The 71,412-nt window shown below is 39.0% G+C and overlaps 6 protein-coding genes across 10 annotated transcripts; 2 read left to right on the forward strand and 4 right to left on the reverse strand.

Moving 5' to 3' along the window:
* Positions 1-1,807: 1,807 nt before the first annotated feature.
* On the reverse strand, positions 1,808-21,208 carry LOC109183527 (probable phosphoinositide phosphatase SAC9). 2 transcript variants are annotated; one of them, XM_019333623.1, is made up of 14 exons: positions 21,102-21,208; positions 20,943-20,971; positions 19,948-20,546; positions 18,611-18,743; positions 16,567-17,777; positions 16,051-16,158; positions 15,753-15,923; positions 14,887-15,129; positions 13,266-13,697; positions 11,220-12,032; positions 5,068-5,265; positions 2,892-3,332; positions 2,565-2,795; positions 1,808-2,472 (listed from the first exon to the last, which is right to left on the reverse strand). In XM_019333623.1, exons 2-14 carry the CDS (start codon positions 20,953-20,955, stop codon positions 2,191-2,193), a joined length of 4,875 nt encoding a protein of 1,624 aa, XP_019189168.1. In that variant the 5' UTR covers positions 20,956-20,971; positions 21,102-21,208; the 3' UTR covers positions 1,808-2,190. The 2 variants fall into 2 exon arrangements, with proteins under 2 accessions (XP_019189168.1, XP_019189169.1); XM_019333624.1 differs by having other exon boundaries at positions 21,092-21,205.
* A 5,924-nt stretch (positions 21,209-27,132) lies between these two features.
* On the forward strand, positions 27,133-35,325 carry LOC109183535 (ion channel CASTOR-like). Of its 2 annotated transcripts, none has more exons than XM_019333637.1 (12): positions 27,133-27,658; positions 27,759-27,830; positions 29,085-29,693; positions 30,340-30,522; positions 30,888-30,947; positions 31,038-31,241; positions 31,642-31,890; positions 32,400-32,498; positions 32,901-33,095; positions 33,290-33,382; positions 33,843-34,109; positions 34,816-35,325. In XM_019333637.1, exons 1-12 carry the CDS (start codon positions 27,242-27,244, stop codon positions 35,038-35,040), a joined length of 2,673 nt encoding a protein of 890 aa, XP_019189182.1. In that variant the 5' UTR covers positions 27,133-27,241; the 3' UTR covers positions 35,041-35,325. The 2 variants fall into 2 exon arrangements, with proteins under 2 accessions (XP_019189182.1, XP_019189180.1); XM_019333635.1 differs by lacking the exon at positions 32,400-32,498 and adding an exon at positions 32,555-32,653.
* Positions 35,326-40,798: 5,473 nt separating this feature from the next.
* On the reverse strand, positions 40,799-42,871 carry LOC109183490. The gene is made up of 2 exons (XM_019333594.1): positions 41,739-42,871; positions 40,799-40,889 (listed from the first exon to the last, which is right to left on the reverse strand). Exons 1-2 carry the CDS (start codon positions 42,869-42,871, stop codon positions 40,799-40,801), a joined length of 1,224 nt encoding a protein of 407 aa, XP_019189139.1.
* Positions 42,872-43,709: 838 nt separating this feature from the next.
* Positions 43,710-46,349, reverse strand: LOC109183491 (peroxidase 44-like). The gene is made up of 3 exons (XM_019333595.1): positions 46,149-46,349; positions 44,028-44,774; positions 43,710-43,940 (listed from the first exon to the last, which is right to left on the reverse strand). The coding sequence occupies exons 1-3, from the start codon at positions 46,347-46,349 to the stop codon at positions 43,710-43,712; spliced, it is 1,179 nt and encodes a 392-aa protein (XP_019189140.1).
* A 5,005-nt stretch (positions 46,350-51,354) lies between these two features.
* LOC109183466 lies at positions 51,355-55,530 on the reverse strand. 3 transcript variants are annotated; one of them, XR_002054554.1, is made up of 5 exons: positions 55,288-55,530; positions 55,049-55,186; positions 52,704-52,885; positions 51,766-52,195; positions 51,355-51,685 (listed from the first exon to the last, which is right to left on the reverse strand). XR_002054554.1 is itself a non-coding variant. In XM_019333564.1 (4 exons), exons 1-3 carry the CDS (start codon positions 55,414-55,416, stop codon positions 52,706-52,708), a joined length of 447 nt encoding a protein of 148 aa, XP_019189109.1. In that variant the 5' UTR covers positions 55,417-55,530; the 3' UTR covers positions 51,387-51,685; positions 52,704-52,705. The 3 variants fall into 3 exon arrangements, 2 of the variants coding, with proteins under 2 accessions (XP_019189109.1, XP_019189108.1); XM_019333564.1 differs by lacking the exon at positions 51,766-52,195 and having other exon boundaries at positions 51,387-51,685; XM_019333563.1 differs by lacking the exons at positions 51,355-51,685; positions 51,766-52,195 and having other exon boundaries at positions 52,405-52,885.
* A 13,526-nt stretch (positions 55,531-69,056) lies between these two features.
* On the forward strand, positions 69,057-70,795 carry LOC109183547 (shewanella-like protein phosphatase 2). Its single transcript, XM_019333651.1, has one exon. It carries the CDS (start codon positions 69,194-69,196, stop codon positions 70,415-70,417), a length of 1,224 nt encoding a protein of 407 aa, XP_019189196.1. The 5' UTR covers positions 69,057-69,193; the 3' UTR covers positions 70,418-70,795.
* The last annotated feature ends 617 nt before the right edge of the window (positions 70,796-71,412 follow it).

Here is a 71,412-nt window from a genome sequence, read left to right on the forward strand (position 1 = left end):
AGTCTAGGAGTTGACACTTGCTGATTTTGGTGATTCAGTTCAGTAGTTGTGTATTTTGTAAATTTGAGAAGTTACTTCCGTTACACTTTATACTTGTGTAGAGTTTTGATCCTTTTGGTCTGTAAATCTATAACTTAATTTACTTTTGTTAATGTTAGTTAAATAGTTAATAGACTACTTAGTAATACTAATTACTAAGTTTTTTTTTTTGAAAGGACTAATTACTAAGTTAGTATTACAGTATTAGTCTATTACACTATCAGTTATTTATTCAGTTAGATACTAAATTGTTAGCTGTTTAACTTTTTATTAATGAGCTTTTGATGTTGATTTTTGAATTGATTTTTGGGAAAAGGGTCAAATAGGCCATCGAGCTTTAGCTTAAAAGTCAATTAAGCCTCTAAACTTTTTAAAGGTGCAATTACACCCATCAACAATTCATTTAGGTGCAATGAAGCACAAAATCAGGTTAACGACTTGCTATCACAGGTCATTAGGGTTCAGGCCATCTTCTGACGAATTTTCCGGTAGAAAAAAAAAAAAAAAAAAAAAAAAAAAAAAAAAAAAAAGTGACCGGCGACCGACCGATGAAATTTTCGGCAAAAAAAAGTGACCAGCGACCGACAAACGGTCGCCGGTCACAGAGAATGTCATTTTTTTTTGTCAAAAAATTCATCAGAAGGTGGCCTGAACCCTAATGACCTGTGATAGCAGGTCATTAACCTGATTTTGATCTTCATTGCACCTAAATGAATTGTTGATGGGTGTAATTGCACCTTTAAAAAGTTTAGGGACCTAATTGACTTTTAAACTAAAGTTTAAGGGTCTATTTGACCCTTTTCCATTTTTACATTTGTTTAAAACCAAAAAACAAACGGATATCCGACTGATCCAAACAATGTTATAACCGACCGGATAAGTCAACAAAATAAAACGAATTGGAGAGTCAAAATTGAAATCTAAAATTCGTTCAGATTTCTCTCCCCGCCATCCGAATCGATCCAAACCGTCCGCTGCATTAGCCTATATAGGATTGTGTCCTTTAAATCTGTATATATATTTGTCTGTTGTCTCTCCATTGAGACATGGAAGTAATACAACAACTCCTTCTACATCTTTCTCAACATTTTAAACATATATTCAATTTCTATTCCTTAACTAATCAAACGTTGAAATACAATTCATAAAGTCTATTCCTTCCACGAACCAAACAACATAATACAATTCTTATTATCTCTTACCTATTCAATTCTCTATGAAATATCATTCCTATTCCCTCCAATTTGATTTCGTAAACCAAACGGGCCATAATAGATCATGTCATTAAGATTGGGATTGCTGGACTTCAACAGATGCATTAGTCTTTGAGCTAATGTAGATTCATTCAAGATTGGGATTGCTGGACATCTATTCTTGAGCTAACGTGACAAAATCATTATACTCAAAAGATTTCAAATGGTATTAACTCATAATGAGTTAATATTAGATGAAGTCCTCCGAGTATAATGATTTTGCCACGTTTAGTCCTAAACTTTTAAATCGACCACTCATGGTCCTTCAACTTTCAAATTACTATCATCCATGGTCCAAAGTAACTACACATGGTCCTTCAACTTTAAAATTTAACCACTCACAATCTTCTTGAAAAGACCATGGGTGGTTAACTCAAACCACAAATGATAACAATTTAAAAGTCGAAGAACCACGAATGGTCAATTTAAAAATTTAAGACTAAACGCGACAAAACTACTATATTCGAAAGACCCCAAATGATATTAACCCATAAAATATACCTTAAACTCTATTATCAGTCAATTTGTTATATGGCTAACATGTCAAAAATTACCAGAATACCAGGTCTAAAAAGAATTTTGGAATCAAATATCACAACTCTCAATTTCTCAAACAAAGCCTGAAGTACAATAGGCTTTCTATGACCACACAAGCTGTAAAATAATGGAAGGCACTTTCTATTATATACACCTTCCACGTCAATGAATAAATAATATACTATAACAGACACCGGAAATATTACAAGATCAACAATTTCCTGACCTACAAAATCATGCGCAGTTTACTATCTCGTTTTTCTGAATTTTATTTGTGCGGATCAGCAAGGATTCGGTTCTCTTTGACAACAACACCATAGCCCCATAGGCACAGGAGGCTGAGATCTTTGGACTCGATCGATCACACGGCTGACAGACTAGCCCATTTTCCAACTTCGTATGGATCAGCATAATAATAAACCTTGATTCTGTTACCCAGAGACAACCCAGCAGCCACAGGGCGGGTTCTTAAGTCTGAATCATCCTGTTCCGTTTGGTCATCACTGAATGCAGCAATATCTCCGAGAAGCCGAAATGAGATACGGCGGGAGCTTATTTGCCTAGGGAAATCGAAGTACATTGGTGTCCCAGCCTTCACTTCTGGCAGCCGATATTCTGCAACATTGACCATGCTGTGAGGTTCCTGCAAAATTCAAGGATGATTGTTAATTCAAGGTTGAGACTAAAACCCCACCATTTACAACCAGAGCAGAATAAGATTCCTAGTCTCTCTACCTGGAAAGCAGACACTTGAATATATAACACAGCTGGACATATGAATCTATCCTCTAACGAACAGAAATAGTCGTTCTGAGAACTGAAATCTGGAGATGGTGAATGGGTAATCCGAGGTTTTATTGCACTGAAACCATCCAAACGGAATCCTGCCAACATAGGTGAAGTTGGGGACAGAAACTGCTCCAAAACAAGATCGTTGTCCATTAACCTCTCGGCCTCTATTGGAACCTGGAAAAAGGAAAGCGGATCTTATGTACCATTGAACAAGAAATGTTTCAAACCATTACTAATTTGGGAGAACAGGGTAAGGAAAAGGACTTGCACCTTATATCTGTTTAACGGAGGACCTCTGTCCAACCAATTTGTTGTATTTATTTGGTCAGGGACTTCACTTGATATGCCTGCATCCCTTTTTAGTGCATTTCCCAAGACCAAGATTCTTTTAGCATGAAGGCATGGATCAGTTTCAGCTGCGCCTCCAAAGGAGGCACGCCTATTAAGCTCCGAGAAAGGATTTTCATCCAAGGACAAAAGATTAATATCTCTCTCAAAATTAAAAGAACTCGAACCAATTCTTTGAAGACGTAATGTTATCCAAATAATGCGACATCGAACAGGATTTCGGAAGGAAAATTTTACATGTCTAGGTACTTCAGATGAGTTCTCTGAGCCACAAAGTTCAGAAGTGATCATGGATCGAACATCCCATTTTCCAACACAAGACTTTTCTTCAGTTTCAATTTTATTGCTGGTCCAAATTTGTACCTGCAAGGATATCAAGAAAGTATGCTCTGGTAATTAAAACAAGAATGGCATATAACTGAACAAAAATGCTTCCAAATTATGAGCAAGTTTAGAACCTTTCAGAGACAACAGCCTAAAGAATATTTACAAAAGCCATGTACTTCTCAGGTAACATGCAGTTAAAAAAGATTCCATAATCATCATCAAAGACCATAATAAATCAATGCTTAAAAGTGGATTTTATGGGCTAAGAGGATAGAAAGGAAAAAATGACAGCTTTAGCATTGCAACATCATTAAGCCCTAAATTGCAACTTTGTAATATATTACCTATATATCACATTGTCCTATATATTAACTTTGTACAATAAACCTATATCATGTTGTCCTAAATATCATTCAACTATAACTCCTATTCCACACCAGAGTCCATCCTCTAACTGAACAGAAAATTAGAAGCTAAGAAACAAGCTGAAAAATACTTCTCTAAAAATTTTGAGGGGAAAAAAAAAAAAAAGGAAAAATTTCTTAGATTTCATCAAGTTAAGTTGGGTGACCCTCAAGAAGCAGACTAGTAAAATGGGACAGGACTAATAAGAAAACAAAATAACAGATGTTGATGGGAAAAAAAATGTCCCGCATTAAAGTACATCGTTTCCATCATATTCTGATCATTCCCAGTATTCTGTTTATCATTCCTCTTCATGCTTCACATTCTAATATCTATATATCACTTAATCACTGTACGATTGATCTAAGGCACATAACCTTTATTCCCAATTAATAATTTTCTTTACTCAACAATTAAATAAAATAGGCTTATATGAAGATTGTGACCTATATCTGTTTATTAAATTACACCTCTTAATGATGCAGTCCAATGATTCTTTCAATCATTTGCCCCTCTAATAATTAATAATCTTAAAATTATACTCTGTAGAAAATATAAATTTTACTAGAGTACCCAGTTGTTGGCCAATTTACCAGGAACTTTTTTAGGTTTATATAAAAATAACTACCCATTGCTATGTTCTTGTAATATCCTTGCCATTCCAACTAAATAACTAGTCTAATATGGTAAAAGTATAGAATTTGAGAGACTTAATAATGGATGATTTCACATGAAATTAAAAATTCACATGCTCAAATGCATTTTACTTAGTTATAAATATGATATTTATTATGCTGAAATGCATTGCAGTATAGGAATTTCATCGAGGCAATGTATGATTGCAAGCATAAAAAAATTTAGGAAGAGGATCTTTTAAATTTCTTTCTGTTTTACTCTTAAATATAATCCCAAAGTGATTTTTCCATCAATCTACTCGGTCATGCAGTTCCCTTCAAAAGGTAATAGAAAGAAAAAGTGAAAAACTCATCTTCTTTCATGAAATAAATGGAAATTAACCCATCAATATCAACACGAAAACTGCAAGAAATCATCATAAACATCAAACAGAAAATAATTCTAACATTTGCAATTTGATTATTAGAAAAACATCTACATGTGGAGCTACAAACTTAAGAGTTCTCATTTTAATCATTGGACGAAGGAAAAAAGCCATCTTCTTTTACCAAATAAATGAAGATCGACCAATTAATCTCTACATGAAAAGTGCATGATATCATAAGGCATTAAACAGAATACACTTCTAGTATTTGGAATTTGCTTATTAGAAACATAACTATCGAGCAGAGCTAAAAACTTTAGGTGTCTCATTTTAATCATTGTAGCAACAATGCAAAAGTGTACTTACAATGGGTGCATCTGACATGGAGTATCCACAAGAACTAATAAGAAGAAGAACACCAGAAACATCAGATAGCTGACTAAGAACAATAACAAATTCAACTGCAGAGGTACTAGAGGGAGCTTTCCAATATGAATCCCGTGATCCAGAATTGATGGGCGCAAGCAACGACATGAATGGTGCAGAACCAGCTGCTGTTTCAACCTGAAAAATATAGAAAGAGAATTGATTTTAAGATGTTTAAAATTCCCAATATAAATACTTAGACACACGGGAATATATATAAGCCATTTGATTTCTTGGTCATGAGTATGTAAACTTGCAGTCTCACCCCTTGCCTTCAAAGAACCAATACAGCAGATCATCCCAAATAGGCAAATCTTTAATCCAATCAAAATTTCTTTTAAAACTTTGGAGGTACTGGAAAACATTTCTCTGTCTCAATTCTTTGAGAAAAGGGAGAACAATATTAAAAGCACCAGAATTGAAAAACAATGTTTTTTTTACAAGACTCCAACAATAAAGTCAGTGAGTCCTTTTATCAATCAAACACAGGCTTCACTAGTATATACGTTCTACATCTGCACTCAGTTCTTTACTTTCTAGTGTAACTCAATCAGAATTGGGTTCATGAGTTTAGAGGCAAGGAATTATCAATGTTGAAAAAATCGCTAGGCGCCTGGGGAGCGCCTAGGCAGGCGCCTAGAACGCTTAGGCGGGCGCCTAGAGCGCATAGGCGGGCACCTAGGAGGCCGACCGCCTAGCGCCTAGGCACGATTTTTGCAACACTGGGAATTATAATGACATTTAAAGACATGTTTGGTTTACCACTTTTAAGTCCAAAATGGGATTCTAATGCCTTTGGAATCAAAAAATACATTATACATTTCATTTATGGTTACATTCCTTGTAAAATCGAGAACCTATTGATTTGATATCATTACATCATGTACTCGTGTAACCCCAATAACAGTGTCTATCTTTTATATTAGAGCTATAAAAATAAGATTTCATGTGCCGAGAATTGTCATTTTTTGTTTTTTATTTGAAGTTTAATTTTGATTCTATGCTTATACATAATTCAAACAACAATTTCAATAATGATTAATGATCCCAACTCCAGTTTATTACCAAACAGACAACCTACTTTTACTAAAACATGTTCCGATTACTAAGTATTTAATTTCGTTCCTGATTTCCATGTTTCCCAAAAAAGAAAACCACACACACCCCAAAATCCCCCTCAGGCCATGCAGAATAGAAATCATGGTGCAGCCGTGCAGCAGGAATTAAGAGAGAGAAAACAGGTACTAACCAAAAAAATTGCAAGATGAAAGAATGCTATGCAATTGAAGGGGTAAGCCTTCCAGGTTCAAGGGGTCTTAGACAGCTAAAAAAACATTCATACGCGACAAAAAGTGCAATAACTATGAACAAGCTGCAAGCAACACTACCAAAAAAGTATTTGCAAGAGTCCAAGTGTTGCCCTAATACGACATTAGGAGTAAATACCATTTAAGTACAAGACTAGCACATACTCATTGCAAAGAGCACAAATGAGACTTAAATAATTACTAATAGAAAATACAAAACTTTGCAAAATATCAAATATTAACACTTGGCATAGTAAATTAAGATGATACACTGGGCATGGCTGGTACTTGTGGGTGTATGCATGCTCCTGCATTAAATCTGGCATATTGATTTATTTTTAGCAGTAAAATAAATTTCAATTAAGTGTTATGGTTACTTGGGAATATGTATTCATTTTCAATTCTGATTTACTTTACCCTGATAAACTGCTTTTATTTTCATAGGAAACTCTATAGATCTCTTAAGGGGCACCGGACACAAGTGCATAGCATTTATAAGGCAGCATCCTAAGAAAGAAGAAGTTTTGAACTTTAGCAGTTAGTGTGAATGACCTGGTCAAAGTGAATCATCCCAGATTACCTAAGGTAACAAACACAAAAAGTTAACACTTACCATCTTTGCATCATAGTAGAGCTAAAAAGTTATGTCTGCATCCATAACAACACGTTTCTCTGTTAGAATATTGCAATCCTATTGTAGCCTTAGTTTTAGCTCATTGTACAGTCTATAATGTACCTATATAAGCATGTCATTATCAATGTACCAATATATGAATATTAGAATATTATCACTATACATTTCCGTCTAGATTTCTTACATATAATTGATATAAAGCTTCCATTTCATAAGCAGGTTGTAGTGCCGCTTGTCAAACCCTTCAATAACTTAATTTCAATATTGAAGATGTAATAGCCAACAGAACTCAACTAAAAAATTCTAAATAATCAACGAAAACTCAACCTATCTATTTTGATCAATTATTTCAATCATTGAAATACCAACAAGTAAATTAGAAAACCTATTTTACAAGAATATGGCTTATATGGGCATTGGGCTATATAATTATATGCATTTAATTTGTGGCCTAATGAAAGTTTGGTAATCAGTCACTTTGGGCCTTTGGTCATTAAAAAAGAAGTGACTGAACATAATTTCTGACCATAATAACCAATAATTGAATGAAAACCAAAATTATGGTTTCTTTAGTTATGGGGTTTTGGTTATGTTGATTTAACCAATCAAATGCACACCTCTAATCAAAGCTATGGTAGAGAAAACCCCTAGTCACTTTTTCTCTCTACCCCATTCTTTCCGGTGGAAAGCACTGCTACAGTACCAAAATAATAACTCTACAGTACTGCAACAGTGACATAGATGGCTCTTGCTCAGTTTCTCCAATTGGTCATCTTCCAGTGGTCTTTTTAGGAACTACCGTAACAACTGTGTTTGGAACTGTTGAAGAAAAAAGGGGGAATAAAAATATTATATTGGTTTTCTTAATACATAGAAATGTTAACAAATCCCTATATTTATAGGTAGCTCACTAATACAGCCTTAAATGTAGTGATCTATCCTAGGTGATGGGGAACTCAACCCAAGTGGTGGGAAACTAAAATGTTGGACAATGGAGGCTACCATAAATGTAGCATAACTATATTTCCAACAAGAATATCATTGCAACCTTACCCAAAAACATTGTCATTAGAGCGCTGCTCACAACCCTTCATCTAGAGTTCTTGATGACTCTTAGAAACTATATTTCCCCTTTCAGCAAGATCTTTGTTGGGTCATTTACTCATTTCTTCTTGCCGGCCACTGATCTCTTCTCCACTCTGGCATAGTGGCGTTCACTCACCACTTGTTCTAAGGACTGCTAGTTCAAGTTCCTTAGTTGGTTTGATGTAGCTCGATTTGCCATGTTTGTTGGGTTGCTTTGCTATAGACAGGCACATATATATATATATATATATATATATATATATATATATATATATATTGTTGAGCCATGATTTTACTCCAAGAACTTCAATCTGGAACTTCAATCTGATACTTTGACCTTGCCTTGATTGGCAGTGATTCGTTAATTGGCTTATAATTTGTTTGTTTTGGGTCATGTGTAGTAAAAGAGGGAGTAAGATTTTTCGGAAACTAGTTAAACTCCACAAGTTTGGCAGATATGATCCATATACTATAACTTGTTAGATTATCTAACCCTTTCATAACCCTAGTTATTATAGCTGTAGTTTTAGCTCATGATGTATCTATATAAGCATGCCATCATTTTGCTGCATCAGTATGAGTATTAGGGGTCATTTGGTTCACGGAATGTGAGATCACCCCAGGTAATAGGATTATCTCCAGGAAGGTTATGTGAGATTAAGGGAATGTAAGATTGTTAAATTTGTAAGGATGTAATATTAACTTGTTTGGTTGGAGGTTATATTACATCATTTACATAAATGCCCTCATAGAAAGTGAAAGTTGTAAAAATGATTAAATGATTGACTTCTAAAAATGTTTTGGCAAATTTGCAAGTTCGTTTTTTTCCTATCGTTTAGAATTTAAAACAAGATGCTTCTAGTAAAAAAAAAAATTTTAAACAGTTTGTATATCTAAATCAAGAAAATGATTGTCTTTGTATTATAACTAAATCAGAAAAGAAATAAATAAATAAATAAATAAAACAGTTTGTAACTAAATCAGGAAAATAACAAAGCAGGAAAATAGCACATATATATAGAACAAACTAAATCATATCATTCAATGAAAGGACGGAAGGAGTAAGAATTATTATTGAGGGCAAATGTGGAATATTGAAAAGTACCTAAGGCAAACTTGGTAATGAGATTACCTCAAATCCTACATGGCAATAATCTTTCATTACCTTCGATTTCAGATAACTTGAACCAAACAAGGTAATATAACATTACCTTTCCTACATTACCAGGGTAATCCAAGATTCCTTTTGTTATAATCTAAGATTGGATTTGGGTCACTCAATTAGGCTATAATGCATATGGGCCAAACCACACTAAAAGATTGAATCCAATCAATTAGCTTGTCTAACCCATAGCCTTATAAACTCATATATTCTCTCTTATATTTTCAATGTGGACTCTCAACACTCCCTCTCAAGTGGAACAATCGGGTCATTTTGAATCTAACCGGTTGACCACTTAAAATGGACCCTCCCCTAAAACGAAAGCTTTGGATGCCACCAAAGTGGACCGAACAAGTGGGCTTGGATTGGACCCTCCCCCTAAAACAAAAGCTTGGACACCACAATACCACGAATAGACAACCGGGTGAACAGACTCTGATACCATGTTATAATCTAAGATGGGCTAGGGTCACTCAATTGGGCTATAATGCACATGGGCCCAACCACAATAAAAGATTGAATTCTGTTAGAATAATTGGGAGGGATTGCAGTAATACAGAGAGTGAGGTAGTGGGTTGAGGTTGGAATAGTGAGGCGACCGCCGGAGAAAGAGTCGCGCAACCACCAAAGTAGCCACGCACCACCGCCGATGTCACGGCGCGTGAGAAGATTTCCGGCCACGGTTCAATTATTTCAATCAATTAGCTAGTATAACCCATTGCCTTATAAACCCATATATTCTCTCTTATATTTTCAATGTGGGACTCTTTAACACCTTTAACCAAATGCCCCCTTAGAGTATTATCATTATAATCAACATACATTTTTCTCCAAATTTCTTACATATAAAGCTTTTGGCCTATTTGGTAACATAGTTAGCTTATCAGCCAATTTTAACTTATTTGACCACTATTAGTAGTCTGACTTGGTTAAACAACCAATATAAGTTTTGGATTAATTAGCTTTTTGTAACAGCTTATTGCTCCAAAACGCTAAAATTCAAAAAGCTGCTCAAAGCAATTTTTTCAATCAGCTTTTTGAGAAAGTCATTTTGCATGTAATTAGCTATCAGCTAAGAGCTAATTTACCAAACATCTTTCTACAATCAACTAATGCTATCAACTAGTCAAACCCACTAACCCAATCAGCTAACAGCTATTTACCAAACACCCCCTTTGTCTCACCGGAAGATGGCAATACCTCCTGATGGACCCTTCAATCCCTAATAGGGGGTGTTTGGTTCAAACATTGGAATTGGAATGGTAATGGAATCAAATACTTGGTAATGATAATAGATTTAAGTAGAAGTCTTTGTTTAGTAGTAAAGAGGAATCGGAATCAAAATAAAAAATTAAATAAATATATAAAAATACATAATACATATATATACACGTATACATATGTGTATATATATTAAAGTTCCATATTTAATGCATGGACAATGACTTTTTTTTTATTTTTTCTTCAGTTTTGATTCCATTGTTCAAAAGTAGGGGAGAAGGGTAATGGGTTTTATAATTACTAAAGGATTTGAATCTAATAGTAGGATAGCAAAAGTAGGCAAACAAACATGGTAATGGGTATCAAATCCAGTAGTAGGGTACAAAAGTCCCTAACCAAACGCCATCTTAGTTTCAACAGTTTCAATGTGCTAATGATCTAAAATATACAATCCATATATATAAACAGTTAAACACCTAAATGTAATGAAATAGATGGCTAAATTAGATGCTAGCCCTTGCTTTCTAAGACAAACTAGAATTGTGTGAGAGAAGGTATCACTAGAAGTCTAGAAGGCTTCATTATGCCCTTTTTTGGTTCTGTTAAACATCATGATCTGAAATTCAAAAATAAGATGTAGAATAGCAGGAAGGATGCATGCTTTTTTTAATTGACAACTTACCGGGTATAGAAAGCTGGCAAAAGGAAACTCTGCAAGAGATTCTTCTCCATTCATCAACTGCCTTGAAACCTTTGTACTGACCTGGGAATCACTAGATGGATGCCTCCCACCAAGACAATTCATAGAAAACACATGATTTACAGCTTTTCGTGCTGCTTCATCTGCACGAGCTCTTCTTCGCTCACTAATTAAGACCCTAATGTAGTCCAACATCAATGCTTTGAGCACAACATCATGGCAGCATGACTTACAAATAACACCATCAAGTGTAGTAGAACGATATGATGGTACATCAGTTGAGTTTCCATACAATGATCCTGTCTGGCTTCCTACGCCATTGTAACTTGAGACCTCCTTTCCAATCATAAGAGCTCCTTTCCCAGCACAACAAACTTTACAAACATTCCGTTCACATACAGAGCACAGATAAAAAGCCTGTGAATGCAATGAAGATGATGTAGCGGATGCAAGTGCCGCAGGTCCTCCTTCAGCATGCACCTGACATTTACCTCCCAAACAACTCTCCCCAATACCAGTAATATTCCAGAAATCTATAGCACTTTCATCAGTAATGTCAAGACCAATACCTGCAGCGAGTTTATCTTCAAGAGAAGCCTGCCCAAGAAGTGCAAGGGCATTTGCTAACCCACACAATCTTCCCATCTCAGAATAATTAAGTAATAGATTTGGATTTATACTGGCAGGATCAACACCAATTGACAATAAAGCTCTATCTCTTTCAGCTGCTGAAAGATTTCGCCGAAAGCGTACAATTTCAAGTTTCATAGCTTCCATAAAACTTAATTTTAGCTCCTGCAAATTTGAAAACAGAAATTGAATACTAGCAAGTTTGGATCTCCAAACAGATCTTGTCCAAAATCAAAGATGAATAAATGTTGTGACAAAACTGAAAAAACAAAAAGAAAGCAAAAACAAAAAAAAAAAAAAAAAATCACAGGAGAAAGCATTTCAAGAGTTGAATGTTACATCTATCCAATATATTAATCTTCTTCTTCTTTAGGACAAGGGAGAAAGCATAATGCTTAATATTAGTATCATTCTAAAATAGATATGCAAGGAAATTTTACTCTTAAAGCTACAGAAGACTGACATGTGAATAAAAACATGAAATAATCATCTGAACTTACTGTTAGAAGTGCATCTAAATGATTGAGTCTTAAACCTGTTCCTGGAATCCTATACATATTGGGGTACTATTTCAATTCAGCAGCAGAGCATTATGAGTGCAGTTTAAGTGCTGTATTGAAGCCAATTTTTGCTTCCTATGATTCTTATATACAGCCTGGTAACTCCAAAATATTTCTGAATGGAATTCCTAGCTATTTTTCCTTGAGCTTTCTAGATTTGCATTTATTTCACACAGCTTCAGGACAGTTCCTCTTCTCATTTCAATTAAACCCTAACCCTTACTGTCACAAAAGTTTGCATCCCTCTGCCAGCCACAAAACTAGTCTGAAACCTGTTCTTAATTTGCTATTCTTTGGCTACACAGTAATAGACTAATAGTATTGTTTATTGGCAAGTTCATTTCACTGTTCACTTCATAACAATTGAATGTAGAGAGAGAGAGAGAGAGAAATTGTTGGCATTGATCACTCAACAACAAAATAAAATGACTGCTTTTCGCTGCAAATAACTCCCTAAATTTTAGAGAACTACTAAGACTTGCACCTCAGGCTTGCATGCCTTCCATTGTTTAGTCAACAACTAATTGCATTTCCCCTCTAATAAATATTCTCTTTTATAAATTACTCACAAGACTTGCACCACAGCCTTACTTATCATTTAAACATCCAAAGTGCAAATACTGTATATATTAGAAGAATATTTAGCAAAAGATACCATGAAATAAGAATATTTATATATTTTTGAAGCTAGAAATAAGTGAACTCTAAGCAGGTATTCCAACTAAAGATTCTCACACCAAACAAACCAAGAACACAGAGAAAAAGAAAAGGAACTATCAATCATATATCTAAGTATCTAACAGTATAAAGCTCAACAAGGAGCAAAAGAGCAGCATACCATATTATGACCCTCAAGTTGTCTCAAACAATCTATATACAGCCGAGTGCAATTAGTTGCTTGTCCTTCTAGGGAAATGACCTTGGAGCCATCATTCCCACCATGTTGTGGTTGGGTTACAGCATCATCCAAGAAGTCAAGCAGGTCCCCTCCTTCATGCAAAACAGCTCCACCTGCTGGCATGGGATTGGAATCTGGAACTTGGCTCTCTCCTGTCAACAGGTCTACCCACAAGTTGGTAGATGTATCTACTACTGTAGTTGGCACAACTTTATCATTGGATAAATTGGCAGCAAAAGGATTGGTCTCAAGTCCAGACATAAATGGGTTAGTTTCCTCACAACGAGGATTGGGGTCCTCAGATAGCCTTAAACCAGGGCCTTCACCATTAAATACAAACCTCCATGGAAGAGGCACTCCAAGTATCTCAATCTGCAAAGTAATTTTTTCAAAACATGAATTTGGTTTTTGTTGGTTATCAGATTATGAACTAAATGATCAAGCAAAATTATATTCACTGTATTTATAATCAAGTAAACAAAAATTGTGTGTGTGTGTTCAAATTTAATAAGAAATAAGAAATTAGGATGTTGTCAAGTGAGAGAGATAGTGTTAAAAGTGTTTTAAGTTTTGAATTATGAAGCAGTAACAAAATAGTATTATTTGCAAGGTCTTCTGAGTTCTGAGAATGCATCTTTTTAAATGATAATTTTCTACAGTGACTATTTATTTTATAATAGCTAATATCATTCTCTAACTGAAAATATTTTATAGGACTTATCCTAATTCTGCAACCCAAAATCCTTATCATATCCCCAATACATATTTAGAATGGGTATACAGACAAAAAATATGCAAATTCCTCTCTCCTTCCCATTTTATTTGTCTTAGACAGGATATAAAGACATAAACTAAAACTGTACAGTTAAATGTCTAGTACTTTTAGAGGTAAGAGCACTAAAAGTTGGGTTACAGGTAACAGTTTGAAATGTCTAAAATTTTACAATCATCAAATGTGGGACTAACTTCTGATGGCATATTGAATAAAAAAGAAATATTTTATTTATGAAAACTAGAGAATATTTTTCGTATGAATTAAAAAGAAAAGCACGACAAAATTTGGTACAAAGTGATTAATTTCATAATCTTGGAATACTAAGTATCTCATTTCAATTATGATATGTACATTATTTATTCTGAGTAACTTTCCATGTTAGACTGCCATTTCTACTACAGAATTCCCCACCTTGTTATTGCTCAAGGCCAATTCAGTTTTCCACAAAAGAATAAAACTAGCTTTGTATTATAAGCACCACACTATAATAGACCAAGTTGCAAGCTCTCTCCTTCTCTTTTCGGATACTGGAGCTATAGTAAATTGGAAAATCACCATCTTTTATCTACCATAGCAACTAATATGCCATAATAAAAGATTTTTTGCCTCTAAACACTTGGACCATAGATACTAATTCATTAAATGATAAGTTTCTATAACCTCTATACGAACAATAGTCACCCCAACTATTTCAGGCAAGTTTTAATAGAACACATAAATGGCTTTTGTCATAAACTAAAGTAAAAGATTGACACAATAATCTATTAGCCTTTTATTTCCATGTACCTCACCAAGAGTAATTGGACCTTTTCCCTCCATTGCAGGATAAAATGTAAGTGCAACAACACGGGTAAGAAAATCCAATTCTCCCTCCAGTTCTTCAAAATCATATAACAATGGTAGGTTAGAAGTATCTTGAGCATGTAGGCGTGAACCTGCTCCTGTGATAGCCATATCCTCAGTACTAATTGGTCCTGATATGGGTATTGAAATATTTGTTCCATTTGCACACTTAGGTATTGAGGCTCCCTGTAAATAAAGTCCACATAGGTTTAGAATCTTATTAATAACTGCCATAGATTGGGATATAAGATAACCCCTCTTTTCTATTCAAGGAAAAGAAAATAATTGATTTAGCACTAACACACATTAACATCACTAAAAGGATATTTTATTATTTTTCATGAACTATCAAAGTTTAACCCATACAATACAAAATACATGTATTCGGTTTTTAGAATAAATTTAATCATAAACAAAGCACCAAGATAGTGAATACTCTTCCTTTAGAAGTCAAACTTAGGGCAAACTTAAAATGTTCATGATATTAAGATTCATTATTTTAAGTTTTAGTAGCCTTCCTAAACCCAATTAAGCAATACTCTTAGCTATTCTAATGAGCATCAGAAAGAAAATCCATCAGCAATATCAAGATTAAATGAATACCCATCCAACTAGAATGTCAATATTATATTATGATTGCAAAGCTAATGGGTAGGATCCTCTCTAGTACTTTCAAATTAAACTGAGATCAATGTAGACCACCTATTTGTATGTACTAGGAATGTTCTAAGCAGTAGCTAAACTTCAAATAGGAATGATACAACAGTAAAAACAACAAAATGTCAAACTTAAATAGTAATATAACAGACCTCAACAACAAGCTTAAGTCCATCTAGATAACGTCCTGTCCTCACATCAACAGTTGCTGGAAAAGTTGAATCATCAGTTCCATGCACAATGGTAAGAAGAAGCTGACAAACATGACAAGGCTCACTGAGAAAGATTAAGATTTCAACCACATCTGCAGCCTGGGGGCAAACCTATAATTTGGTAAATTTGCATCAAAATAAGTGCACTTTATATCCCAAAAAATAAAACCAAATAAAAAATAAAAAACAGGATTCCAAATGTATTCTACTCATGATAACAAGACCAAATCTTAAGTACCCATGTGAGGCCTTTTCTCTTAAAGCTGAGAAGATCGTTGCCACCATCAGCACTTGGGAATAGGTTAGCAATCGGCTTCAGAAAGCATCCAGTTGGGCGAGAGGGAACCTGACACAAATATAGTGAATAATAAGATAGTCAAAAATGGCAGGCTCCAAGAGCATTCCTTATAAAATGTGCCATCACCACTTCTAAAACAGGAGAAATATCAACTTTAACCCCTAACTCTATGAACAGACTGTGCATTTAAGGTGCAGAAGAGGAAATTTTGAGAAAGGGATTCAAGGCCAAAAAAAAAAAAAAAAACAAAAACAAAAACAAAAAAAAATAATAATAATAAATAAATAAATAAAGTCAATATATTTGTGTATCGGGTCCTTTTTGTTTCTTTTTTATGGATGCTACTGTTAGTAATTGCACCAGAACTTAGATCAAATGAACTGTCACACATAGCAAATAAGAATAGAGCAACCTATGATGGACAAGTTCATTAAATAATTATGATAAAGAACATACATGTAAGGGTTGGATCACAGTTGAAGGTAAATGCTTGAAAAGCCTTAGGCCAAGAAAAATCTCTAGTTGTTTCTGACGAGAGCTATCCACAACTGCATTTTTATATCTTCTCTGTAGAGTGATTTTCACATTCTGAGCAGCAGAAAATTGTTTGAACTTGCCTGCATCCTCATTAAATATGCTAAGAATTTGACTGTGCATGGCTTTCGAGCCAGTATATAATGTTGCATGAATATCCCCAGCAACCAGAAACAAGTCTGATAATTGAGATATAGGATTTAAAATTGTTGACCGTTTAAACTCCTCAAATGTCATGTCAAATCTTTTCCAAGGTTTGTCCGGGCAAGGATGATTCCAAGTTGTGGTCCTTGTATTGTGATCAATATAATATGTTTTCCCTGTGACAGCATCTGCTCTTTTCTCCCAGCCAGGTGGTAAGGGAGCTGTATATCCACCATAGTTGTTATATGATTGATAACCATATGCCAAATCACTATCAACTGATATGCCTAATCGTCTGCATTGCTCTACAAAAACCTGGAGCGCACCAAAGAAACTAGCAGCATTGGTTCTATCCAATGAATCCGCACAATTGAAACGTATCACTCCATTTTGATGTGATCTTAAGCAGAAAGCACCATCAAAATCATTATTACATATGATTTCACCTTTACAATCTTTAATCCGTTGGCGAGAAGGTAGATAATCTCCCTCAGAAATGCCTATGGAAACTGTAGGTGATTTTAAGAGGCCCCAAAGTTCTTCAATTGTTTGCTGCTCTCCTTTTTGTTTTACACTGGCATGCCAATCATAATTTATCAAATGCACTCTAGTATGAGGAAGTTTACCTGTTGATCGGATATAATTCATGGATTCTTCAAAATGCTGAACTAAAATAGACTCTGCCTTTCCTTCTCCTTTTCTAAGCAAGTTGACACACACAATTGGAACCAGAGAACTTTTTTTCTGATTACCAGAAACATCCAGGTTCCGTGCATCATATCTTTTAGATAACCTCTGATAGTACTCTGCACTTCCTTTATAAGGGTCACGGTCAGAAACATATATTTCTGCTTCTGCAGCAGTCATCTTTAACTCTGCCCCCCACCAAATAGGAATAGTTCCTCTTCTCCAAACATAAGTATTAAAAGGAACACTTTGACTAGCCTTTCTGGGAATCCATACAATCTGCTCACATTCAACTTCATTGCCTGTCCATTGAACAGAAGGTAATTAGTAAATCTATGCACAGTAGCAGAGCAAGATAGGATTGCAATCAATCTTTACAACCATGAGCTTCAGCTATATAAAGTAGCAATCCAATACAATGCAATTCAGTCTCTTAGACAGTGAGTAATATGTCTATCATTCATTTCTGTGAAGTCATTGAGAAGCAGATGCAATGAAGCAACAACTAGACTAATGTGAGAAAAGAACCTTTTGTCTAAAAAAAAAAAAAAATAGTGCCTAACCATATAATGCAGTAAACAAAATGATAGAAAACAGATTCAAGCATAGAAAATCTAAAGCTTATACAGAAAGAGGACAAAGGCTTCGTCATGTGGAGAGAATTGACTTTCCTTTTCTTGAGATTTCACTATGGCTTTTCACTAGGTTAGTTATATTACGTCTATATGCAGCTTTATAGATTTCAAGAGTAGTCTTACATCCTATACTCTTGCGTTCTTTCAATTATTAGTAACAATAAGTAAGATGGGCTGATGGGGAAAGAGTGTAGAAAATCTAGTTTACAAGGAGAGAGAGAGAATTTTCCCCTTTTTGGTTGCATGATCTCATTTATATGCACTCCTTTGCTAATATTGACTATAAGTAAATTTTATCTAGAATGACAACAAATCTATCTAACATAAAAAATGATGTCAAACATGAACCCCGCAGGATAAAAGCAATTTTCTTTGAACACACAAAATATTTAGAATAATATATATATATATATATATATATATATATATATATATATATATATATATATATATATATATATATATATTAAAATTGTAGAAAAGGTAAGATTTTATGCTACCTGTACTATAGCAAGAATTCAAACCCCTTGCTAGATACCGAGTACCAGGATGCAGCCTACTACGACGAGCAATGAGGCCAACAAGCCCTTCCTGTTGTCCTAAGCTTCCAAAACCCCGACAATCTACAAACCCCTATAAATTGGCCTCAATTCAGTGAGAATGAAAACAAAACACAATAATATGGAGTATTGAAAATTTGATTCAGTATCGTGGGATGCATCACCCCATAGAGATCCAAAACTCAAGAAAATGCAACATAGAGAGTGGAATCAGTGGATTATAATGAACTTGAATTCATGCACAAGAAAAAAAAAAAAAAAAAAAAAAAAAAAAAAAAAAAACAATAAAGGTTATTGGGATGGTATTAACATGAAGGAACTCCATTTCTAGAATTTACATACATACCCCCCCAAAAAAAAAAAGGAAAATGAGGGTAATTTGAATGGGAACTTCAAGAACTACATAAAACAGTTCAATTTTCAAGAATATACTCAACAAAACAGACTAAAGATTAAACATGTAAATTCAGCAAACCATTTCTATAATTAAATAGGAGAAAATCCAAACAGGCATTCCACACCTACGTTAGGGACCAAGTGTGACAGTCTGACAGATAGCAACTACCGATTTCACAGATAACTTAGAAAGGATTTAGTAAATTCTGTCCTTTCCCAACTCCGCCTTAACAAAAACCTTAGTTGCAGTCACCATCTTCTCCTCATATCCAAATCATGTGGGATGTGACCAGTCATCTTATGAGGCTTTTAACTGTCTCTGTTTTCCACACTTCAACTCTATACTACAGCCAAAGCCTTTTATATAATGGAACAGTTCACTAGCAAGATGTTGGCACAAGGCTCCTGCATCACGCTGAGTAAGGGTCTGGAGGACATTAACACAGCCTCAGATCTATTTTTTAAGAGGCTGTGTCTTGATCTAATTGAACGTTCCCTATTAAGAGTTTTGCATTTGCCATCATCACCTTGCTTTAGAATTGTGCAACTTTAAGAAGCATATAAATTCACTCCCATATGAGCATAAAGCAAACGAATAGAGGAGTTTCATATAAATGCCTAAGGCAATAAGGCCTCTAGATATTCACAAGACATCTGATTGAGCTTATTGTCACTGTTAGGCATCAATGACAAAATACATAACATACTGGCATGTAAACAAGTGCATATTTCTGAAAGAAAAGGCCCATAAAAGCTAAAATTATTTCCTAAGAAGGATTTTTCACAATACGCAAACCAAGGTATGAATTAAGAAAGTACAGAATATAAAATAATCAAAAAAGGTATAATATAAGCATAAGCATTAAAATAAAATTATAAACCTGCAGAAGAATGACACAATGTTGTGGAAGCCCAATTTTCTTGAATGGCATTGAAAACCATTTATTCCAAACAAATTCTTCATCAGGAGTCTGTGAAGTCATATGGCTAGGAAAAGGCCGAGTGATGTCCCTAGTTTCACAAAAATAGTGCTTTCCATCAATGTCAAGGTCACTCAACTCTTGAACATTCTTGAATTCGCCTTTTCCCACTGGTTGAGAGTTTTGGAGTGAAACTTTAATCCATTGACTCTCTGTCACGGTATATACACGCCCTCCTCCAGGCAAATCTGGAATACTGGCCAAAACCTTTGTTGCAACAAGTAATAAACCAAAGCTCCCGAGGGAAGCATAGCCCAATAAAGCCCTGGCGTAAGTTAGACTCTTGCACCGCCATTTTGAACCATTTGTAATGAAAGTTAAGGCTTCATCTTGAGAATTAAAAACATCATATCCAAATTTTGCATTAAATTGCAAAGCTCCAGTTGTAGGGTCAACATAAATCACCTGTGTGTCAGACCGTGAATACAAACTAACAACAATATAGACCTCGGTAGATTCCAATGTCACAACAACCACTGATGTATCACGTATAAGACCAGCTGTGCCAAAAATATTATAGAAAGATATTAAATTCAGGATCTCCTACTATAAACAGCTAGTTAGATTATTCAACTAAAAATTACTTCGACTTATTATCAGTAGAAGATAAGAAAGATATTTTGAGGTCCAAGGAATCATAGTCATGCAATCTGATCACCCATTCCCCTTGACCTAAAATTAACTCCCAAGAAAACATATTTTGTTCCATTTAACCCAATAAAACAGTAATCCTCGATAAATTGATTGCCAACCCCCGTATCGAGCATAAAAAAACATTACAGTGGAATATTCAGCTCCAGCATTTATAAATCAAAATCAATAAAAAGACAAGCAACAAAATACTGAAATCGAACATTATAATAAGTAATGTAAGACACTGTTAACACAATTCTCACCAGGTGATGCCATGATTCCGCGATTAGATCTGCAAAATTAGAAGAGAGAAGAAGAAGATCAAGTTTTTGAGCATTTGATCCGTTGCGAAAAGCTGTAACATGGGGGGAGGGGGGAAAGAGGGAGGGCGAGAGAGAGTCAGAGAGATGACGTAAGCTCACAGGAAAGTCGCGTCAGCAGCGTCGGAGAAGCATCAGACAGAGAGAGAGCGCGAGGTGAAGGCGTAGCTCTGGAGAATGGGATAGAAGGGTCGTAAACGATGGCGCTTTATTTCCTGTATTTTAATTTCCATTGCTCGAATATGGTAATTTGGTTAGTATTTGATTTGATGAATAATTTGGTTAGTATTTGATTTGATGAATTTGGATCAGACCACCCAATCCTGAGATCTCATCTCATCCATTAATAATAAATTTTCAATAGATTAAATAGAATTGAAAGTCAAATATCAATTAAGGTGAAAATGTAATTCTATTATTATGTTTAACTAGTAATTCACCCGCGCGATGCACAGAAAAAAGTTATGCTATTATAAATATAAATAAAAAATAGAAAAACTAAAATATTTTAAATTATTTAATATAATAATATTTTTGAGCTTCCATTGGTCAAGTATTTATTATTTTTATAGAATACAAAATTACAATTAAAATTAAAATTAAAATTATAATTTTGTATGGTTAATATAATCTCTAATTATGTGCATATTCAAATAAACTTATAGAGATAATTTACATAATTACATTGATTTATTCTTAATTGTATTTCATCTATATTATAATTTTCACAATACAAATAATAACTAAGATAATTACATTTGGAAAGCAAATTTCAAATTTTGTATGTGTAAATTTAAACTCTAATTGAACACATTTTTTATATGATTATATAATATATAGCAATTTTATTTTTCAAAAGTATATTTTTTATATGATTATATAATATATAGCTATTTTATTTTTTAAATGTTGTGCCTTTTTTTTTAATAATAAAGGATGTTGTTGCATTAATTATAACATTAATTATTCCCAAACCATATAGCTTTATTATATAAAGGACTAGCATTGTACTCGTGCGGTCTATATATTATATTTTTATTTTTATTTTAAATTTTAATTTGAGATATTATTATTGTAATAAATTCAATGATTGTGCAATATGATATGTAATAAAAAAACGCATATTACATCGTAAAAAAATGATGTCTAAGTCAAAGGAACATAGGTATGTATTGCATGTACATAAGTATACATCCCTTAAGGTTACACATTGCATTCTAAACTATACTACCTACAACTTCTACAATACGAAGTATTATCTTCCTAATCTCTGTGTCTTGATACCTGTCATAAAAATAAAAAATTCTACATAACAAAATGAGATAGATATACACTATAGGTAAGTTCATATTTATGTGCCACCAGACACATTTCTACCAAGAAGAGCATACACAACCACTGTAGGTTGTTCTACCATTCCAAAATTATATTCTTATAACTATATATTGATACCTGCAATAATAAAAACTCAATAACAAAGATAAATAAATTGCATAGAAGAATTGTTATCAGCATATTTGTGTGCCCAAATGCAAAATTGTCAATACAAACTACAACCAAACCACACGAATGCCATAAGGCACAATTATCTTAAAATCACAGTCCAAAAATCACTTTTGTTAAATGCTTGATTTGTGGATGAATACTCGTAGGACCAAAATTAATTTTCCAAATTAATTTTGTTCTTCATGTAGTAGTCTTTTCCTTTGCATACTGACTTGATATACTGAATTATGATGCTTGTACTAAAGACCTAAATTCTAAAAGGATCTAAAGTACATTTGGCTCATCAAAACTTTATTACAAAAAAATATTCCTATCAGAATACCATTTTCTCTAATCAAGAATATCAGAGCTCAGGCTCCTACAATGCATGACTGACATAATACACGGGTCGTTGAACTCCTTGGTTATCCATCCTGCATAATACTGCGCTTACTACTCGGCCTGTAGCTGGTAAATATACATACAAAATCTCACCGGGTTCGTGTTTAGAGAGCATGATCGGTGACATCAAATATTCTTTCAGCCTATCAAATGCCTCTTGACACTTGGGTCCTAGACTAATGAATTAGCCTTCTTTAATGTTTTAAAGAAAGGCAACGCCTTCTCGGCTAGTGCGGCTAATCGACCAGTCAACTGTTAGACTTCAAGAACTGAGCTTGGCAGTTTCATGTCGAGAATTGTCTTTACTTTAGCTGGGTTTGTCTTGATCTCTCTCTTGATCATCATAAATCCAATGAACTTTCTTGTCTAGACCTCAAACGTGCATTTTCTTGGATTCAAACGCAACTGAAACCAGCGCATGATTTCAAAACACACCTTTAAGTCTCGTGGGTGAGGTTCTCGACTGCCACTCTTCACCAACATGTTATCGATATATGCTTCCATAAACCTGCCGAACAACTATGCAAATACCCCATCTCTGATAAGTCGTGCCGGCGTTGCACAATCCGAACGACATTAATCGGTAACAAAATAGCCCATCCGAAGTAATGAAGGGTGACTTGTTTTTGTTTTCCTCAACTATCATGATCTGATGATACCCCTTGAAAGCGTCCATGAAGCTCATTAGCTCGACCCTGGCGGTTTCGTCTACCATTTGATGGATGATCGGTAGAGGGTACAGATCCAACGGGTAGGCTTTGTTCAGATCGGTATAGTCGATGCACATTCTCCACGCTGGCAGTTTAGGGACGTGCACGACGTTCGCTACCCACTCCGGGTACACAACCCCCTCGAATGTGACCGATTGTAGCAAAAGTTTGCACCTTTTTCTTAACAAACTCTCGTCAGTCGGACGACATGCGTCGTTGTTTTTGCTTCACTGGCCTGGCAGTCGGATGAACTGCCAATCGGTGGTATATGACAAAATGATCTATGTCGGGCATATCTTCCCGGTCCCAAGCGAAGATATTTGCATACTCTCTCAAAACGCCAAGAACGGCCTCACGCAGTTGGGCGTCCAGCGCCCTCCCAATCTTGATAACCCTATCTAGGCAACTCTCATCCAAGGGTATTTCCTCCACTTCTTCAAAAAGGCTCGGGTTGCTCCTTCTTCTCCTCGTCATTTCGTTTGGAAATTGTATTTACTTCGGAAGCACACACTTCTTGTTTTTGCATTGTTCAGACATAACATTTTTAGGCTAACCTAACATCGCCTCTCAAAGCGCTAACTCCCTTTGACATCTGGAACTTCATACAGAGGTGGGGCATGGAAATGACAGCTCCAATATGAGCAATACCCGGTTGACCTAAGATCACATTATGAACACATTCCAGCTTAACCACAAAGATTTGCACCTCGGTCTTTAGGACTCTCGGGTGCGTGCTAACCTCTACTGGTAACCTTACAATGCCCTTAGGTTGGATCATATTTCATGTGAACCCATTTAAAGGGGTCACGAGCGGTGTCAACATGGCCGGTTCAAGCTCGAGCTTTTGAAAAAGTCCAAGTAGAGCATGTTCACACTACTGCCTGTACCAAGCCAAACCAAGGGTGCATCTAGGGATGACCGGTCGCTGTTTGTGATAGTCAAGTGGTTTAAACATCCCCTGGTGTATATAGGAGGGGAGGGGGTCGACGATGGGACATGTGTGTGGTCCAAAACTTATATATGGGGCTTGACTTTCACTTATTTTTCCCATGATTTCTAGCTCCAATGATACTACAAATAGGGCCTTAGTCTCCCCTTCATAAAACATGATCAGATTCACATAGCAATCCACTTTTTTTTTTTTTTTTTTTTTTTTTTTTTTTTTTTTTTTGCTATCTTCCACTTATTTGAAATATGCAAATAGAGAATTGGGCATGCGACTTAGGTTGATTGGCCTATTGATTTAACTCGTGTATTCATTTATAATTTGTAGACATTGTATTGTTTGTCAATATTTATTTTCATTTTCTTCCTAAACTAACCATTTTATGATATTCATGTCGAGTTAAAAATCATCAATACTATACATTGAAGACGTGTTTATACTATACATTGTATATGGTATTTGTGGATAGTTGATTTTGGATAAGAACAAAGTATTTGTTGGGGGTTTAGGATGTGAGAATTAGAGTCATATATAAAGGACCCGTTTGAAAACTTGTAAACTGTTTCTAAAAGAATATTTTTCAGAAAATAACTCATTTTTTTTAAAAAAATATTTTAATTATTTGGTATTTGCCTGAAGGTAAAAAATTTATACTCCATCTGTCCCATTTTATCTGTCATACTTACTATTCATTGGTCAAACTAACTCTTTTTCTTTGTTTATTTTCTTTAGTATTTTTTAACCTTATTTTTAATTTGATTTTTTGTGTTTAATAGTACTTTTAGTGTAGTTTATAAATATATAGATTTTGTATACTAACACTAAATTTAATATTATGAAAAATTGAATTAAAAATAACTCTAGTCAAGCCACGTTAGTCGAACCAGACACATAAAATGAGACGAAGAGAGTATATTTTTTGTTTGACGGAAAGTTAAGAAATTATATTTTTTATGTTTGGTTTATTTTTTTTAAATGAACATATAATAATAATAATAATAGTAATAATAATAATAATAATAATAATATAATAATAATAATAATAATAATAATAATAATAATAATAATAATTCAGAAACTAATGAATTAACATGTTTGGAAACACTTTTTCAGGAATTTAATTAATAAAAAAGTATCAAAACAGCCTCTAAGAAGACATATAAGCATTGTTTGGTAAAATAGTTAGTCCATCAGTCAATTTTAGTTTGTTTGACCACTATTAGATGTTTAACTTTGTTAAACAACCAATACGAGTGTTTGATCAATTTTTTTTGGTAACAGCTTATTACTATAAAACACTAAAAATTTAAAAAGTTGTTCAAATGAGTTTTTTCAGTAAGTTTTTGAGAAAGTCAAAATTTTGTGTGTAATCAATTATTAGTTAACATGTAATTTATCAAACATATTTCTACAATCAACTAGTCAAACCTACTAACTCAATCAGTTAACTGGGACCGGGTCCACCATAAACCGAGTACAGAGAGTACAGAACGGGGGGTAGGGCGCTAGGCCCAGCACGATATGTATAGAAGCCCGAGGTACAGGCCCAAGAACAGCGGCCCAAATACAAAGGACAAGGCCCACAAGGTGGGTTATAGCTAACTATGCTACTGGTAGGAATCGAACCCAGGTGACTGGATTGAGAGTATGGATCAAGACCACTAGACTGTAGTGCTTGTCGTGTCTGAGTTGCCCCTTTAGCCAGAGATCCAGGGCTCCTATTTATAGCAAACCCCCCTCCTCCATTAGCGTCCACGTGTCCCATGCAATCCATCCCCACTTCCCCACTACGCTTGTCTCTCGCCATTTGCACCACGTTCTCCGCCTTTCTCGACTCCCATCGCCTCTGCCACCTCACTCACACCACCCCCCCCCCCAACTCACCATGCTCGGCGCACACACCCCCGCCTGCGGATACCGCCCGAGACCAACGCCGCGGGACGCCGGGGCCGCGCGCCAAATGCGTCGGTTGCGCCACAGCCATGCTGGCCCGCGCCCCGGGCGCGCTGGTCGCGTCATGGCCGACCGGGGCCAGCGCCCCGGCCGGCGTCACCGCCGGCGCCGGCCCCCGCCCGGGCCGCTGGTGGCCCCCCAGCACGCGCTGGGCGCCGAGGCCACGCTGGTCGCGCCACGGCCGACCGGGGCCAACGCCCCGGTCGGTGTCGTCGCTGGGCCACCGCCGCCGGCCCCCGCCTGGGGCCGGCCGTGGCCCCCCGCGCGCCGGGCGCTGAGGCCGCGCTGGCCCGCGCCCAGCGCGCGCTGGGCACGCCACGACCGACCGGGGCCAGCGCCCCGGTCGACGCCCGGGTTTGGCCGCCGGCGCCGGCGGCTCCTCCTGGCCTTCCGGCCCAATTTTGTCCCCCCCTTTTTGTCGGCCCAATTCCATAAGCCCTCTGCGTCCCTGGCCCACACCCAATATCCCCATCAATCTCATAATACTTTTAAATCTAATACTTTATTTTTAATTAATATTATTTTTTTCATATAAATATTATATATTTTTCGATATAAGTGATATTTTTATTTTGAAAACGAACAATGATAGAACCAACAAGTTTTTTGCCTTTTATTTATCCCCAAAAAAATTGAGGAATGTTTGACAGATTGGCAAGGGGAGTATATTCGTCCTGGGAGCATTTTCCAAAGAAAGGGGCCGGTCGTCCAAGAAGGCTACCAAGTCCTTTTCCTGTGTTGTCGCCATGTCCACCATTGACTCCGTTCCACAGTCATCTACCACCACTACCGCCGGTAGCGACGGCGGTAGAGACTGGTTTTTCCCCTCACATGCTTTCACGCATTCCTCCCACCTTACACGAACTCCCGCCCGGCGATTTTCCTCTCCATACCCGCGGACAACGTCGTTGCCGAATCCGAGTCCCCTTGCTGTGTCTCGAAAGTACGCCGGAATACGGCGTCGTCTTTACCCCCATGGCGACTCCCACAACGACAAGTCAACAACAACAACTACCAATCATCTTAGCAATGGCGGTGAGAAGGCTATTGAGCAAGAGAAATGTCAGGCTCCAGAAGTCAAATTGAAGTCGCATGGAAAGAAATTCGCCGTATTGTTTGGTCGAAGGTTCAACATTCGCTGGCAGACGGCATTTTCAATCATAGTAAGTCTAGCTGTATAGGAACTCAATATGTATGCCTTTACTCAATATATATATGAATAAGTTATAGCATATGATGTTAAAGCGTTTTTATTGTTTGCAGATATTGATGACTGCATTTTCTTTGTTGCTTCACAAAAACTTTTCGTTACACCATCAAGTTATTGATTTGCAGGTAATGGAAATAATTGCTCTGTATTTCAAAATCGATTTCTTTTTAGGTGATGATCATAAGAAACGAGGGAGGCTTTCTTCTCTGCATAGGATGTATTTGATAAATAATTCTAATAATCTGGATGTTAAGAGTCAGTAGTCAGGACATATGTACATATAGTACTTACATAGTTATTAGAACTATGCAGATATTCAAAGTATCTAAGAGTAAAAGAAGTTAAAAAGAAGTGCTATAAAAAACTCACTTGAAGCTTGTGTGGGAAATTTCATAAAGTTTATTATATCTGATGAATGTGCATATACTGTAGATGGGTCAATTGTCTCATGATTTAAGACTATAACTTGCTCTTCTGGTCTTCCATAAATGAATTATGACTTCTTTAATTAAACGCTCAAAATATATTTTCCCTAAAAAGTTACCTACTGCACTTAAAATAAAGAACATGAATCATGACATGGCTGGGAAGTGCAGCTTGTTTAAAAAAATTCAGAACTGCACAATTAAGGAAGTAGAGGGATATGTACATGAGTGCATGTATACTGAGCATACCATTGGGGCTACTGCATTTTATGGCAGCAAGTGTTTGGTCTGAAGAAGAAAAATGTCTGTTAACTGTAACTGAGATGATAATATTAAGATGGATATTTTGGAATAAAAGAGCAAAGCATATTACAAATACTTTTACTTACTCAAAATAAAGCATAAGTTTACTGTGTACCTATTAAGGGCTAACTGATAGAAAATTGAATAAAATGGTTTGGTTAACTTCAATGCAGGCTATGGATTCCCTTGTTATATAGAATTGAATGGAGAAATAAAGTCCACGTAATAGACTCCAATTAAATTGGTATCAAGGGTTAGTTGTGGTTGAGTATATATATGTATTTCGTTACCATTTCTGTGGGTAAAGAATAGAGGACCACATGAGTAAAGGAAAAATGGCAGAGAAGCTAAGTAATTGATTCTTGGCATATGAGAATAAGGTAGTAAGAGAAAAAAGTTGCCATTCTCAATGAATGCATGGGAAAAGAAAAATAATAATAGTGATAAAACTCCTCCGGATGCCAAAACAATAAAATTCTCTTGGCATGAAAACATCCTCTCATCATTCAAGTAGCAACAGAGAATGCAGGTTTCTTTTAATGTAATGTAACATTATGTATATGAATTTGTATTCATGCAGGGTACTAATAGATTCATCTCATTGATTTTTAAGTCACTATCTATCTATTTTTTTCCCCCTCAATTTTTCAGGATCAGATTTCCAATCTCAACATCAAATTAAGAGACTGCAGTTTAATGGACACTGTAGATAGTAACAATTTTGTATTAGAGGATACTGATATTCCAAACAAAAGATGGAAGAATGCAGCTTTAGTTGTTTCACTCATGCTAGTATTACTCCCACTTGTGTTTTTCAAATATATTGATTACATCTCAAATTCTCGAAGATCAATAGATAATGTTACAGAGGAAATGTGTTTGAGCAAGCAACTTGCATACCGAGTGGATGTCTTTCTTTCATTTATTCCTTATGCTAAACCATTGGCCTTGTTAGTTGCAACCATACTGGTCATTTGTCTTGGAGCTTTCGCACTTTTTGGTGTTACAAAGGATAGCCTAGCAGACAGCTTTTGGTTATCTTGGACATATGTTGCTGACTCTGGGAACCATGCTAATTCTGAAGGCACTGGCCCAAGGCTGGTATCAGTTTCGGTTAGCTTTGGTGGAATGCTTATATTTGCAATGATGCTTGGACTTGTCTCTGATGCAATTTCTGAAAAATTTGACTCACTGAGGAAGGGAAAAAGTGAAGTAGTTGAGCAAAACCACACTCTGATACTTGGATGGAGTGATAAATTGGTAGGTCCTTTCATATATTTTTTACATATAAATAAGTGCTAATAATTGCATTTCTTGGTTTGCAAGCATAGTATATGTATAATATGTACTATCAGGCTAAACATTTATGGAGTAAATTTTATTATTTAACGAGTAGCCAGTCCTTATAATCTCTCAAAATATTTTGACCTAATCTGGGTTACCCATTTCTAACTGCTGTTGTGTTGTTAAGAACAATATTTTGCTTTTATCTTAATACACACTTTTTCTTTAATGACCATAGAGTAGAAGAACACTGAAATTCTATTGTTTGGCAACGCATCTGTTTAATTTCTAAGGCATTTTAATTTTAAATTTTTTTGGGTCAAAACTTTTTTTTTTTTTTTTTTTTTTTTTTTTTTTTTTTGAGCTTTTTATAAGTTTTTTCCTTTATGTACTTGTAGAAATGAAGAAAAGCAAGATTTGTACCCAAAAGCCAAAGAAATCTGAAATGGCAGATGTTCCTTGATGCATCTTTGTTGCAAGTAGGGAAGTAGATCAGAGATATAGGATATTCTCAACCCTTTTCAGTTACACTATATAATAATTACAGTAGACATGCAATTTCACATAGTTTGCTAAGGAAGAAGTAATGGCCTTACACTCTATTTCACTTATTTGAATCCAGGGATCACTACTGAATCAACTGGCTATAGCTAATGAAAGCTTGGGTGGGGGAACTGTTGTGGTCATGGCAGAGCGTGACAAAGAGGAGATGGAAGTTGACATTTCCAAAATGGAGTTTGACTTCAAAGGAACCTCTGTTATATGTAGAAGTGGAAGCCCTTTAATTTTAGCGGACTTGAAAAAGGTAAGTATTCTCAGGTTGCTTACGTAATATAGTGAACCTCATCTCTATTTGTTTATTGGTAAGTTTAATGTAGTGTAGATATAGAAGATAATGTTTTCATTTCTATATCTTGTGCTAAGGTTCATTGGACTGAGTTGTTTTGAAACACTATTCTTTCAAATTGTGGTCAATTTATGGCATGACTGAGTGCTTGCTAGCTATCAGGGTAGCATTATATTTTGTGTGTTCCTGTGTTCTGTCTCTCTCTCTTCTTTTTGAAATACTGTCAGTGTGTGGCATGATTATCTGTTTAGTGGTTTTCAGGATATCATTATATTTGATGTTTTCTAGGTTCTATACACTAATTGGGTGGACTTCTCCTTTAGGTCTCTGTATCTAAGGCTCGTGCAATAGTTGTCCTTGCTGAAGATGGAAATGCTGACCAGGTTGGATTTGTAATTGTAAACAAATATGCATCTGAGTTTGGATATTGCAATTGGTTGATAGCTATCTTAACACTGTTTGTTCTGATGTAGAGTGATGCTCGTGCATTGAGAACTGTCTTGAGCCTAACTGGAGTAAAAGAAGGGCTCCGAGGGCACATAGTGGTTGAACTCAGTGATCTTGATAATGAGGTTCTAGTTAAACTTGTTGGGGGTGATCTTGTTGAAACTGTTGTAGCTCATGATGTAATTGGGAGGTTGATGATTCAATGTGCTCGACAACCAGGCCTAGCCCAGGTGAACTCCTTGGCATACTCCAAACTATTGCATGGAAAATATAATGTACTTCTAGTATTTATGGTTATTTCTTTTGTTCATTTATTTGTCGTGTAAAAACATTGGGCTTGGTGTAGTGGTGATAAATGGGTTGGGCCTGATATAGTGGTTTTAGTGCTCAATCGCTGGCCTTTCAAATCAAGGATTCAAGTAGAGAAAACAAGTTATTGAGTTAAATACAAAAGTAAGGCTGTATAGTATTTGTTCTCCAAACCCTGGACAAAGCCGGCCATATTTAATTATCAGAACAAAAATCGAATGCTTATCTCGACAGTTGCTAGCCTATGTAAACCTAACCCGATTTTGCTCAGCAGGTATTTGCTATGAATAACTTTCTTTTCTGTGGATTTGGTGATTGCAGATATGGGAAGACATTCTTGGATTTGAGAATTGCGAGTTCTACATCAAGAGATGGACGCAGTTGGATGGCATGCCTTTTGAAGATGTCTTGATCAGCTTTCCTGAGGCTATTCCTTGTGGAGTCAAGGTGGCATCACGTGGTGGAAAAATCATTCTGAATCCCGAGGATTCCTATGTTCTGCAAGAAGGAGATGAAGTTCTTGTTATTGCGGAAGATGATGACTCATATGCTCCAGGGCCGCTGCCTATGGTGCTTTCTTATTCTTTTAAATAATTATGATTCATAAGTTAAGTTTACTGTGGATGTGTTTTGAATTGAGAGAATGCACTCGTTTCAGGATTCAGCCTTGTCAGTCAACCCACAGAAATGTATGAAATCTTGATAACTAAGTAGGTGACAATAGGTAACCTTAGATGTTATGACAAAAAACTGAAATTAATTCTTAAAGAAATTTGATTTGTCCTGGTTTGGTGTTCAGCACTAGATACATTCTGGGATAATAATACTAGAGACATTTCATCCCATCTGTAGGCTGATTAATACACGCGCATTAATCAAGTAGAATATATTGAAGAGCATCCAATAATAAATATATATGTTGCATTGTAGAATATCAAGTAGGTTTAATCATAAATGTTAGGCTGGACACTCTTGGAAGCAACCGTTGCCTACTGCTGATGGGTGAATCCAAACATGGAATCAAAGTGGGGCATATCAAGAATAAAACTTACAAATGTCTAATTAATTTGGTTATTCAGGTCAAAGAAGTATCATCCATACACATTGCTCGGTCAACAAAAAAGCCACAGAAGATTCTACTTTGTGGATGGAGACGGGACATTGATGATATGATTGTGGTAAGTTAAATCAATCAAAGCTCCTAATTCCTTTTTGTTTCACATGAATGCTGCAGGTTCAGAGGGGAAATCTGCCGAAGAATTTAACCATCCAAAGGTCTCCAGAGAGGATTCTATTTTGTGGTTGGCGGCGAGATATGGAAGATATGATAATGGTAATCTTGCATTGAGTCAACAGAGTTCCCAGAACATGGCCGGCATGGCTATGTGCATAGACTCTGGTGGTAGACATGACTGTCATTCTCCTATACCTAATTCACATTGTTCAGTTTGTAAACGTCATTTCTAATTTTTCCGCTATGAATCCCTTCACATTTTATTGCTTCTTGGCTCAACTAGGAATGGAAATAAGAATAAAATATAAGATTTCCTACTCATTTTTTCCAGTTATATGCATTTTAGGTATTAGAAGCCTTCTTAGCACCTGGTTCAGAGTTGTGGATGTTCAATGAAGTCTCAGAAAAGGAGAGAGACAGGAAGCTTACAGATGGTGGTCTTGATGTCAGCAGGTTGGAGAATATTGCACTTGTAAACCGTGAAGGGAATGCTGTAATAAGACGCCATCTAGAAAGCCTTCCCTTGGAGTCTTTTGATTCTGTAAGTAACATTAGTAAATCACCTTTTAGTGGTAGAGGTAATGACAATGTTCTCATGTTAATGTAGCTGAGGAAGTCCATTGAATTTGGTCTGTTTACTAGCCAATAGAGATGTTGCTTTTAGATTTTTATCTTCTTTTATGTTTCCACTCTTAGCTTCAAGAATTATGATTCTGGTATCTTCATATTGGGTAGATCTTAATTTTGGCTGATGAATCAGTGGAAGACTCTGCAATTCAGGCTGATTCAAGATCTCTTGCCACATTGCTGTTGATACGTGATATTCAGGTATGTTGTTCAATAGGTTAGCTCAGTCTACTTTTCTGGTTTTTCTTTGTAGTTTTCTTTTCTCTCAATCATTTCCCCCCCAGATGCATCATTTTACTTTTTGTTTATAGTTCAATGGGGGATGTATTGTTTCAAGCAAGTTTGAAGCCTCCCTTTTGTTTTTACTCATTATTTTTAATCCTTTAATTATGTGTTCTTTCTCTCTTGTTTCTTGTGCTGTGAGTTGGAAGATTTTGTGTATTATTTCTTTTCTGATTATTAATTTTATTTTTTCGGCCGTATCTTTGTAAATCTAAACAAATTAGATCCTCAGAAGTCCACGATTCTCTAAATTTGCTGTCTACTCAATCTAGTTAATTTTAATTTGTCCCTTATGTTACTTCAAACCACCTCACTAAGATTAAGCCCTGAAGAATTGTGCATAACTTATTTGTAAAATTTATGTTTATTGTCTGTGCAGGCAAAGCGGCTTCCATATAGAGAAGCTATGGTGTCCCAAATTCACAGGGGCAGTTTTTCGCAAGGCTCCTGGATCGGTGAAATGCAACAGGCTTCAGACAAATCGGTTATAATCAGTGAAATTCTGGACCCGAGGACTAAAAATCTGTTGACCATGTCGAAAATAAGTGATTATGTTTTGTCAAATGAGCTTGTGAGCATGGCATTGGCTATGGTTGCAGAGGATCGTCAAATAAATGAGGTACTGGAAGAGCTTTTTGCTGAAGAGGTAATGTAACCTTGCTGTCACATCTCATTGTTTAATAGAATTATAGAAGAGTTAACTAACTATATTTTGCCTTTAATGCAAAACAAATACACAAGATACTTGTAGTATGCAACAGTGTTTCTGCTTTAGTTCTCTGAGAAGTGATTTTCAGTGCTTGAATCATGGTATAATGTTCAGTGAGCTGGCTTTTTATTAGGATAGTATTGATAATCAAGCATTCTTGCTTATTGACATTTATATGATGACATTTGTATAGAAATGGATAGTAATTTATGTATACCCAAAAATTAGCTATAAATTTACAACCCAAAAAAAAAAAAAAAAAATCACCCCAAAAGTGTTGTCATTAAGTGTTTTCTCAAATGTGTGTGTGTTTTAAATTAAATAGTTAATTATTTTTTATTTAAATTTGTTTGTTAGGTCTTGGAGTGATTAGATAATTAAAAATGGTGCAGATCACGTTGGAATACATATTGTTATGAAAAATGGGTGGGCAATGAGTAGTGAAAGAAAAGATTCCTTCAATATCCAGTTGCTCCCTTTATTCACAAATTACTTGATTTTACGTGCCTCATATCAATGAGTGGGTGCTGCATTTGACTTTAAAATATGAAGACATTTCAGATTTAGGAACCTTTTAATTTGATTGTTTTCGTTTACTTGTTTAACTCGTTCTTTCTGAATCAAGTATGAAATATCATTACAGGGAAATGAGATGCAGATAAGAGGTGCAGATTTATACATCTGCGAGGCCGAGGGTGAGGAATTGAGTTTTTATGAAGTGCTCCTCCGTGCACGACAAAGGAGAGAGATAGTGATTGGATACCGGCTAGCTAACGCAGAAAAAGCTGTCATTAATCCCCCCAATAAAACAGCAAAACAGAGGTGGTCAGTGAAGGATGTTTTTGTGGTAATCACTGAGAAGGAATAAGGAGAAAATAAGAATCTTGAGACACAACTATTGTTTCTATCAATTTCCAAAGGGTAACTTTGTGAATAGTTTCAGTATACAATAATAAACAACAGCTACAGACAGATGAGTTCTTAGTTCTCAATTCTCCTGTACGATTTTGTATATATTGATGAAATGAAAATATTGCCGTCTCGTTGTATAGAATATAGATGTAAGTAACTTGATTGTCAAGTATCCATTGAATTTTGATAGAGTAACTTGATTGTCAAGTATCCATTGTATAAATCTCAATTTTATTCCTTACTATTGTTATTGATGTTTCATATTTTTAACAGCACGTTTGGTTCACGGAATGAATTTGGAGGCAGGGAATGGAATAGGTAAGGAATATAATAGGAATTGTATTCTGTTGTTTGGTTGGCTGAAGGAATAGACTTTAGTAATTGTATTACAATGTTTGGTTGGTTAAAGGAATAGAAATGGAATAGATTTTAAAGACATAAATACCCTTATATAAAATAATAATAATAATAATAATAATAATTAATAATAATAATAATAATTAATAATAATAATAATGAATATGATTATGATATATTGAATGTTATATATATATATATATATATATATATATATATATATATATATATATATATATATATATATATTTATTTATTTATATTTATATACATGTATATGCATGTGTGTGTGAGAGAATAATAATAATAATAATAATAATAATAATAATTATTATTATTATTATTATTATTATTATTATTATACAAATACATATTTATATTTATATTTACTTTCCCACTTATCCCACATCGGTTGGAGAAGTGAGGAATGGAGCCTTGAGACTCCTATAAAAGGAGCCTCAAAGCTCCATAATTTTAATTGCAATGCTCATCCGCTAGGCAAGCTTGCAATGCCCATCCGCTAGGCATGCAGATGGGTAGGCTACTTAATTTAGGAGCCAAGGCTCCATAATTAAAGAGTCTTATACAGTTATTTTTTTATTTACATATATATATATATATATATATATATATATATATATATATATATACTGTCAAGGGTGTATTATATATATGTATTGATATTGATAGATTGATGAATAAAAGTTATAATTAATTAAATATATACATTTATATAATACATTATATTTATTAAATAAATATAAATATTATATAATGTGCAAAGGGTATTTTTGGTATTTGTGACATAAAAGCTATTCCCGAGAGCATGGGAATAGCTAATACCAAGGCCCCCCCCTAGGAATGGCTATTCCCCTTGCGAAGGTAATAGCTCATTCCTAGGCATGCTATTCCCATGACAAAATGATCCAACCAAACGGTGAAATAGGTCTATTCCAAGGAATGTTATTCCATTCCTGACCTATTCCATGAACCAAACATGCCATAATTACGGAATATTAGATTTGTAAGTTCGTTGTAATTTTATCAAAGTTGATGGGGTGTAACAATTGCTTTATTTTGAAATTATATGATTTTGCAAAGTATATTCTGTTGGGATAAGAGTCAAATAGACCATCCAATTGTATACCAAAATGTAATTAACCCCTCGAACTAAATAAACTTTCAATTAAACCCATAAATTTGTTAAAATAGTGCAATTAACCTATTTAACATATAATAGTATGTTACCTTCAAGTCCCATGTCACTTAGGATTCCACATAAAATGCCATGTCAATTAATATTTTTAAAATTATTTTTTTAAAAAAGTAAATTAATTATATTATATATATTAAAAAAAAAAAAAAAAACTATGCCATGGCAGGCTGGCACTTGCCCAGCTTGCCACCATGGACTAGGCAAATTATGATGTGGAAACGTGCCCACCTTGCACAGTTCCACACAACGTAGTTTTCGCGACGCCGTTCTAATTAAAAAAAAAATTGTTTTTCACTTCCCTCTTCGCAATCGCATTGTTTCGTCTTCATTATGAATCTACAATATTAGGCTTGTGAACATGTGATAGAGCTATATGTTCATAATCTTATAAATATATGTTCATAATTATAGAGCTATATGTGCATAATTTTTGATGTTCATATTCCTAATTGTTGAACTCTGTATTCACAAATCACAAAACTATATGTTCATAATTTAATAACTATACAGTTTAGAAATTATAAATCTATAGTACAGATATTATAAATTTGAGTATAGAAATTATGAATCTACTGTATTTAAATTATAAATCTACGATATATAAATTATGAATCTACAGTATAGAAATTATGAATCTGGAACCGTGCCCAGGGCCCACCTTACAAGGTGGGCACGATTCCACAACATAACGTTCCCTGGAACTAAGCCATGGTTTCTTTGTTGAGAAGCCAACGGACCATGAACAAAGAAGCTCTTCTCCGTTCATGGAGAAGCCATCAAGCTTCTCTTCTCCGGAGAAGCTCGCTGGCTTCCCTATGAACGGAGAAGAGAAGCCATCGAGCTTATCCGGAGTGTGAACGAACGAATTTGGCGGCGGCGTTAACGGACGAATTCGGCGCCTTCTCGGCTGCTGGCAAATATTTTCTTTTATGTTTTATTTTTTTATTTAAAATATTTAAATGAAATATCATGTAAATGTCAAGCAAGCAAAATTAACTGGTTACTTTTTGGTCATTAAAAACATATTATATTTTATAAAAAAATTTAAAAGAAAATTATAAATGACAGGATAAGTAGACAAAACACTAGACCTGGCCTAGTACACTCTTGGTCTAACATGTCAAAGTAGTGAAGACATTCAAACAGTAACGATCAAGAGCAGAAAGAGTAGGTGGAACGGTTGCAAGAGCCCATGACTTATTAAGAACACCACCTCATCAAATAGCAGAAGTTATGGAGGGCTAGCGCAATTATGGAGGAGCGCCTCAATTACTAAAGAGCGATGACATTTATTCAAAGGAGTCGTTGTAGTTATTAGGAGGCCTTGTAACCGTTAGCTATTGTCCATTATAAAACTTGAGTCCACACGCTCTAAAAAACTTATACTCAAACTCACAAACAATACAATCCTGTTTACTTACAAACATACCCGGTAACATATACTGATATACCTACCGTCAATAAATAATAGTATCAATATTCAATAGAAATCCATGAATGTTTTGTAAGAGTGTATTATGTTTAGAGTTTTTAAATCACTTCTGTAGATTTTTAAAAATTAAAGTTCATAAAAGTGTATATATGTTTGTGATATAAATAAAAGACTTTTATGAATTTTTACAAAATCGAAAAATTTACTTTTTTGAAAGCAAAACCAGCTTGCATTAATTAACCAAATGAGAAATACAATCAGGCGGGGCAACATCCAAACCTGAGTAGCAGAATCAGAAATTGCCAATGCAGCAAGCACGTGAGCAACCTGATTATCAGTTCTTCGAACAAAAACTAAATGACAAGAAACAAGAGAGCCAAGTATGACAAAGCAAACATCATAGATAAAATCAAAGTACGATCTAAACGCAGGAGATTTGGCCAAATTCCTACAAAGAACCTGGCAATCCGAATGAATACGAACCCAAGCAAGCCCCTTGTCTCTAATCCACGACAATGCCTCATTACAAGTCAAAACCTCCGCCATATGGGCATCCACCGCTCCAAGCAAAGGACCCCTAGCCGGTACAATCCACCTCCCATCACTAGCTCGTAACCAGAAGGCGTGATCGTTGATGCATGAGTTTCCGAGTCGTGAGTAGCATCGAATCAGCACAAATAGTCATAAGAATGCTCTTCCAGCACAGCAGACAGACCCCCTCCCCCGGTTGATGCTATAAATCTTTTTTTTTTCACTAAGTTGTTAACAGATGAGATAATTGATTTCTGATTCAACATAACTAGGATAAGGATTACAATACTAATAGCATAACAAGTCTACGTAAATAACCCCTATCTACTAGGAAAGCCACAGAAGACTAAGCCTACTACAAAGACTAATAAATATAGTAACAATAATAGGTGACAAATAATAATATTGCTAACACACCCCCTCAAGCACAAGGGTGGTAAGCACAACATTGAGCTTGTCACGTAGCGGTGCAAAGCGTGGCCCGGGAGCGGTTTGGTGAAGATATCTGCCAGCTGATCTTTAGTTGAGACATAATTAACCATTAAATCCCCGGATGCTACCTTGTCGCGGACGAAATGAAAATCTATCTCCAAATGCTTAGTCCTGCCGTGAAACACTGTATTTGCACACATGTAGGTTGCTCCTAGATTATCACACCAGAGCGTCGGTGGCACACCAGTGTGAAGCCCAAGTTCCCGGAGTAACGACACAACCCAAGTGACCTCGGCTGCAACATCAGCTAGGGCTTTGTACTCGGCTTCAGTCGACGACCGGGCCACTGTACGTTGCTTCTTGGAGAGCCATGAAATGAGAATGGATCCTAGAAACACTGCGTAGCCACCTATGCTCTTCCTGTCGAGCGGACATCCTGCCCAATCCGAGTCGGAGTATGCATGAAGAGCAGAGGACTCAGAGATCGTGAGTCGCAGGCCGTAGTCAAGAGTACCCTTAATATACCGTAGTACCCTCTTAACCAATCCCTAGTGGTCAGTCGTAGGTGTGTGCATAAATTGACAAAGTCGGTTTACAGCATAGGACAAATCCGGTCTTGTGATAGTTAAGTATTGCAAGGCCCCAACCACACGACGATACTGAGTTGGGTTGTCGTGTGGTGCATCAGTAGATGAGGCAGGTTGAGTAACCGCAGTCGGAGTGGCTAGTGGTTTGCAGTCAGTCATACCAGCTCGACTCAAAATATCTTTCATGTACCTGCGCTGGGACAGCATGAGACCAGTGTCAGTCTTGACAGTCTCAATCCCGAGGAAGAACCCGGGTGTTCCAAGATCTCGAATATTAAACGTCGAAGACAGTCGATGCAGCAGAGAAGTGATGAGAGATGGATCATTTCCCATCATAATAATGTCATCGACGTATACTATTAAGTATACACGTGAGGCACCAGCCGAGTAATGGAAGAGGGAAACATCTGTCTTTGATGACGAAAAACCTGCAGAGAGTAAATAGTCATGTAATCTTTTGAACCACGCCCGCGGGGCTTGCTTGAGCCCATACAAAGACCGTTGTAAGTGACACACGTGATCTGGGTGCGTCGGATCTTCATAACCCGGAGGCTGCTTCATATAGACTGTTTCCGCTAAGTGCCCATTTAAAAAGGCATTGTGGATGTCGAGTTGCCTCAGAGTCCAGCTGTGTGAGACAGCTAGCGAAAAAAGGAGTCTGACTGAACCCCTTTGCTACCAGGCGGGCTTTGTAACGCTCGACCGAACCATCAGTGGTGCGTTTGGTACGAAAAACCCACTTGCACCTGATGATGTTCATGTCTGGTTTGGGCGGTACAAGGGCCCAAGTATTGTTATGTAATAGAGCGTTGAACTCCTGGTCCATCGCATCACGCCATTCTAGATGCCCAACCGCTTGCGAATAACAGGTGGGATCAGTGGTTGCACTGAGGGCTTGAAAATCTTCTCCAGTACCCCGAGTCATATGCCGAAGCCTCATTGTATGCCCTCGATCTTGAGGTTCGGTCCGTACGGCTCGCTTTCTGCGAGTTATGGCCTTAACAGGCCCTTCAATAGCCAAGGGGGTTGACTCTTGTGCCAAGGGTGTTGGACTCGGCGGCCTTTGAGAACCGGAGTCGATAATGACCGTGGGAGGCTGATGTGATATAATCGGGCCAGCAGCCCAAGGTAAGGCTGGTGACACCATTGAAGTCGTGTTCTATGCTGTCAATTCTGAAAAAGGGAAAACAACCTCATCAAAACGTACATGACGGCAGATATAGACTTTCCCACTTGTTAAATCCATGCATCTATAGCCAATAAAGGAAGATGGATAACCTAGGAAGACACAGGGTGCCGAGCGGTAATCCATCTTATGCCGATTGTAGGGCCTAAGATAGGGATAACACCGACACCCGAAGATATGGAGGAAAGTGTATGGTGGTTTGGTTTTATAGAGGCGACTGTATGGGCTTTCGGAATTTAGTACTGAAGTAGGCAAATAATTGATTAAGCTTGTGGCTGTTTCAAAGGCGTATTCCTAATATTGTTGCGGGACACAGCCTTCAGCTAACAGAGCTAGCCCTGTTTCAACTATGTGACGGTTCTTTCGTTCAACTCTGACATTTTGTTCGTGCGTATACGCACATGATTGGCGATGAACAATGCCCAATTTTTCGAATATATGATGTAACTTGCGGTATTCCCCGCCTAAATCAGACTGAACAGTTTTGATAGAACGTGAAAATTGGCGTTCTACCATGACTCGAAACGACTCGAAACTTTTATACATATCAGATTTTACCCGTAAGGGATAAAACCAACAAAATCGAGAATAATCATCTATGAAAAGCAGAAAATAACGAAATCCACTAGTAGAGATTACAGGAGCCGGACCCCATATGTCCGTGTAAATTAAATCTAACACATTGCTACTTGATAATGAAACTCTATCTAAGGGAAATCTTGAAGATTTGCCAAGTTGACATGAGGTGCACAACCCGCCCGGTTTGGTTTTATTTGGTGTTACTGGACACAACTTTAAGACTTGATTCTGAACATGCGCATGGGGATGGCCCAACCTGTGGTGCCAGACAACCGGTGTAGTACGGGATGTGAGGAAAGCAAAGTGAGACTGGGAAACGGGAAGCTTGTGTAACCTGCCCGCTGTGGAACCTCTAAGCAGAACCGCCTGAGTGACCGAATCCTTCACAATGAAACAATCTTTGTGAAATTCAACAAAAACACGATTATCATTCGTTAAACGATAAACAGATAATAATGGGACCGAAAGCTCAGGAACATATAAGACATTTGTTAAATTTAGAGTTTTAGACACGGATGGTATAGAAGCATGGCCAACTCGTGAGATCGTCAAACCTGCGCCATTACCAACACGCAGGACATCACCACCAGTGTATTCATCAGATTGCGTCATCATGTCCGGCGTGGCATGAGTGGTGGCGCCCGTGTCCGGGAACCATCCTGGAGCGGAGGTGGCAGTCGCGTCTTCATCACTGGGAACAACTAGATTCGCTTGCGGTGGTTGTTGCGGGGCGTACCGTTTGTAGCAATAAACGACCGTGTGCCCTTGTGCCCGGCATATTTGACAACGAGGAGTGCCGCCCCTGCCATTGCGACCACGACCACCTGAGCCGCCTCTGCCGCGACCTTGATTCTGGCCACCAGAACCGCCGCGCCCTCCATTGCCACCACGACCAGCGTAGAACGCCGCCGGAGCCGCAGGATCAGCACCCGCCGGGAACTCATCGGCGTGTATAAACTCCTGTGCGCGCAGGAAGTTCGCAATCTGCGGAATGGTGACAGCATTCCCCGCTGCCGTCAGAGAAGAGGCCATCGCCCAATACTCCGGGCGTAACCCCCGGAAGACGAACATGTTTTGCTCGTCGAGGGAGATTGGCCGACTGGCATGCGCGAGGTCCTCCACCAATAATTGAGCACGCCCAAGGTACTCTGCCGTGCTGCTGCCTCCCTGTCGAAGACCATGGAACTGGCCGAGGAGGCCGAGAGTTCTCACACGGGTGGAACTGCCAAGTGCCGCGCCAATGGATTCCCAGACAGCTTTGGAGGCGGATTTGCCAACCGCGAGGTGCATCACCTCATCCGAGAGGGATGAGATGCGAAGAGACAATAGCGTCTGGTCTTGCTTGATCCACGCTTTATACGCTGGATTAGGGACCGGAGTGGATGTGGACGCCGTAGACTCACCCGTGACCGGAGGACCATCAATCATTGCCGGTGGACATGGAGTCTCTCCATCAACGAAGCCCATGAGCTCCTGACCACGTAGGAAGGGGACTAATTGAGTTCTCTAGAATAGAAAGTTTCGATATGTTAGCTTTATCGAAACGAAATGGTGGGCACTGGTCAGGGTATTTTGGCTTGAGGCCGGAGAGGGAGTCCCACCGGCGGTAATGGTGCGCTCGGAGGAATTGGTGGACATGGCGATGATCGGCCGGTTTGTTTTGGGGAGAGAGTCGATCGGATGAGGGTGGTGAGAGGAGAGAGAATGTCTGGTCTAACTGATACCAGATGAGATAATTGATTTCTGATTCAACATAACTAGGATAAGGATTACAATACTAATAGCATAACAAGTCTACGTAAATAACCCCTATCTACTAAGAAAGCCACAGAAGACTAAGCCTACTACAAAGACTAATAAATATAGTAACAATAATATGTGATAAATAATAATATTGCTAACGTTAACAAGTTTAAATATCACCTTCGAATATAATAATTTGTACATTATACTTATTTTCTTGTACACTTATAAATTTTTTTTATTAGAATTTGTAATTTTTTAGATGACTAGAAAAACTTATAATTATTAGTTGTGGATGTATAGTAGTTAAATCCGAGTAATAACATGCAAAGTGCAAACTATACAAAAGAGGTGAACCTCACTAGGAAGCAAGACTTATGTGACTGCTCGACCAAAATGTATTTTGGAAGCCTTAAATTTCATATATGGAAATAATGAATTTCAAGAATTACAGATTCTTAAAAAAAAAAAAGAAAAAAAAAGAAGACAAACTTCCAACAACAAAGCAGAAAAGAAAAGATCAATCACAGAAGGCAAAATGAAGAATTCCAATATGACATTTTTAAAGAAGCTTCATATCATCATCGTCTGTCTTTGGTGGCGGCGGGGTCTTTTGCTGTTGTGGTTGAGTGACGGCTTTAGGCGGAGGTGGTGGTGGTGGAGTGACGGTTATAGGAGGAGGAGGCAGTGGTCGAGTGACGGGTCTTGGAGGAGGAGGTGGTGGTCGAGTGACGGGTCTCGGAGGAGGAGGAGGTGGTCGAGTGACGGGTCTTGGAGGAGGAGGTGGTGGTCGAGTGACGGGTCTCGGCGGAGGAGGTGGTGGTCGAGTGACGGGTCTCGGTGGAGGTGGTGGTCGAGTGACGGGTCTTGGAGGAGGAGGTGGTGGGTTAAAGGCTCTGCAATTTTTCCTTATCTCTCCAACTTTCCCCATGAGAACTTGAGTGTTCCCGAGCTTGATCAAAGCATCAGCAAAGCTCTTCCGAAAAATATTTTGATCGGATGCTAAACGCGCCACAATCCTTGCGCTAGACCCATCCAATGCAAGCGCTTGATCAATGTTCAAAACCCCTTTTCTCATCCTTATCTGCTTATAAAACTCGTTATCCACTATAAGCGACGTATTTTGGTCCAAGAACACTGCCGGATCCTTCCTCGGAAGGACCGAACATGTCCGTTTCAGTTGGGCTTTTAAGCCGGCATCCATGGTACGATCTGTGGCCGACAGCCGGTTCTGGACAAACCCACAATGGGTAATTCCAACGGTATGGGCTCCTAATAGCGTGACCATATCGGTTAGGGAGAAGCCTTTGTCGGTGAAGAATGTTAGTGCTTGGGAGACGGAGAGATCAGGGGCGGGGAGGTTGACTTGTGCCGGGTCGGAGACAAGGCCGTCGCGTCTCCCGGTGGGAATGGTGTAGCTGGGGCCGCCGGCCATGGCCACGGCGTCGCGGGTGGCGAGGGCTATAATGTCAGCACAAGACACCGTGGAAGGGCAGGCCGCCTCTAGCTTAGTCTTGATTTGGTCGATCAGCTCGTATCCTCGTACTGTCTGGTTTGGTCCTGCGTTTTTCTCCGATTGTTTTGTCTTAGTTGATTTCGGATCTATCAATATTGATGCATCACAACCCTAAATTCATCAAAACAAGAAATGTCAACTTCTCTCACTAGTTTGAAAGACAGTATTTAGATAATAGAAAGTCCGCAAATTATTGTGTGCACCGTCGATCCAAAACCACGTCGTGAATTTTATTAGTTAGAATAATGTACAGTATGTGTTAGAATAATGTACATTATATGTTAGAATAATGTATATTATGTGTTAGAATGAAACTTTTGAGGTAAGATAATGTATTTTATTAGTTAGAATAATGTATTTTATGAGTTAGAATAATGTAATTTAATTTATGAGTTAGAATAATGTACATTATAAGTTATAAAAATGTATGTTGCAGTGTGTCGCGTGAAAAAAAATGCGCGAAACGACGTCGTTTTTGGACCGTGGTCTACACAGTTGTGTAGACCCGATCCACGCAATAACTGTTGTTGGAAGTCAAGAACAAGTTTCAAAACTAGGATTGGAGAATGAGAGGCTTTGGGGTTGGGGATTTCAACCTTTTGGGAGAAAGAAAATGTCAATTTTTTTAAAAAAATTTATGTGGGGTGGGGTGGGGTTCATATTCTTATTTTGCTTGAGATGCTGAACAAAAAAAAAAAAAGTCAGGAAAAAATAAAGTATAAGAAAAATGCAATTTTCATCTTTAGCGATTGTTTATTGTGTCATTGTTATATTTAATTATGATTTTTTTAATTTTGGCAAATTATATTCTTGGTTTTCATTTGTTCGTTATCATTACTCATCTTTTTAAAATTTTTTTATTCCATAATTTAATAAATATGACTATTAGCTAACATGTAATTTAATTATTATTCAATTAAAAGAGTTTATAAGAAAGGGAGAGAAATTACATGTTGACACAAAATGTGCTTGAATGATAAAATTACATGTTAAACAATTTTTTTTATATGATGATGAAATTACATAAATTTAAACAAATGTTTTTTTTTTTTTTTTTGAATGCTACTAGTTATTACAATGTCTAATATAATTATGATGAATAAATAAAATTAATTATTGTAATGAGATAAAATTAAAAGAATATTATTAATGTGGCAATGTCAGTCGTGAACTAAAAGTGGAAAGTGAAGACTAATCTAGTCAATCCATTTGGGTAAATCAACGTACTAAAAGTTGACAATGTGTAATAGTGCACAAACTACGTAAAAGAAGTAAATTGAATTAAGAAAATTTGTGCAATGAACTCAATTGAGAAAGTATATGAAAGAATCAAATTCGTGATTATACTGAACCTACTTAACTACTCCTTTTGTACTTTGAAGCATGCAAGAACAAACAATTTTTATGAGATGGTAGAGTGTGTATATATATATATATATGTGTGTGTGATTTGAAGCATTATAGTATGTACTCAATTTTACTTACCCTAACAAAGCAGTCGTGAAAATACATACGAAGCAATGCCGGTGTAGTGGACCGGTCTTTGGCGAACCCGGTTCGGACAACCTCCCGGACGATCGATTCCGCCCTTGGACAGGTGGAGCCGTAAAATCCAACCTTGAGTTGAGCTGAGACGTTCGCAAGATGATGAACAATACAGAAGAAGACTATGAACAATTTATTCATCATTTCCAGTTTCTTCAACTTCACCATCTTCAAAACACCAATTTATTCACTATTTTTTTTTCTTAGCTTGAAACTTGAGAAATCGCCAAGCACTTATATATTGAGAGAATATTAGTGACATGGAGAACACATTTTGAAGACGTGCAAGGTCAAAGATCAATGAATACTCATAGAACGTGGTTACAAATAAGCACTCTTTTTATTATTATTATTATTTTTTTTTTTTAAATAAAGAGTTAATTCATTAATCATAAGTTGGAACAGTTACAATAAAGATCCATAGAATGATAAAACATTATTTACCATCAGATATAGAAACAACTTTCCTAACAATGCTAAAAGAAACTTGTTATTTTTAAGCAACGAACCGTAATTACCATTCGAATGTGTATAGGGCAAACCCCATTCTCGTTTAATAGTTGGCAAATTATATGAGTAAATGAAAGATCTTGTGCGACGGGGTTAACCGAAAAAAGTATAGTTTTATTTTATTTTATTTTATTTTATTATTTTGGTTTGATTATTTTTTAATTTTCTTAACTAATTCATTGATATATGTTAGGTCAATTGAAGTAGATGGAGATAGCAATTCACGTGCAATTAATTATACATAACAATATCTATAGTCTTATTAGTAATGTGATATAATCTGATTGGAATGGATTATAAATTCGTCTAGTTGCACAAATTTTAATTCAATTAGCAATAATTACAAACAAACTCGCTTAGCACAATGATTGACAGAAGATATTGAAGGATTTTTCTTCTCCCTAAAGTTTGAATTGCCAACCTTAATAAGGGCTCCCTATACCCCGATCTGATAGAGCATGTGAGAGGATATAAATCACGGTAACTCAGTGGCTCTGTAGATATGGTCAAATATCAATGCGCATAAGGGATCTACTCACTTTGTGTATAATTCCACATTATCGCTGTCGAGTTAAAAATTTTACTCTCTTCTCCTAAATACTGTCTACTGAACCAGTGACTAAGATCGTGCGGGCTTATCGAAGGATTTTTGCTCAAGATCGTGATGAAGCTCTGGTATTCAACTAATTATATATTATTCCAAACCAGAGTTTCACTGCGAATAAAGAAGTATATACTATTAAGGACTTTATGGTTTACTGGTATTCGGTTGTTCCCTTATGTAAGAGGTCTAAGGTTTAAGCCTCGGTGGGTATCCCCTTCCTTTGTAATAAACAAAAAATATACACTTGTTATATTTAGCCCCTAATTATTAATCTTTTTATATTTAATAAACAATTTAAATTTATTTGTCACATTTAGTCTTTCAATTAATAATATGCATGACATCGACTCATCGAAATTGAGCTAATGTGTAACTGGGATGTTTTAACTTTTAAGGTGCAAATCCTTTCATTTTCTATTTTACAATGCCCGTGTGTATAATGTTAATGCATATGTTATTTGCATGTATTTCTTTTTTTCTTTTGACAATGAGGGAAATTTATAGTCATTATTTGAGGGTGTGCAGTAGGTAAATTGTACTCTTATATAATATATATACTATATGACACGATTTAAGGGATAAAGTACAAATAAGCCACTGAACTATTTAGGAAAAAGTAATTAAGCCATCGAACTCAAATAACCCCCAAATAAGCCATTGAACCCGGAAAAAAAGAGCAATTAACATTTTTAACAGGTTAACTCCAGGTTTTTACTGACTGAATTGCCAAATGTTTATTTTATTTACGTTTTTTTATTATTATAATCCATCTACATAGTAATATATTTTAAAGTAATTATAATAAAAGTAGTTTTGTCTTGTCTAGATCTAATTTATTTATTTATTATTATTTTTTTAAACAAAAGATCTAGTGAAAAAATAATAATAAATAAACAAATTAAATCTCGACAAGATAAAACTATTTTGATTATAATTATTTTAAAATATAATACTATCCAAGTGGATAATATTAATAAAAATAATAATAAACGTAAATAAAATAAACATTTGGCAATCCAATCAGCAAAAACTTGGAGTTAACCTATAAAAAATGTTAATTGCTCTTTTTTTCAGGGTTCAATGGCTTATTTGCTCTTTTTTTCCGGGATCAATGACTTATTTGATGGTTATTTGAGTTCGATGGCTTAATTGCTGTTTCCCAAATAGTTCAGTGACTTATTTGTACTTTATCCCTAGACTTAATTGAGAGGGTATGTATTGGTATTAATTGAACTCATGAACTTTAAGTTGGAAAAGATTGCAAGTCAATACATAAAAGGAGTTGAGAAATATGTGCTTACCAAATCATATATCAAGGCCGGATTGAAGAAATAATAAGGTACTTGTGATTATTGAAGAAATTATTGAAGAAATAATAAGGTACTTGTACTCGCATGGGCAGCTCAACTGGTCACAGAGGTGAACCTTTAGAAGTGAGGGAAGTTCCTTGTGCGCAGTGAGCACAGGTCTAGCCTCTAAGAATAATAAGGTACTTGTGATTCAGTCAATCTTTACCATTACTCCTAAAATCAAGGGATAGATGACAAATTATTGGAGTCTAAGGGTCTGTTTGGAAACCCGGAAAATGACTTCTGGAAAATGAACCAAACACCAAAAGACAGTTTTCCATTGTGCAGCCAAACACAGGAAAGGAAAATGACTTCTGGAAAATAACTTATTTTCCAGAAGTCATTTTCCGGGTTTCCAAATAGACCCTAAAAGAAAAAGAAATCATTTTTGATTTTATTCTACAAAAATAAATATAATAACGACTAGGATTTAATTTAGATTATTCCTATATGTTTCCAGGGAAAATTGGCCATCGTTGAGATCACGAAACTCAACGCCCATCGGTAGAAAACCTTGAAAGTGGTGATGGATAGAGTTGTAAAGGTTATGGAATTCACTCCTGTATTAATGAGAACAACAGTATTTATATACAATGAAGCTAAGCAGGGATAAAATAGGGACGTTACAACAAATCAGAGTTAAACTATGGAGAAGACCAAGAATATGCCCGGCAAGATGGAGGGTCCATCAGAGACTCCAAGCTTGAAACGAAAATACAATACAGAAACGGTGTATGCCCCAATGGCTTTGTTAGCATATTAGGAATATGATCTTTAGAAGGAATGAACTGAACACGTATGGAACCATATGCAACCCGCTCATGAACAAAAAAGTAATTCAATGCTAAATATATGCTTCATGCATGAGTGATATATTGGATTTGCGCAGACATATGTGGCACCAAGACTGTCACACAGCAAAGTAGGCGGCTAACTGAGACGAACCCCTAACTCACGAAGCAAGTTTTGAACCCAAAAAACCTCAGAAGCAGCTAGCGTTAGCTAAGGCTCAATATTTAGCTTCTGTAGATGACCTATTCACAAACTTTTTGTGAATAGATTTCCAAGAAATAATATTATAGCCCAAGTAGAGAGCATACACTTTGGAATCAGAGAATGCAGATAATGTAAGAGGAAATCCACGACGAAGGAATAACCCATGATGAACAATTCCTTTTAAATATCGCAAACCTGCTTGAGAGCCTGCCAGTGTAAAACATGCATGTACTAGCCAACCTATTCACTGAGAATGACACATCAGGCCTAGTAAAAGCTAATTAAATACTGAAGCAAGCCAATAACCTTGCGATATTCAGTAGCACCCACAAGAGGTGATCCATTAACTAAGGACAATGAGGTAGTAACACTAAATGGTGTGCTGACTTCCTTTGCTTCCTCCAGGTGATAGTGTGCAAGGTAAAAAATAAGCCAGATGCAGTGGGAATGAGCTTAACTCCAAGAAAATGGTGCAACGACCCAAGGTCTTTTATAGAGAACCGCTTAGCCAAGCAACAAATAAACTCATCCAAAAAACTATAATCATTCCCGGTCAAGATTATATCATAAATGTACACTAAGAAGTAGGCAACTACACCACTCACAAAATAATACACAAATAATGACGCATCAGCTTGTGATTTTTGAAACCCGGACTAAACAAAAAAAAAAAAAAAAAAAAAAAAAAAAAAAAGACAACTCCAAGTACTAGGCACAAGGCGCGTGTTTGAGACCATACAACACCTTGCGAAGTTTATACAGATGCGTAGGAAATTGGGAATCAACATACCCGGGTGGCTGGACCATGTAAATATCCTCATGTAGTGTGTCATGCAAGAATGCGTTATTCACGTCGTTTAATTGTTTAACGGACCAGCTCTGAGATAACGCAATACAAAGAACCATTCGATCTTTTGCAGGCTTAGTTACCGGAATAAATGTCTCAAAATAGTCCCTTTCTGATTCTTGCAAAATCCCCTTTGCCACAAGCCATGCTTTATGCCTATCAACAGACCCATCATATTTCCTCTTGACACGGAAAAGCCATTTGTAACCAATTGGTGTTTGAGCAGTGCGTGGAACCAACTCCCAAGTACAATTTTTTAAGAGTGCATTATATTTAGAATCCATCGCTTGTTTCCAAAGGGAATCTTTAAGGGCATGGGTGACATTGGAGGGCTCAAGAGCAAGAGGCATAGAGTGAGCAGTGATGAAATTAATAAAATTGTATGGTAGTACTTGGCATTGCGTTTGCGGGTTTGGGTTGGACGTTGCGGGCCAAGTTGTTGACGTTGAGTGACATTAGCTGTTGCTATAAGAGATTGTTGCACTTTTTCATTCTCTTTTAAAATCTGCTTGTGGTTAATGAGGACATTCGGAGTATGAAATAGGAGTTTCTTTGATTGGATTGCAGCAACAGTAGGAGTAAACTGATCTCCTAATTGTGTGAGGACATGGACAATAAGATCTTCCTCACTAATGGGACTCTGAGCCAATGCTAAGTCATCAACAATAGCACGCATTTTCTGTAAGAACTCTAACAGTCTTAGGTCCCTTTGGATTCATCACTAATTTGGCTTTGAAGGAGATGATTCGCGATCTCGAGGAATTCGCAAAGCTAGTGTTGAGACGCTCCCATGCTTGATGAGAGGTTGAAACCAAGGATATGAGTGGCTAGATAGTTTCAGAACAGCTACCAACAAGTATAGCACTAATAATAATTTGGTCTTGACGATACCAAATTGTATAGCAGGGGTTGGTAGTTGTACGTACTACATCAAGATACTGATACGGATCATTTGCAAATGTTTTCTCAGATCATTAAGAAGCATAAAAGCATGCTTCTTTTCTACGAGGGGGCTGTTCTTCTGTTGTTGGTAAGAGGTCAGTCATGGAGACATTTTGTGGATCATCTGCACCTTCTGAGGCTTCTATTCTCCCTCCATTTTCAGTAGATGTGTAGTCCATCCCTTAGGGATTGTTCTGCTGTATAAAACGACTCGATCCACATAGAAGACCTGCAAAATGTATACAAATAAATATTAGTTTTTGTTTTAGTAATCTGTCTGTTTCTTTTCCCATTGTTAAGGCTACTCACTGTTAGAAATAATATAGCGCCAGTGAACTTTTGTGTTACATTCTTTGCCCATACAATCTTGCAGCCCACAAGTATTTTCAGCATAATAACCTATTGAGGTTTATTGCCACTTTATACGAGAGAATGTTGCATCCGGAGACATTGTCACCACATTTGTTGGGTCAAATGATCAACTATCCGATATCTTCACTAAATCTCTTCATGGACCTTGGATTGATTTCATTTGTAGCAAGCTAGGAACATTTGATTTGTATGCTCCAGCTTGAGGGGGAGTGTTGGAAATATCTCCTTGAGCAGCCTCTCTTCAGCCTCATTATGGCAGTATCTCCTTGAAGGGAGGAGTGGTTGTCTTGGGCAGATTTTTTCATTTATTATGTCTCTTCCCTATGCTCCTTCTTTAGCCTATATATTGTATTGTAATCTGATGTTCCTAGTAAGAATGTAAGAAATAGAAACTACTTTCAGTTCCTCAAGTCTTTCAACAAAGACCAAAAGCCCTAATTCTACTATTATCAAGTCTGAAATGGGTGATTAGAATAAATTTGGCAAGTTTCCTATTTTGAGCAGTGTTGAAAATGGCAAGTTCCCTGATGATTAAAGTCTAGTTTGGACTCCAAACTCCATTCCTTATATACTCAAAAGTGTCCAAAGTAAATATTTCAAGATGTGGCAATGCATGGTTACAAAAGGTTCATAAATTTCCTAAATCAAGATTATTATACAGTTAAATTGGACTAGACTAGATACATATGTAATAGATTTGAACAGAAGTAAAACTAAACCAGAAAGCATGATATGGTCTTGAAGTAAAATTTGGTAAGTACTGCAATAATCATCATATCTTTCCCTGCACAGTAACTCTCTGGACTCTACTTTAATGATATCAGCATTTAATCAGAAGTTAATAAGAGGGCAATGATTAAGCGGAATAAATGGACCTCTATCCTGTGATGCCAAGAGAAGTCTTCAATTGTCTGACAATGTAAGGTAATGTCTTTAAGCAGTGTTGAGTTGACAGGTCAACACACGACTCCAAGACCTTGATGGCATTGCCATCCTGCTGGTGTTTTGCAGCTACAAATTTTTCTTGACAAAGTGTCAATGACCTTTTCATGTTTTCCTGTATACATAAAAAAAATGCATAATTATCACACAGGATTAAAAATAGAGTTTGTAAATATTATGCTCGAGATTTAAACAAGTAAAACATTAGAATGCGCTTATGCAGACAATATGTTGTTCAGTACGTTCATATTGTATTGAAACACTAGTTTCAACATACAAGATCAAAAGGGAAATTTTCCATTAGACACACATATAGGCTCGCATAGTTCGGAGAAATTACTCCTACATTTGCGGGGCACACATCCTAAATGATAACAGATAACCTAATCCACTATACTTTGTTTAAGTACAAAGTTGAATGGAAATCTACACAACAATTGAATTCCTCTAATTGTTGAAACCCTAAATAAGTACCGCTACATGAATTGGGAACACAAGCCCCCTTGTATTTCCAAATTCTTCAAACACCGTATAGAACTACTACTGTACAAATCACCCGCTTCTGCACGTGAACGTGTTGTGATCACCGATTATTGACCTTGGTTGATGGATGGAGATGATGCTCAAGAAATCTTTTAAAGCATAGGATGTAAGAATCTTCCTTAAGCTCAAGAGTGTTCCCTAAAGAATAGGTCATAGAACACATGCTTATAGAGGCGTTGGAAGTTATGTTGTAACACATCTCTGCAAACAAGAATACCACATCCTTGCCCTGGAAGGCCTTTTTGATCACTTGCATGACACTACCCTAATTATCACAGTAAAGGACTAACAAAAAAATCATATCTCCCAAATTATTACTATACGAATCTAATAATTATTATGGTAATTAAGCTAATAATCTATACTATAATTAAAAACAAAATCCTATTTACTTGATTTCCCGCCCAAACAATAGTAAATAGTAAAGGTAAATTAACAAAGGAATAGAAATATTTCACAATAATACTCTGCATCATCATCAATTAAAAATGGAACAAAATTAGGTAAATTGGAAAATAAATGAATATTAATAATTGACGGAAAATTAAAAATGAAAAAAAAAAAAAAAAAAGAAACGGAAATTAGGTTACTTGGAAAATGAAAAGAATATTAATAATTGACTGAAACAGAATGTTGCAGAGAATCCCCAGAGCATTAGCAAATCAAAAACACCTAGCAATCAGAGGTACAACTCCAGATTCGCCCCTTTGAGTGATGTAAATGACGACTGTGACAACCCAAAATAGTTTTACTTGTCTAAATAGTTTTTGATCACTTGCATGACACTACTCTCAATTCTCAAAGGGGCAACCCAAATTATCACAGTAAAGGACTAACAAAAGAGGCACCAGGAAAAAATAATGACAGAACATTACCATTGAAACCAAATTGTTAAGAATTCCTTTGTCAAATCGGGAGGTGTTTCAGCCACCCCAAGCTTCAAGCAAATTAATAGTATTTCTAAATGAAGCTACTTATCTATTGAAGTCTCAGTTAAGACTAAATCCACTCATCAGAACCCTTGTTACTTGTTAATTGCAAGATGTTTATTGTTGATTTTTCCCTGAAAAAATCATGGCACATATTTTATCCTCTCTAAAGCCAATGAGAATAAAACCACCCCACAATATATGAAATCCATCTATCCACATTCCATGTCCACTTTATGCTTCAAAATCTGAATCCAGTTTCTCCCACCCATTTAAAGCAACAACTTTGTTGAACAAGCTTAAATGCTAAATTCTTGTAAGGTTCATCCTTACCTGCCATTCTAAAGAAATCTAAAACAATATATATTAAATTCAAAACCCTTCTATCTTCAAGTGTAACAAGATTCTTTTGGAGACTAAAGTCAAATCTTCAACCCATGGCATTTCTTATCCAATATGGAATATGCCAAATTGCAGATATCAGAATTTAAATTCCCACAGCTCAAACTTCTGCTATGGAATCCAAACACAAAAATAAACATAAGTTATCCAAGAAAAATGGTGTTGAAATTAAGTTTAACATCAAATTCATATACCCATATGCATACACTAGCACAGAGAGATATTCCCATGATCTTCAAATAGATAGTTAACTGCAATAATTCTTCTAAGTGTATTTACCTCATTTATTTCTTTATATACACAGATAAATCTCAATCTCGACATTGATAAAAACCATAATCACCAACCAAAATTTCAGTATGAACAGGCATTATTAAAAACCTAAAAACGAGTAGGAAATTTACTGCAAATTTAGCCGTTTCATCCTCCACAAGATAATGGGCTTTGAGAACAGGGACGCTGCAATACTCCACACAGTTCCCTATCTCCTCTTGAGTTTTTCTCCTATCGAAGCACTCATAAGCGCATTTGAAGTATGCTTGCTGCAAATCACCAATAGAACCAACACGCAGGTTCAACGCTCGAGCACCCGGATAACATAAACATGACTAGAAATTGGAAACGCCGAAGAAATGGAAGAAACCTGAAGGGTGAAATTGACGTGGTCTTTGACACCGGAAAGTTGGGCCTCCGTAGCTGCGGTGATTTCATTGAGTTTTTGCCTCATTATCTCCGTTACCATTTGCTCTTCGGCGTCTGCCAAGTGATCCATCTATCACTCAGGACTGCAATTTGCTCTACCCGATTTGCGCATTATAGGCATTGAATTGAAAGAGAGTATGAGACTTCAAGGAATTAAACTAACCAAGAAAATTACTTCTCAAGAATGTTTCTAAAAGAGTCATTTCTATGGTCCGTTTGTAAGTTATTTTTTGAAATTTTCAATATTTGGTTATCCAAAAGAAACGAATTCAAAGAAAAATATTCATTTTAATCAACAAAAGAAAAGTTAATTATCAAAATAGTCTCTTGATTATAGTGGAATTATCAATTTGATTTTTGACTATTTTTTTTAATCAATTAAGTCTCTCAACTTTAAAAACTTTAACCAATTTGGTCCTTCGTTTGTTTGACCGTTAGTCAACCGTTAACTTGGGACCAAATTGGTAATTTCGCTATAGTCAAGGGACCATTTTGGTAATTAATTTTAGGAGTGGACAATTCGGTTTAGTTTTCTCGAATCGACCGAACCGAACTAGTTTGGTTCAGTAATATACCGAACGGTATTGGATCCGACCGGTATTGGATTCTTATATACTGGACGGTTCAATAAAAAATCGATCTGAACCGATCCGAATTGTTCGATAAAAGATGAACTGAACCGAATATTGTTCGATTTTTTATTATATAATAATAATAATAATAATAATAATAATAATAATAATAATAATAATAATAATAAATAAATAAATAAATAAATAAATAAATAAAAAGTAAATCCAAGTCCCTTGCTCCATGCTCTGCAGTTCAACTCATATTCTCACGGGTATCTCTCGTAAATGTTTTATTTGATTTCTTTATGGTTTGTTATCAAAAGTTCTATATTATGTGTTATGGTGTTTACATAGTCCATATCCAAAGTCTAATATATAACAAAATAGCAATCCAAAATTCAAACGGTATTCGGTTCGATTTGGTTTTTACCGAACAATTCAATTCGGTTCGAGTTTTTACCGAACCGTTCGGTATACAAGAATCTATTATCGTTCGGTTGTTATGTATATTACTGAATTTAACTAATTTGGTACGGTTCGGTTCGAGAAAACTGAACCGAATTGCCTACCCTTAAAGTTAATTACCAAAATGGTCTATTGACTATATCTAATTACCAATTTGATCTCAAGTTAATGGTTGACTAACGGTCAAACAAACTGAGGACCACATTGATTAAGATTTTTAAAGTTGAGGGACTTAATTGATAAAAAAAAATAGTCAATGACCAAATTGGTAATTTCGCTATAGTCAAGGGACTATTTCAGTAATTAACTCACAAAAGAATGTTCAATTTGGCGGAAAATATCTTTCGTAGTTTTAGTCCGAATTATTTTCAAGATTTTTTATTTTCTATCCGTCTTCATTCTCTCTGTTTTTTTTTTTTTTTAAAGTTAGTTTCCACATTATTATTATTATTATTATTATTATTATTATTATTATTATTATTATTATTATTATTATTATTATTATTATTAAGAGCTGATGGTTTTGTTGGGACTGAGTCCACCATAAACCAGGTATATATATATAGGTATAAAAGGGGATATGAAAATAGTAGCTTTATTACCTAGGTCGCTAGGTCCAAAATAGTACGTACAACGCCCGAGATATTGGTCCAAAACGACAACCGAAAAAATACATAAATAATAAATACTATAGCCCTAAGGAATGGAATAAGGCCTAAAATTGGTGGCACGAATAATAATAACTAAATAAGCTAAGGGACTAGTAAATAAATAAAGCTAAATAATTTACCAAGGATTCAATCCCAGGCATGCCAATAGGAGAGAGGAGACCAAGCCACTGAACCAAAATAATAACTGTGTCTTGAGGTGTGCCCTTTCATGGACCAGACTCCCCACCCCATTTTTTATACTACTAGAGGAACCCATGCACCCTCCACGTGTACGATATCCAGGAGGTGTCAACCCCCACCAGACACGCGTCCCACGTAGTCTTGTCGCCAACCGCCTCAACCACCCACCGACGCCACGTGCTTGGACTCCTCGTAGGTCCCCAGCGAAAAAAGGGGAGCAAAACACGCGTCTTGCCGCGCCAAAACAATTATCCTGTGCTGCCAAACACCACCTTACACCAGGTTTGCTCGGTGCCACTAATGGCGGAGCCACAATGGGGGCAGTGGGGTCAGCTGCCCCCACTCATCTCTTCCATTAATATATATATATATATATATATATATATATATATATATATATATATATATATATATATATATATATATATATATATATATATATATATATATATATATATATATATATATATTGGTAGGGAATATCCCGACCGACATAACTTTACCCCGGTTGGTGTGCCTTTGCAGGTAACAGGTCGGGCTTCTTGTGAAGAACCCGGTCGGGGTCCGACCGGGAGTTGCCCGAGCAGAAGTGTCGACCACCGAGTGGTAGCCCTTTGGCGAGAGAGCTGACAAGAGACACGTGGCGGCTCCACACGCTGACAGGCAGGGCACCCGAGACGGCGACACGTGATGGCTACGTGGGAAGCATGCCGAACGACCGGATTTGTGTCCTCGGCGCCGCGGCTATAAATACCCGCGATAGCTACAGTGGGAGAGACTTTTGGACTATCGATAGGTTGTTAGAGAATCCCGACCGCAGTCAGTCGGCACTCAGAGCAACCAAGTTGATTGTACTTAGGGCCTTCACCGTGATCAATAAAGATATTTACTTGCTTTAATTGGTCTCGTGCTTATTTAATTACTGCGTACGTGGCAATTAGCAGTATCATTTTGGCGCCGTCTGTGGGGATCGAACCCATGACCACCCGTACAAGAAAGCTATTGTCTTAACGAGCACCCGACCTCTCATTCACCATGTACCCGTGAGCACAAAACCTCTTTGCCGATGACTAGGCGGATGCAGCGAGCTCATCCGACCACCAGGCAACACAACAACAAGGTCAGACCATGGACCTCAACCTCAATCTCTCACCACCACATCCATCCAACACATACCCGGCCGCCCAACAGCCGGTGAACTACATTCAACCGGGGTACCCAACACCCGGTCAGCAATATCCACAACAGCCGATGATGTATCCCGGCCAGTATCCATAACCGGTCCCACCTCCACCATGCGGGTATTGGCCTGGCCAACCGATGTATTACACGCCCCCGGTTGGCTACCCACCATACACGCCTGCGTTCACGGCTCCAGCCGCCGCCCCTCCAGTTTACCCGGCCGCACAAGTAGAGCCGCAGCATCAGCCCGCTTCCCGGGCTCGACGCTCGGCTTGTTCGCGGTTGGGATCGGGGGGTGCTGATGCGATGGAGGCACCATGGCAGGCCCAGCAAGCAGCGGAGGTTCCCACTCAGGCGGAGGACCCCGAAGAAGTTGCCCGAGCGGCAACTTTTGATCGTCTTCGACCAGCGATGCGGCAACGTTTGGGGCCCCAAGACCCGAACCGCGAGCCGGAAGACGTACAGATGCAGGAAGCCAGCCAGGATACTTCATCCGGGCATAGCGGGTCGAGATCTCATCGACGACGACGCGCTCGGGACGCAGCCCAAGCTGCCCAAGCCGCCGAGCTCAACGAGACCCGAGGATTGCTCTACAACCTCCAGGCGGAGTTTGCGCAATTCAGGAGCGCGCATCCTGCAACACCCCCGGTCGACCAATCGACCTTGCTTAGGACGCCCTTTACGGCGGCAGTGATGACTCAGCCTTACTCGCTTGACTTAAAGGTCTCCTGGGAGAAAAGTTACGATGGTCGTACGGACCCTGAGGTCCACGTCAATGATTTCTACGGCAATATGATGCTGAAGGGCGTATCAGACGCCGTAATGTGTAGGGCTTTTTATTCCACGCTTACCGGTCGAGCGGCGGAATGGTTCCGAACTTTGCAGCCGGGTTCAATCGACAATTTTGATGCCTTGGCGATCAAGTTCGTGAGGAAATTCATTACCTCCAAGGTGGCGAAGAAGTCCTATATGTACTTGGAGAAGGCCAAGCAGCTTGAAGGGGAGAGCTTGACCGACTTCCTTGTCAAATGGAAGGCGGCGGTCGGGGAGGTTGAGCCCATGGATGATGCGACCGCCACCCACATGCTTCACATCTCCCTCCGGGCGGGTTATTTGTACCAGGATTTCATTCTACACCCCCCGGCCACTTATGAGGAGGCCCTTCGAAGGGTCACAGACTATGCCAACGCCGGCGAGGCGAATGCTGTAAAGCGCTCGCAGGAGGTCGGGTCTTCATCCCATAAACCGGCCGGCCGGGTGGAACACCGATCGGGTGATGACCATCCCCGATCCCGCACCAGGCCTGGTGAGTTTACGGCACTGAACTGATCCGCGGCGGAGGCCATGCAGTACGCTCAGTCCTGCAATCTCATTAAACTCCCCCATCCCGATCGAGACGGCCCCGACAAGAGTAAGCATTGTGCTTACCACCGATGTGCCGGGCATGACACTGAGGAGTGTACCCACTTGCGCCAACTCTTGGAGGATTTGCTTAATCTTGGGAAGTTGGACAAGTGTGTGGGGAAAAGAGAAGATACCAAAAGGAATACCGATCGGAGAGATCACCGGCGCTCCCATCATCGTTCCGATCGTTCTGATCGTGATGGACGCTCCGATCGGTCAGGTCAGGACCGAAGAGACGATCGAAGAGATGATCGTCGTGATGATCGGCGGGACCCTGACCCTCCATCTAGTAGCCGACCAGCAGGAAAGCCGACCATCCACGTAATTTTTGGTGGATTGGACGATGTTTCCCGGTCGAGGGGTAATTGCCCGGTCGCGGTAGTGGATTCCCGGGACACCGGGAAAAGGCAAAAGATGGAGCCCATAACCTTCACCCTCGAATATCAACCCAGCAGCGGTAACCATGGCATGAAGGCCCTCGTGGTCACGATTGATGTGAAAGGGACAGATGTCCAAAGGGTTATGGTGGACACTGGCAGCAGTGTGAACGTCCTTTATTTGGACGTATTTGAGAAACTTGGACTTGACAGGAAGGAGCTGACTCCGGTCGGTGTACCACTGTCGGGATTTACCGGGGCTCTTATTTACCCCGAAGGAAAAATAACGCTCCCGGTCGAGATCGGCGCATCCCCGAAGTCGATCAAGACGGAGCTAGAGTTCGTTGTGGTCAACCTCCATTGCGTCCACAACATTATCCTGGGCCGACCTGCCATCATGAAGATCGGTGGGATAATTTCAATGCCTCACCTCTGCATGAAATTCCCTACCCCTAATGGGGTCGGTGTAGTCCGCGGCGATGTTCAATCCGCCCGGAAGTGTTACACCCGAGCGGTTAATAGACTTGACTCCGGTCAGTCTTCCTGGGTGAACACTATAGCCAAGGAAGAGGCAAAGGACCGGAAGGAGCAACCCGAGCCTTCCGAGGAAATAGAGGAAGTTTCCCTGTCCGAGGACCGACCGGACAGGAAGATCAAAATTGGACGGGCCCTCACCCCCGAGCTACGAACAGAAATCTTGGCCATACTCCGGGAGTATGCCGATATCTTTGTATGAGGGCCCGAAGACATGTCCGGGATCGATCGATCGGTAATTTGTCACAAGTTAGCCGTCGATCCCGCAGCAAAGCCGGTCGTACAGAAGACCCGGCACCTTTCTTCTGATCGCCGCGAGTTTGTCAGAGAAGAAGTCAAGAAGATGGCGGCGATCGAGCACATCCGACCGGTGATCTATCCCGAGTGGGTGGCCAACATTGTCCTTGTTCCGAAGCCCCCCCAGCTTGGAGGATGTGCATTGACTTCACCAACCTCAACAAGGCCTGTCCGCTCGACCCGTATCCTCTACCGAGTATCCATCAGATGGTCGATGAGACGGCCGGGGCCGAGTTGATGAGCTTCATGGATGCATTCAAAGGGTATCATCAAATAATGATGCACCATGAAGATGAGAGCAAGACAGCCTTCGTGACCCCGGACGGGCTGTATTGTTACCGAGTGATGCCGTTCGGTCTTCGCAACGCGGAAGCGACTTATCAGAGGATGGTTAATATGCTCTTCGCCGATCTGCTAGGTCGAACGATGGAAGCTTACATTGATGATATGCTGGTTAAGAGTCGGGACCGAACCGACCACACTCGGGACCTCCGGGAGTGCTTTCAGATTATGAGGAAGTACCAGTTGCGGCTGAACCCGACCAAGTGTACATTTGCGGTTCAGACCGGGAAGTTCCTCGGCTACATGATGACCAAGAGGGGAATCGAGCCCAACCCGGCCAAAGTGAAAGCGGTTCTGGACATGCAACTACCTTCTACCGTTCGGGAGGTCCAGCAATTGACCGGTCGATTGGCGGCTCTCAACCGTTTCCTCTCTAAGTTAGCCGAGCGCGCTTTACCTTTCTTCAAGGTATTGTGTAAAGTGAATGTATTCGTCTGGGACGAAGAATGTCGAGCGGCTTTTGATGAGCTAAAGGAGTATCTCATGTCACCAATTGTGCTCTCAAAGCCCGAGCCCGGAGAAGAGCTAGACGTGTACCTCGCCGTCTCCGATCGTGCAGTAAGCGCAGTATTGTGCCGAATCGATCCGGAAGGGGTCCAGCGACCGGTGTACTATGTAAGCCACGCGTTACATGGTCCCGAGCTCCGGTACTCCCGGTTAGAGAATGTCGTCTATGCTCTGTATATTGCAGCGAAGAAGCTGGCTCCCTACTTCCAAGGTCGAGCAATTCGCGTTTTGACCGATCAGCCGATCGGGCCAGTCCTCCGAACTGCTTCATCATCCGGTCGCCTAGTCAAGTGGGCGTTAATGCTGACTCAGTACGCGATCGAATACCGACCGAGACCAGCCATCAAAGGTCAAGCCCTTGCTGATTTCTTGGTCGAGTGCACCGCACGGGATACCCGACCCCCCGAGGTTGCAGATCCCGAGGCTGAGTGGTGGTCGCTAGCTACTGATGGGTCAAGTAGCAAGAAAGGGGCAGGAGGAGGAGTGGTGGTCACGAGCCCGAAAGGATTCAAAGTTTATTTCGCCCTTATGTATCAGTTCCATCCGACCAACAATGAAGTCGAGTACGAAGCCTTCATCAATGGCTTACAGTGCGCTCGGGACTTGGGGGCTGAATACATTCGAGCTCAAACAGACTCCGCGCTCGTGGTCGGGCAGGTTCTCGGATATTATGAAGCCAATGGAGAGCGTCTACAATTATACCGAGACCTAGCCATGGAGAAACTTGCTCAGTTCCGGGGGTATACCGTCCGGCACATACCCCGATTGGATAATGCCGATGCGGACATCTTGTCCAAATTGGCTCAAGACGCCCCGGAACACATGTCAAAGATAGCTCGGATTCTGGTGATCCCGAGACATAGCATCCATCGCCTGCCGATCAATCCAATCCAACCGGCAGAGGACAATTGGATCACCGATCTGAAGGAATTCCTCGAGCACGGTCGGCACCCGGACGACCCCCAGCGTGCTCGAAAGGCCAAGCTTAGAGCCCCGAGGTTCCAAGTTTTGGACGGTCGACTTTACAGGCGATCGTATGGAGGTCCTCTTATGCGCTGCTTGACCGCATTTGAGGCCAATTTGGTCATGAAGGAATTGCATTCGGGTATATGTTCTTCACATCAAGGAGGCCGATCATTAGCCCGTCGTATCATGTTGATCGGGTACTATTGGCCGTCCCTCCAGCTAGACTGTGAAAAGTTAGCTCGGGAATATGAGACGTGCCAACTATTTGCCCGGATGCCTGGACGACCGGCAACCTTCTATCAGCCCGTCACGACTGCAATTCCCTTTGCTAGGTGGAGGGTAGACATTTTGGGTCCCTTCCCCCAACTCTCCGGTCGGAGAAAGTTCGTGATTGTCGCCATCGACTATTTTTCTAAGTGGATTGAAGTCGAGCCGTTAGCCACGATCACATCTCAGCAGTGTGCTCGGTTCCTTTGGCGCAATGTGATTTCCCGCTTTGGCGTGCCTGTGCATCTCATCAGCGACAATGGTCGCCAATTCGTAAGCCAGTATTTCCAATATTTCTTGGCCACGATCGGGACGACCCACGTCCGGTCGTCGGTGGCTTACCCGCAGGGAAATGGGCAAGTAGAGAATGCCAACCGGACGATTTTGGAAGGTCTGAAAAAGAAGCTGCACTCGGCTGGTCGTAGTTGGGTCGATGAGTTACCATATGTACTGTGGACCTATCGGACGACCCCGAGGGAGGTTACTTTGGAGACCCCTTTCGCCCTGGTCTATGGAGCAGAGGCCCGACTTCCGATCGAGGCTTGGATCCCGACCGATCGAGAAAGAACTTACAACGCGGAGGAGAACGAACATGCGATGGTCGTGGATCTTGATGGGGTCGAAGAAAAGAGAGAGCTAGCCGCTCGGCGTATGGCCGAGTATCAGAAGCGAGTCAAGAGTTCAAAGGATGTCCGAGTCAACCCTCGTTATTTTCAGGTGGGAGATTATGTTTTACGACGAAGGGAGGCCAGTCAACCTTTAGAAGGCGGGAAGCTAGCTCAAAACTGGGAAGGGCCGTATGTCATCAGCGCGGTCGTACGACCGGGGACATACCGACTGGAGACAACGACCGGTCGGGTAATCGAGGGGACTTGGAATTCCGAGCACCTCGTCATGTTTAGGCATTAGCCAATTTTTTTTTGTAATTTTTGGACGAAGTGGGGGCTCAACCTGCGAGTCAGTCCCGATCGTCGTTTGTAAATTAAATTCATTATTGTAAATATTTATTCAACCGCCTGCGAGCGGGAAGGTTCAATGTATATACGACCGGTGATTGCTCGACCGTTTGCATACGGCGGCCCGGTCGGTTATTTTCTTTACCTTCATTGCACGCAGATCAATTCATCGTCAAGTTACATCGACCGGGCGAGTCTATCGACCGGTCAAATGCGCTCCTCTTCGGCGGACATTTGGGTCACGCCACCGATCGGGAAAGCCAGAGCTCCCAGCACAATTTCCCGATCCATCCAACTTCTTTCCACTATTGCACCCACTCGTGCCTCGAGGGCACCAGAGTGTGGGGGCTGGGATGAAGGAAGTATCTATAGGTCCGTCGCTCGGGAAAATCCCGACCGTGGGGGTTTACTTATTTTCAAAATTTCGACAAGGCCAAGAGATCGGGTAAACCTGATCGGCCAGGCCAGCTTAACGTCGAAATTTCAGATGCACGACCGGGCCTTAAGGCCATAAGGTCGGCTGTTGAATGAGTCAAGTAACGCATGACCGAGCCAAAAGGCTATGAGGTCGAGCGATAAGGGTTCGGGGCATGTTTGAATGAGGACAAGTGCGAATGAAGGAAAAAGACGAATGACACAAGTTGGACAAAAAACAAATTTCATTGATTAAAAAGAGAGCGCCCGGTACAAATTCGGGACTGGGCTCCCGAGCAAGGTCATTACAAAAAGAAGTAAAACTTATTCTACTTCTTCGCGGCCTCAGCCTCGCCTTTCTTCGACAGCCCCGCTCCGCTCGGGGTGGCTACGGCTCCGCCCGCCTCTGATGTCTGCTATTTTGGGTCAAACGGCGGAGGCCCCGGGTCGGGTATGTTGTCGGGGAGCGTAGTTAAAACCAGCTGAAGATCATCCCCTTCGAGGGCTTGTTCCATGATCTTCTGCGTTTGGTCGCGCATTTTCCGTTGGCCGGCTTTGTACGCCCACCGGCCAAACGTCCATACTAGCTTCTCCCCGATCTCAGTGCCCCGAACGGACTGGAGAAAACGAGTGCCCGACTCGTTGTCCCGGAAGAGGTGTCGGGCAAGTTCGTCCGGGTTGTTTTGACGAGCCTTCAGCTCGGCCACCTCCCCGACTACCTGTTGGGCGACCTGTTCCGAGAGATCCCGTTCCGCCTTCACCTTCTTGAGCTCTGCCTCGAGGTCCCGGATCTCCTGTAACCGCCGGTTGGCGACCTTCTTCAGGGCCTTGGATTCATTGGCCTGCAAGGCCCGTTGTTGAAGAAACTGGGCCGCTCGGGAGATCTACAATGCATAAGAACGATCGAGTTACCCGAATGGAGTTACTTGCGTGCAAACTTAAAAGAAGGAAATGTGTTTACCTCAGCCAAGTCATAGCCGATTTTCTCGGCTACCTGGCTCGGGGTCAGCTTCGTAACGTCTTCCTTGGCCGGCCCGGCGTTGTCGATCCGGGCAAGAATCGAGGATCCGCCTTTGTTGCCCCCGCCTGAGGGACTCGGGCTGTGCTGCTCGCGACGGCGTTTCAAAGCCCCGCTTTCAGAGACACTCTTCTCCGTCGCCTTCTCCTTACCTTTCCCGACCGCCACCCGGGCAACCAGGACCTCTGATGCGTCCACCACGTAGCCTTCAACTGTGGTGACGGTCGATGCCCCTAGAGGTCGGGCGACCGGAACCTCTTTTTCCCCGGCCGGCTTGGCCTGGGTTTTCTTCTTGCCAAGCGAAATCTTGGCCACCGGGCTTAGAGGGATGTCCTCGTCTCCAAAACCGGCCATCTCTGCAAACAAAAAAGAGGGTTAGATCAAGTTAAAGGCACGATCGGGATGTTAAGGGTCGGGGAAAAGGGTTAGCCTCAAACCTTTACCCTTCCTTTTGCCCCGAGCGGGCATCCTTGCAATTGTTACACCCGCTGGCTCGGGTTTGTATTTCTCGGTCAGATCATAGACCGGATCGGGCAGCTAGGCCGCTTCGTAACATTCGGGCGATTTGAAGATTCGGTAATCATAAATCTCGCCCGAGATCTTGGTAACAGCGTCTATAAGGGCCTGAGTCTTGGTTGGGATGACTTGCTTTCGAAAGCGCTGACTCCAGACCCTCTCGACCGGGAGGATTCGCGGATCGTATTTCACTGAGAAGATCCGGTTCTTCCACCCCCGGTTGTTCCCGGGCAGCCCCTCAATCGAGCACTTATCTGCCCGGGACTGGGTCATCAAGAATCCGCCCCGTACGCGGCTGCCAACACCTTCACCTGGTAAACAAAATTGAATAGCTCCATGGTGCAGGCTAAGTCGTGCCGACTGCAAATCTGGGGGAAGCACGCGATCATCCGGTGCGCGTTCGGGCAGATCTGGCCGGGCATAACCTGATAGTAGCCTAAGAATGCGGTGAGGAGGCTTGAAAAGGGGAAAGTGATCGGGGCCATTAGTGAGTCGTAATGCATCCCGAGCCACTTCCCCCGGTGCCGCTCGATGATGTTCCCGAGCTGCCTGCTAGTGTCGAACTCGACCCGACCGGCAAGAGTTGCAGCGATTCTGCTTGCTTCTCCTTTTGTCAGCAAGCTCATCTGGCTTTCGACGCTTTCGCTGTTAAGGAATTCGAACCCGTCCCCGCCGGGTCTTCCTCGACCGCTTCCGTGTCGTTTGCCCGGTGGCCCTCTTCGGGCTCAACCTGAGGGTAATCCCCTATTACCCTCGTAGGCGTTTCCCTAACGCCTTCGACCGGGGAATCCCGTCCACTCGTGGACGTTTTCCCGCTTTCTCCGCTCGAGCTCCCCGACCCGTTGGAACTCGACCCCGAAGTCCCTGATGAGCTTGACGATCTTTCTTGCTCGGGGGCTCGGTCGGGGATTCGCTGCGGTCGTTGCTCAACCTCTGGAGAATAGGACATGATGTCCACTTCCTCGCTGATTTGCTCGACCGCGTCGTCGTAGTCTGCGACCGAGACATTCTGGCTATCCGAGTCTGACATATTTTCTACCTAAAGGTCGGTCGGGGTTAGTACAAGGCTCGGGACGTTAGGTCAGAGTTAGTCCTATCCTATTCCTATGCAAAGCTAAAAATAAAGCAAAAGCTAGGGAGTAGAGAGCTTACCGATCAAGGAAACTTTGCTGAAGTTTGCAGGTGAGTTGCTCGGTTGATCTGCTGAATAGCTCGCTCGGGACTCTCTGAGGGTGCCGGTTGATTCAGAAGATTGGGGAAAGTTCAAATGAGGGCCTCAGAGGCCTATTTATAGGAGAGCATTTGGGCGGGAAACCAGTCCACTTGCGCGATGTGACCCGCACTGATTCCGAGGTGATCGTTGCAGTCGTAGATGCCGGCAGTCGCCGACACGTGGCGAGAAGAGGAATGACAGCTGGCCGGTCGGTTTGGTAGCCAACGGTTGGGTTTCTTCATCTCGTCCCATTTTTTCCCGGACGGTTAAAAAGGCCCGGGCTGGGGGGCTCTTGGTAGGGAATATCCCGACCGACATAACTTTACCCCGGTTGGTATGCCTTTGCAGGTAACAGGTCGGGCTTCTTGTGAAGAACCCGGTCGGGGTCCGACCGGGAATTGCCCGAGTAGAAGTGTCGACCACCGAGTGGTAGCCCTTTGGCGAGAGAGCTGACAAGAGACACGTGGCGGCTCCACACGCTAACAGGCAGGGCACCCGGGACGGCGACACGTGGTGGCTACGTGGGAAGCATGCCGAACGGCCGGATTTGTGTCCTCGGCGCCGCGGCTATAAATACCCACGATAGCTGCAGTGGGAGGGACTTTTGGACTATCGATAGGTTGTTGTTAGAGAATCCCGACCGCAGTCAGTCGGCACTCAGAGCAACCAAGTAGATTGTACTTAGGGCCTTCACCGTGATCAATAAAGATATTTACTTGCTTTAATTGGTCTCGTGCTTATTTAATTACTGCGTACGTGGCAATTAGCAGTATCATATATATATATATATATATATATATATATATATATATATATATATATATATATATATTCATATGTAAAGAAAACCAAGTAATTCATCAGCTCAGTTGGTTAAACTTTGGTTATGATATATGAAATGGTATGGGTTCAAAAATCCCACCCACAACACTTCGGTTCATCATTTTAGTTCTAATGAATCATTTAGTTAATGCAGTCCATCATATTTTGCTATAAATATTTTTATAACATTTCAAAGTGCCCTACCCAAGTACAATTTTGGCTTCATTCCTAATTATCATATAGTCTATCATAAACATTTTATTATAATTTATTAATGTATTTAAACCGTATTATAAGTGTTTGATATTTTGGCACTAACAATTCTAAAATCATTTTAAGTATGCCCCCACTCATGTAATTTTTTGTATCCGCCACTGGGTGCCACCCAACTGGCGGCTCGACAATGAGTTGGTAGTGGTTGCCTGCTCCGCCACCATGAAACTTCCGATTGATGGGTTTAGAGTTTGGGGAGACAAATAACTGAAGTGTTTGCGGTAGAAGGGAAGATGCTTATAAACCAGGACCACTAGAATTCGTTTGAGTACACGTTAGTAGATTATTAAGTTTGAATCAGGACCTTCTCTGGTTGTCCTGCCGGAAAAGGCGTCGGTGGTGATATTTTCTCTAGTCAACGACAAAAAATATAATCAATAGTGAATTTTACCGGTAACTTGTTTATTATCGATAAATTTGACTTATTTGATCAATTGCACCTTTTTCTCAAATTCATGAATTAATTTGGAGCTTATTCAAGTTCGATGACTTAATTATTATTTTTTAAATAATTCTATGGCCTATTTATATATATACATATATATATATATATATATATATATATATATATATATATATATATATATATATATATATTTTTATTGATGAGGTTTAATATATTGCATTCGTTTTTGGTTTTCAAAAATTTATTTATTTATTTATTCAAAATATATACAGTAATTCATATCTAATGTATTTCCATAAGGTATTTATAGAAATTGGGCGGGTCAAGAAACATTCTGTTCTTCACGTAACAGAAAAGTCTACTCCGCCATCAAGGACCAGGCTGCGCAGCCTATCATTTCAGCGTAGCAAAGATTTTGTTGAACACCCAAAAAATTTCTTCAAAATATTTGACGAAAACTGCAAAATGGGGTTTCCTCGCGGCATTTCTTGCGAGAATCTCCCCGATTTCGTCTCCAGTTTTGTCGATACCTTCGTCGATTTCTCAGTCAGCGGCGGCCTCTTCTTGCCGCCGCAATCGGACCCGCCTTCTAACCCTAAACCTAATTTTGATTCCAATCCATTACCGCGTTTGCAGACCGTATTCCCAGCACCGGCCCGTCTCATCGCCGTGGGCGACCTCCACGGCGATCTTCAAAAGACCAAGCAGGCATTCCGGCTCTCCGGGTTAATCGACGGCCAAGATCGATGGTGTGGTGGGTCCACCACGGTTGTTCAGGTGGGGGATGTACTCGACCGCGGCGGGGAGGAGCTCAAGATTCTTTATTTTCTCGAGAAGTTGAAGAGGGAAGCAGCTAAGGATGGCGGGATTGTGATCACTATGAACGGTAATCATGAGATAATGAATGTAGATGGCGATTTTAGGTACGTGACAGAAGCGGGTCTTAAGGAGTTCGAGGATTGGGCTTTGTGGCATTCTGTAGGGCAGGTTTTGAAGAAGCGGTGTGATGGTATAGAGGATAAGGAGACCTTAAAGGACCCCTTTGATGGAGTGCCTTTCAAATTCCCTGGAGTTAAACCAGAATGCTTTACAGGAATCAGGGCACGCATTGCAGCATTGAGGCCAAATGGACCGGTGGCTACAAGGTTTTTATCCCAAAATCAGACTGTTGTTATGGTTGGGGATTCAGTTTTTGCCCATGGTGGGCTCTTACCTATACACGTTGATTATGGATTAGAGAAGGTGAATGAAGAAGTAAGAGATTGGATTTATGGGGTGAGGAATAAGGTTTGGAGGGACTTGGTTAGAGGGAAAAATTCGATTGTTTGGTTGAGGAAGTTCTCAAATGAGTTGCCAAAGGATTGCGATTGTTCAACCCTTGAGCATGTGCTCGCTACGATTCCTGGTGCAAAGAGGATGATCATGGGGCATACCATTCAGATGAGTGGGATTAATGGTGTCTGCCAGAACCGGGCTATAAGGATTGATGTTGGTATGTCGAAGGGGTGTGTCAATGGATTCCCTGAGGTCTTAGAGATAGATAGGGAGTCGAGGGTAAGGATTTTAACATCAAATCCGTTGTGTCAGGATGGAAATGAAGCTGTTATGGATGCTAATGAAAAAGATGGTGTTGGGTTCTGGTTCCCTGCACCTGCACAGGGACCGAGGCAAGTTAAGGTTAATGCATGATTCCTTTAATTGATTGACCTCTTGCACTTGTTCTTGTGAAAGCTCTTGGGATCCTATGTGTTCACTCCTGTAGGTATGGTTCTAGGATCACTCACTAGAGGAATTAGAATTCTATTTAGCCTTTCAATTGGAATCAAAACTTGTATTTGCTTACACGTAGACATATATAATATATTGATGCTCCAATGAAAGTGGTTGATTCTTTTCACCTAGTTTGCTAGTTTCTTCTACTGTTCAGATACCATTTGTGTTTTCTTCTCTAACTTGATGAACAGAGCTGTTTACTACCTTTACTTTGGTTTTTGGGGAGTTGATATACTCGGTAATTGATTATCGTTTCCCTATGGAATGGAACCTTTACATAGTTTTATTTTGTTACTGTTTTGTGCATAATTTTCTTTTCTAATTGATAAAAAAGAAACTGCTGTGTTTTTCTTGAGATAACAAACACTATACTGAATAGTTAACTTTCAAAAGTTGAATTTAGTTATGTATGTATAGAATTGAAGCATATGTGGACTTGATTTTGAGAGGCATAGTGCACAAAGACCTTTGCAAATTGGAATTAAACATATTAAGATATCTAATTGAACTTAGGGTGTGTTTGGAAAGCAGGAAAATGACTTCTGGATCACTTACGTGGTTAGATCATAGGGCAGGCACAGCTGTAACTAGATTCTTAAGCACATCTTCAATATTCTTAACATTTAGATATTGTTATAGGTAGAGCCTACCCTTCTATGTGTTTTGCCCAGCTTATGCGTTTGGGAATAGAATGCTCTAATGTTTCATAATCAGACAAATACATAAGACAAAAGATCATAGAATGTTGTTGTAATTAGAGTTTTGCATACACCTTTAAAGCACTGAACATTTAGATTTAGATTTTCTTAAAAATTGGCTACCCTTCTTGCTAGGATAAAGATTTCTGCGCCATTTATTTTGTGGTAATTTGTTCTACCTTTGTCTTGATAAATGAACCTCTTACTGTGTTA

Source organism: Ipomoea nil, unplaced genomic scaffold, assembly GCF_001879475.1.
Source record: "Ipomoea nil cultivar Tokyo-kokei standard unplaced genomic scaffold, Asagao_1.1 scaffold1129, whole genome shotgun sequence".
Classification (NCBI taxonomy): domain Eukaryota; kingdom Viridiplantae; phylum Streptophyta; class Magnoliopsida; order Solanales; family Convolvulaceae; genus Ipomoea; species Ipomoea nil.

Excerpts from the sequence above, each read along its gene's own strand:
- LOC109183535 (XM_019333637.1), top strand. The coding sequence starts at position 27,242 with ATGTCCACCATTGACTCCGTTCCACAGTCATCTACCACCACTACCGCC. Across the intron at positions 30,523-30,887 it reads TTTTAGCGGACTTGAAAAAG|GTCTCTGTATCTAAGGCTCG; the intron begins GTAAGTATTCTC and ends CTTCTCCTTTAG. Across the intron at positions 33,096-33,289 it reads CCTTGGAGTCTTTTGATTCT|ATCTTAATTTTGGCTGATGA; the intron begins GTAAGTAACATT and ends CATATTGGGTAG.
- LOC109183466 (XM_019333564.1), bottom strand. The coding sequence starts at position 55,416 with ATGGATCACTTGGCAGACGCCGAAGAGCAAATGGTAACGGAGATAATG. Across the intron at positions 55,187-55,287 it reads ACGTCAATTTCACCCTTCAG|CAAGCATACTTCAAATGCGC; the intron begins GTTTCTTCCATT and ends GGTGATTTGCAG. Across the intron at positions 52,886-55,048 it reads ATGAAACGGCTAAATTTGCA|GAAAACATGAAAAGGTCATT; the intron begins GTAAATTTCCTA and ends TTATGTATACAG.
- LOC109183491 (XM_019333595.1), bottom strand. The coding sequence starts at position 46,349 with ATGAATAAATTGTTCATAGTCTTCTTCTGTATTGTTCATCATCTTGCG. Across the intron at positions 44,775-46,148 it reads TTCACGACTGCTTTGTTAGG|GGTTGTGATGCATCAATATT; the intron begins GTAAGTAAAATT and ends TGATGAATTTAG. Across the intron at positions 43,941-44,027 it reads GCAGAGCCTTTAACCCACCA|CGACCACCACCTCCTCCTCC; the intron begins CCTCCTCCTCCA and ends AGACCCGTCACT.
- LOC109183527 (XM_019333623.1), bottom strand. Across the intron at positions 13,698-14,886 it reads GTCCAATTACTCTTGGTGAG|ATTGAGATACTTGGAGTGCC; the intron begins GTACATGGAAAT and ends ATTACTTTGCAG. Across the intron at positions 3,333-5,067 it reads CCATGTCAGATGCACCCATT|GTACAAATTTGGACCAGCAA; the intron begins GTAAGTACACTT and ends ATATCCTTGCAG.
- LOC109183490 (XM_019333594.1), bottom strand. The coding sequence starts at position 42,871 with ATGGGCTTCGTTGATGGAGAGACTCCATGTCCACCGGCAATGATTGAT. Across the intron at positions 40,890-41,738 it reads AGAGGTTCCACAGCGGGCAG|ATGCATGGATTTAACAAGTG; the intron begins GTTACACAAGCT and ends TATTGGCTATAG.
- LOC109183547 (XM_019333651.1), top strand. The coding sequence starts at position 69,194 with ATGGGGTTTCCTCGCGGCATTTCTTGCGAGAATCTCCCCGATTTCGTC.